At 34.0% G+C, this 72089-nt stretch overlaps 3 protein-coding genes and 2 long non-coding RNA genes across 16 annotated transcripts; all 5 read right to left on the bottom strand.

Moving 5' to 3' along the window:
- Positions 1 to 610: 610 nt before the first annotated feature.
- On the bottom strand, positions 611 to 1683 carry LOC110689218. Its single transcript, XM_021865949.1, has 2 exons — positions 1397 to 1683; positions 611 to 1284 (listed from the first exon to the last, which is right to left on the bottom strand). Exons 1-2 carry the CDS (start codon positions 1592 to 1594, stop codon positions 1096 to 1098), a joined length of 387 nt encoding a protein of 128 aa, XP_021721641.1. The 5' UTR covers positions 1595 to 1683; the 3' UTR covers positions 611 to 1095.
- A 482-nt stretch (positions 1684 to 2165) lies between these two features.
- Positions 2166 to 7079, bottom strand: LOC110692152. Its single transcript, XM_021869154.1, has 8 exons — positions 6764 to 7079; positions 4893 to 5025; positions 4280 to 4631; positions 3162 to 4161; positions 2758 to 3044; positions 2549 to 2680; positions 2272 to 2452; positions 2166 to 2174 (listed from the first exon to the last, which is right to left on the bottom strand). The coding sequence occupies exons 2-8, from the start codon at positions 4978 to 4980 to the stop codon at positions 2166 to 2168; spliced, it is 2049 nt and encodes a 682-aa protein (XP_021724846.1). The 5' UTR covers positions 4981 to 5025; positions 6764 to 7079.
- Positions 7080 to 18742: 11663 nt separating this feature from the next.
- On the bottom strand, positions 18743 to 21791 carry LOC110691240. The gene is made up of 3 exons (XR_002505270.1): positions 20119 to 21791; positions 19845 to 19944; positions 18743 to 19123 (listed from the first exon to the last, which is right to left on the bottom strand). It is a non-coding gene; the product is annotated as an uncharacterized LOC110691240 (long non-coding RNA).
- Positions 21792 to 23171: 1380 nt separating this feature from the next.
- Positions 23172 to 32399, bottom strand: LOC110691199. Of its 12 annotated transcripts, none has more exons than XR_002505263.1 (9): positions 31882 to 32397; positions 31463 to 31589; positions 29554 to 29988; positions 29310 to 29357; positions 29142 to 29185; positions 28313 to 28412; positions 28032 to 28188; positions 27643 to 27885; positions 23172 to 25267 (listed from the first exon to the last, which is right to left on the bottom strand). It is a non-coding gene; the product is annotated as an uncharacterized LOC110691199 (long non-coding RNA). The 12 variants fall into 12 exon arrangements; XR_002505268.1 differs by having other exon boundaries at positions 23172 to 23770; positions 25123 to 25267; positions 27643 to 28188; positions 31882 to 32394; XR_002505257.1 differs by having other exon boundaries at positions 23172 to 24928; positions 25123 to 25267; positions 27643 to 28188; positions 31882 to 32393.
- A 14673-nt stretch (positions 32400 to 47072) lies between these two features.
- LOC110689207 lies at positions 47073 to 48090 on the bottom strand. The gene is made up of 2 exons (XM_021865937.1): positions 47829 to 48090; positions 47073 to 47749 (listed from the first exon to the last, which is right to left on the bottom strand). Exons 1-2 carry the CDS (start codon positions 47841 to 47843, stop codon positions 47249 to 47251), a joined length of 516 nt encoding a protein of 171 aa, XP_021721629.1. The 5' UTR covers positions 47844 to 48090; the 3' UTR covers positions 47073 to 47248.
- Between the last annotated feature and the right edge of the window lie 23999 nt (positions 48091 to 72089).

Genomic DNA, 72089 nt, shown 5'->3' with positions numbered 1-72089 from the left:
ATTGATAGGGTGACCTTTTATTGTTAAACTTTTTATTGACCTTTATATTGTTATTTTGATGTAGTGACATATTGGCATATGATAACTTCAATTTATATATAGTATGTGTTTTTAACGTCATAGTGACTTTTTTTCATCGTATTGACACCTTATTCCGTGATAACCTTTTTAGTGATATAATGACCTTTATTATGATATAACAACCGTATAAAAAATACTCACATTTTAACAATTCTTCTAATCCACATCGATTAAGCCAATACAAAGTTAGGGAAGGAGGGCTCGTTCTTTTAATTGATATACTAAATGAATAGCTTAAGAATAGATTAATATAAATACGACACTTTTACCTTACATAGTGACCTTTTATTTAAATAGAGACAGATTATTATAGAAATCTTTTTATCACATAGTAACGCTCTTGCATCTCATAGTGATCCTTTTGCATCGCATAGTAATTGGAAATTTTTACCTCATATAATGCCATTTTACTTACATAATGACTATAAAAAGTAATATAATATCCTTTTTCAAGTTTTTTTTTTTTTTAAGAGATAAAAAAAAGTTAGACATTTTTAGGTACATATTTATCATAGGTCCTTTGAAAACTTGTCACATATGTATACAAAATATAATAATGAATATGGTGATAATTTTGCATTATAACTTAATTATATATAACACATTGAACTAATAACATTTTAAATACATAGTGACCTTATAATATAGAAACCTTTTAAATAACATAGATACCTTTTTAAATACATAGTGACCTTATCATATAGAAACCTTTTTAAATAACATAGGTACCATTTTTTTATAACATAGGCGCCAAATTTATAACTAATATATATTTCACTAAACTTCTTGAATGTCAATTAAAGATTACATATCAAAAGAACTACCAATACCACCAATTCAAAAGCTTTGTATGAACTGGAATCATATCATATTGTTCTATATTAACACTTATACAATTTTGTTAGATTATCCATTTGTTGATGCAAACTACATCATTACATTAGATTTCCTACTTCTGTGCAAAATACAAATACTTCCGAGCAAAAAACTTCATCCACATATTCGTTAGTCTGCCTATACTTTCTTTTCCTTTTTACCTTGCTTTGTTTTCTTCTTAATCCCATCAAAAACATCTTTTGCAACTTGACTCCTTATTAATCTGAATTCAGATAGCTTTTCAAGAACTTCATCTCTGACAATGTTCATATCAGATAATACCAGAGTAGCAGCAATCTGAGCTCTCAATGTCCGTCTAGTTGAAACCTAATATATTAATTTAAGCAAAAATTAGAATAAAAAAGCTAGTTAATTCCATGGAGGAAATAGTTAATATATAAAAATTGAAAGCCAAATAAAAAAAATGAGACGAGATAACCGTTTTCAAAACATCGCAGTCGAACACATCAGCTCCATCAAAGTAAAGCATGCTGACCATAGTATAAATGCCACTATCATTATTCTTCTGTTTTCCAGACTTCCAATTTACAGAAGGTGACTCCAAAGTATACTCAATCATGTTCTTCACTGAGTCATTACTTTGAGGAAGGCGTTGATCAAGAAAAGTACTCAGCATATCACTCTAGGCAAAATAAATTAATACTTTAGGTTCCATGAAGCATATCCTAACTAGAAAAATACAAATAAAATCCAAAATATCATATTTTTACCAAAACATCAGAGAACTTCTCAACCTCACTCATGTACTTTGTATCATAACTCATATTATCAATGAACTGAAGCTTTTCTTCCTTCAAATTCACAACAATTAGGAAAAAGTGCTCATTCAAGAGTATAGGAACAAATATCTGCAATAAATAAATAAACAACTATTAAGCTTGAAAAACTTAATATAAAAGTACTTAGTTGAAAAATGATTGTCAACATTTGCAATGTATTACCAACTCAACATTTGCAATATCAAAAATCATTGCAAGGAATGAACAACCATCTTGACCAAATGTAAAATAGCTTGTCAATGTCTTGTGTGTTACTATCTGTGTTTGCAACTTTCAGTAAAAAAGCCTAAAAAAGAACAAACATTAATAAATATTAAAAAAATTAGAAGGTAGAGTTATTTTTCTTAAATGTAATTACTTGCATTACATAGTGACTATTTTCATTGCATAGTGAAATTAATTTATGAATCATAGTGACTGTTTTCAATACATAGTGAAATTAATTTATGAATTTTTTATAATGAACAACTACCATTATAATGATGTAGTAACTAAATAGCCGAAAGATACTTACACTTTGAGAAACACCAAAATATAGTTTTTGAGGTCCATGTGCACTACTCTTCTGGTTTTCATTAAGCAACATAGCCCAACAATCAATAATAACAGAAGATATAGCAATAGCCGGTGCACCTAATGAAAGGAATTCATTCCTTGTAATCTCAAATGGTTTGCCAAAAGATACCAACACCTCACTGTACAAGGAAATAAAAAGACACATGTATATTAACATAGTCACTTATTATTAAAATTTGAAAATAAATAACAAAAAGAACAATGACATGACTTACTTGAGATCGAAACCATGATAATCACTAATGCAGTAGTCAACAAGTTCCTGGACAACTGCATCCAAAACCTTCATATCCTTATTACTTGACTTACTATATTCAGTTACATATGTAACTTTATCACCAAAGAGACTAACATCCATAGCAAGGGAGCATTTAGATTTTCCATTACTCAAAACATGCTCAAAAACCTATCCTTGGAACCTCACCAACTACAAACATTAATCTCTTTTGCAGGTGCACCATTATCATCAATATCATCATCATCCAAACCATTAGGAACTTTGCTTACCCAATTTACAAGAGACACAATCTCATCAACAATTTCATGAACACGAGGATTCATAAAGAATAAATCAGTTTGGGACATTGGAGGTGTCGAAGTTGAAGCATCATTAGATTTACGAGTCTGAAATAACACTTTCAACTCATTCATGTAGAAGTTAGATACCACTTCTAAATCTCTTTTCATGAGCAAAAACTTCTCATAAACTTCCTGTGAAAAAAAAAATGTAGCACTTAGATTTAATAAAATAATTTGTGACAAAAAAAAAAAAAAAAAAAAAAAAAAAAAACCAAACAGACAGACATAATTAAAGGGTAAAATACTTACATCAATAGCAATTGAACGAATTTCCTCATTAGACATTGAACTGGCAGGTAGCTCAAACTGAATAACACCCTTAACATTGCTACGGACACCTTCATAAACAACAGATTCTTTTCCAGAAGTTTGATTCACAGGAGCTTCCTTGAATTGATTACAAACAACTTGTCCATCCTCAAATTGCAACTTCTCACTCACTGGATATGTATCAAACTCAAGAATTCCACACCCAAAACCCTTGGACAACTTTTCATTTCTAATTCTATCTCTTATATCCACATCAGTCCAATGTTGAATTAAAGGTATTGTAGAATTTAACACAACATTCCTAAACCTCAATCGATGAAAATAGATAATCTCTAACATCAAAACACAACCACAAAACCATTCTATATTTCCTTCTTTGTAGCTCTTCACGGCTTCACAAAGTCTATCTAAGACATATTTTGACCAATTATAAATTCTTATTTGATTAACATCAACCAAACATTTTACAATTCTCAAATCCACAGTTCTGTTGGACGTAGGTGCTAAAAAACTTGAAAAAGCATGCATGATAAAAAGCTGTCTGAATTCTTCCCCGCCATCTACTAGTAAAGGGATCTTAGATTCCAAAAAACCCAAAGGAATCTGATCATTCTCACCCATAAGACCAAAATGAGACCTCCATTTAACCTTTAAATCATAATCAGGGTTGATGACATTAGCACAACGAGAAATTTCTTCAACTTTCTTAGATGTTTTGCAAGGAAGGCAAAAAACATCATACACATCAAATTCAGTCACAACAAAATCTTTTTTACCATCAATAGTAAACATGCAGCTACCATGATCAAAACAATCTACTAACCATGATAGCATATCAGTTGCAGTTCGTTTCACCTTCAAAGATAACAAACCTCCAAAGCCAATTTCTTTAACAGCCTTGATTTGATCATCTGAAAAAGTTTTAATCATCTCTACTAAATGAAATGGCCTGCAACGTGTTTTAAATCCTCGTTGCACCCTGTAACAAGACATACGAAAAGATAAACAAAAGAAACCAAAATAGTAGCCTCTTTTTATAGCATAGTGACCTTTTTTTTAAACAAAACTTCAAAAAAAAGAAACAAATATTCACTTACATATGTACATCACTATCTATGATTGCAGATTCTTGCCTATGAATCACAATGTTCTTATCCTTATTTTCCTTCACTTTCTTCACTTTAAGACCTTCATTTTCATCCAACTTTCTCTTCTTAGCTGGCAAAACAATAGCATGTGAAGAAGAAGACTCATTCCCCTTCTTTCCTTCCATCACAGTTGACAAAGGTATAGCATTCTCAATGTTAGAAGGTTTCTTTTTCTTAGTGATAGCTTTCTTTTTCAATCCTTTTTCAATACAAGCATCTTTATCTCTGTTAGTATCATCATCGATCATTTTGCTTCCACCATCAATATGCTCTTCATCTTCATGATCGAGATTGATACATGCTAAAAACACGCAAGCATATAGTTATATATACAATTATCTTCATTTTCATCTAGCAAACAATTATAATATAGCAAACTAATAACTTAAAAATAATAATCATTGTCATTGATATAGTGACCTTTTTCAGTTATATAGGGAACTAATAATATAGTAACTTTTATATTAATAGGGACCTACATTCTATAGTATTAGGAGACTATCATAATAGAGCAACTAGTATATTAAGGTTAATAATCCAAAAATCAAAACATTCATCATACCTCCTGTATCTTTCAATTTAACTCCTCCTGTTGAGCTACGAAGGCCTCTCCTTTTTTTAAAAGTAGCACCACCTCTAGTTCTCACCATAGGAATAAAATCTAATCCAAATCGAATGAAAATCCTTGTTGCACCCTGTAACAAGACATACGAAAAGATAAACAAAAGAAACCAAAGTAGTTGCCTCTTTTTATGGCATAGTGACCTTTTTTTAAAACAAAACTTCAAAAATAACATAGTCCAACACCCCTCCAAAAAGATTCAGTTTATTTTGATTTGGTTTTAGAACAAGTTCAGGTCATATTCATATTTATGTCTTTTGACAACCAATTTGTTTACGAATAAAAAAATCAATTCAGGTCAGGTCAGGGCAGTGAAAATCAGATCAAACTAAGGTATCCAAATCCTCGAATTCTGGCTACCTTGATTCAAGTTCAAAACAGGCCTAATTCAGAAATTTTGAAGCAAAATCCAGTACAGAGTCAAATTAACCATGCACATATGTCAGACTAGAAGTACACTTTTCAACAGTCAAGAAAGTCATGTAGATGTCGATTTAGCATGATCAGAAGCAATCTATCACAAATCCACCCCAGATGTCTGTAGCTCCTGGGTTAGTCGCTTAAGCAGTCTGCTCAACACCAAAAAATCGGACATATAGAATCAAAGTCAGTATCTTAAACCAGGAAGAATTCTTCATACTTTATGTTCTTTCTTTCTTTCTTTCTTTCTACGGTTGATGTGGAAAGAGTCTTTGCATCAATATCACAAACACCAGAAAATTTATCTAAGTGCAAAAGGCAAATAATTCATGTAGGAACCTAAGGACATTTGATGCAGCTGAAACCACTTCAAATCACAAATAAGAAAAGACAGGTTGTAAGAGAGAAACACAACAGCATCAAAGAACACCAATGCAACCAAGGCAGTTAGTCCATCTCCAAACATGTCACCATGTTGGTCAGGTCTCAATTCCAGATCATCATTAGCAAGAGATTGATTACCATTCCTGTTGCCTACACCAAACGGAACACGGGAAAATACAAATCGAGTTGGACACCAAGTGGAAGCAGGAACGAGTGTAGCTAATTTATGTCTCCAAACTCTCACTAATTCACTCACAAATCCACTAAAAACACTTCAAATTACTCAAAATTCGAATTAACTACTCCAAACTCTCACTAATTCACTCACAAATCCACTAAAAACATTTCAAATTACTCAAAATTCGAATTAACTACTCCAAACTCTCCCGAATTCACTCACAAATCCACTAAAAACACTTCAAATTACTCAAAATTCGAATTAACTACTCCAAACTCTCCCGAATTCACTCACAAATCCACTAAAAACACTTCAAATTACTCAAAATTCGAATTAACTACTCCAAACACAAACACACACACACAATTCGCATTTTAGCTATTCGCATTCCTAACAGGCATTAATTCGAAATCAAAATCCACAAAAATCAGCTAAACTCGAAATCAACAAAAACAAAATTATGCTCAACAAAAATCGTGTTACTAAGAAGATGAAGAACAACAACAAAACCAGAATTTCGAGCAAAAATACACATAAAAACCTAGTTTACTTAAATTAAGAAAAATTAAACAAAATACATTTAAAAAATACTTCTACTAAAACGAAACTTAAGTTGAAATTCAAAAAATCAAATCAAATCGAAAAAAATAAAATAAAAAACTTGCAAAATTACAAAATTAAACAAAAATCATACACGAAAAACATAATAGACATTAAATTTTCGGTTGAATCTACAAAAAAGTACTCATGAAATTCCAGCAAACAAAATTTCAGAAACCTAATAACCTCAAATCGTGCAAAAATAGCGAAATTACCACAAAGAACTCACCTGATAATAGATCGTAGAGCTGAGAAATTGCTAAAAATCAAAGTAATTGAAGCGGTGTTGCTGAAGGAGTTCGCTGATGGTAATTGAAGCGGTGTTGCTGAAGGAGTTCGCTAATGTCGAGAAATTAGGAGAGAGAAAGTGAAGAGAGAAGGAAGAGGAGGAAGAAAATAACAGAGGAAAGAGAAAGTGTTTTCGCGGGAGGAGAGAGAAAATTAGGATATATATACATTAAATATCATCCGCTAGATTATAATCTACGGCTGGGATTAATTGTTTTCATGTTTTCACCCTAAGACTTGTTTTTACATGATCCTAATCCTATATATATATATATATATATATATATATATATATATATATATATATATATATATATATATATAATTTTTGGATTGAAATTAATTATGAACAAGATTTGGAAAAATTATTTATACTTTCACAAGTAATCAATAATTGATAGTGACTCACCAAGTCGGAAATCCTGGATCCGTCACTGTTTACTTGTAGTCTTAGTTAAAGGGGATCCAATTTGACCAGTTTTTCACCAATATGCAAGAAAAAAAAAGTCATATGAGGCCAGTTCTTATTGAAATCGTTCAACATGTAGTTTTCAAAAATTAGCATTCAATGATTTTTGATAATATGAAACTCAAAATATTGATGATAAAATAAGCCATAAAAAATGTGAAATAGCAAATGGCTATATTAAAAGAAATAAATAAAAATATTAGTTTCTTTTTTTTTTTTTTGGGTGAACAAAATCTAATTGAGTTAAGGGTTTAGTGGAGTAAGACTGCAGCCAAAAGTAAATAAAATAAAATATAATAAAAATTTGCAATCCAGCGTTTAATTTCCTTTGGACAAGGGCAAACTTGCCATTTGCAAAGTTGCAATTCCTTCGACATAAGGTCTTCTAGTATTTCTTCTTTTTTTTTAATGGAAAAAATATAAAAAAAAATAATCAAACCGTATTACCGACTAATTTTTTGGAGTTTGGAAGATGATACAATCATGCAAACATTTTTAAATTACTTCGTATATTATTTATTTATATATAATTATTATTGTATAAGATAAACTTTGAATCCTTAACTTGCTTCAATAATACAGCAGTAATCCAAAAACATTTAATTAGTTAACCTGCATACTCAAATAATCATTAAATATCAACATTTAACTTTACATTTGCATGTTCTAAGATAAGGAAGCATGTAGCTCCTTCCAAAAAAAATTAATATGTAGAGGGATAGAAAAAAAAATGACACAAAGTTAAAGACTTGAGATTGAATTTCACCAGTGTATAAAAAAAAAACGATTTTCCTCATTACTTCTCCGTTACAATATAATTGTCCTCCTTTGATCCACCAACAACCTTCTCTTTTGCTTCTTCTACAAGAGAAATTGTACCTTGGTAATTAGGGATACGAAGACAATGATCACCACCAACGAGACTAAACACAATGATGAGCTCATCAAGCTGCTCAATGCTCGTAGTTAGGGGTGTACAAAAACTGGACCGGACCTGAAACCGGACCTGAACCGACCTGATCCGGACCGGACCTGACCCGGGCCTGTTGATTCAGGTCCGGTCCCGGTCCTTAAAAATCAAGGTTCCCGGTTCCGGTCCGGACCCGGTCTAAACCCGGGGTTTTTAGGTCCGGACCTGAAACCCGGAAAAATTGTATTTTTTTTAAAAAAAAAAAATAAAATTCAAAAATCAAAATAACGCTGCAAGCTGCTTGAGTGACGCTTCATTTCTCTTTCATTTAATTCTAACCCTAACAAACAGCTATATGACTATCTCCATTCTCCAAGACTCCAATCTCCAAACTCCCTGGCTGTCTCCCCCTCTCCCTCACGCTCACTGTCTCCAGTCTCAGCCCAACGCGGCAACGCCCACCGCCGACACCTCCTGCCTTCCTCACTCTCTCAGGCGAAGCCCAGGCGCCCACCGGCCACCGCATGAGACAGCTACTGCGCGATTTTCCATTTCTCCGGTAAGTTATTTTTTTTTTTTTAATGTAAATCTAAATTATCTAATTATGTTTGGGTATTTTGTATTCGAAATAATGAATTAAGTGTTAGAATTTATATGTTTATTCATGTTTCAATTGCTTATAATGATTATTTGATGTTTGCATGTTGAATTTCTTTTTTTTACTTCAATGTTTTCGAATTTATGTTTTTCTTTTTTGGTTTATTTTCGAATTTCTTTCGAATTTATGTTTTTTTTTTTGGTTTTTTTTAGTTTAAAGTTTAGGGTTTTAGGGTTTAATGTTTAGAATTGATAACAAGTATGGTTTATCTTCAAATTTATGTTTTTTTTTTTTGGTTTTTTTTTAGTTTAGGGTTTAGGTTTTAGAATTGATCACACTATCACAGATTCACAGCCTTTGAATCTCTGTTAGGCCAAATTTAAATAAATAAATAAATAAACGTAGTGCATGATTTGTAAGAGACTCAGATGATTAAATAAGTTGGCTAACTTGTATCAAAATTGATAGGACATGGTTGTATGCGTTCGGAATTCAGATTTGAGTTGGCTAACTTGTTTAGAATTGATAAGATCATAAGACATAGTTGTATACTTGTATGCAGTTCAGGGGTTCTTATTCTTGTTCTTATTCTTGCAGACTTGCCTAGGGCTAACAAGGGAGTGGAGGAACCACGGATTCTTATTCTTGCAATGTAAGTTGCTCTTAAATTTTTTTATAAAATGGTATGTGTATATAATTGTTACTTTAAAATTACTTATATTGTCTAGAATTATATTGTAGATGGAGAGCTCTCAATCCAAACGGTCTGCTTCTTTTTCTGAACAAACGTTACAGCCACTTTCTGAAAAGGATATGGAAGAATTGCAATCTACTTTGCCTCCTGATAAGAAGCTAAAAGCAGGGCGGGAGTATATATGGAACAGAAAAAGTAAGAGGAAAGCTGAGTATTGGAAATATTACTTAGAGTACGTCGAGAATGGAAAACTACGAGCTGAATGTAAGTTTTGTCCTAAAACTTTTGCTGCTGATGGTAATCTTAATGGTTCCAAAAATGTTAAAAATCATGCAGAATCATGTCTCGGTAATCCTATTAATATAGAAAAAGAAAAGCAAACTAAATTGTATTTTGATCAAGAACATGAGAGTGGTTAAAGTGTGGGAGTAGGATTATTAACTTGAATGATGTTAGAGAGGCATTGGTTCACATGATTATTGTTGATGAGTTACCATTTAAGCATGTGGAAAAACCCAGTTTTAGGCACTTTGTGCAAGTTGCATGTCCACAATTTCACATTCCATCTCGTGTTACCATTGCTCGTGATTGTTTAAAGTTGTATTATAGTGAAAAAGAGAAATTGAGAGAAATGTTTGAGACATGTCAAAGAATTTATGTGACCACTGATACTTGGACTTCAATACAAAGAATTAATTATATGTGTCTTACAGCTCATTTCATTGATAATGACTGGAAATTAAATAAAAAGATCATAAATTTTTGTCCAATTTCTAGTCATAAAGGAGAGGCTATTGGAAAAGCAGTTGAGGCATGTTTAGAGTATTGGGGTATTGATGATAAACTTTTTACTGTCACTGTTGATAATGCTTCTTCAAATGATGTTGCTTGTGCACACTTGAGTAGAATGGTTAGAAGAACAGAATGTATTAATGATGGAAAAAATCTTCATGTTAGATGCATTGCTCATATCATTAATTTAATTGTGTGGGATGGTATTAAAGAACATGGTGTGTGCATTGATAGAGTTAGAAATGCTGTGAAATATGTTAAGAACTCCCCTGCAAGAATACTTAGATTCAAAGATCTTGTGCAAAAAGCAAACATAGATTCAAAATCTTCTTTATCCTTTGATGTCCCCACTCGTTGGAACTCCACATACATAATGTTGGAAACGGCTTTGAAGTTTCGACGTGTTTTTAGTGGGTTATCTCTTCCTGATGGAGAGGATTTGAATGACAATGAAAGGCCTCCCGAACCCGAAGATTGGGAAAAATTGGAGAGGTTAGTTTTGTTTCTAGAGGGGTTTTATCTGTTGACTAAACGAATTTCTGGTTCCCATTATGTGACAGCTAATAAAGGTTTAGGAGAAATTGCTTCTATGTATGATATGTTGAATAATTGGGAACAAAGTGAGGACTTGAATTTTCAAGCTATGGCCATTGCAATGAAAAAAAAAGTTTGATAAGTATTGGGGGGATGTGGATAAGATGAATAAATTCATTTATGTTGCTCTTCTTCTCGACCCTCACTCTAAGATGGTCATTGTTGAATTGACACTAACGGACATGCATGGACCGGAAAAGGGTACAAAACTTGCTAATGATGTGAAGGAGTTCGCTTACTCTTTATTTGAGGAATATAGAAAAATGTATGCTACTTCTAATATTCCAGATTGTGGAGATAATATGTCAATGGATATTGATAATAGTAAAGGAGTGGGTTCCGATTATGTGAGGAAACTAAAAGAAAGAGCAAAACGATTGAAGGGGACAAGTGGGTATGCGATAAGTGAGTTGGATAGGTACTTAAATGATCAATTAGGGCCGGAGGAGGAAGAACAAGATGCATTGACATGGTGGGGTAAGAATGGTCAGCGTTATGTGATTCTTAATCGCATGGCACGTGACATACTAGCCATCCCATTATCGACCGTTGCATCGGAATCTGCTTTTAGTACGGGAGGTCGTACTCTAGATCCATTTCGAAGTTCTTTAACTCCTAAGGTAATGCATCGTTATCTTTTTATTTTATAAAATCAAGTTTGTTTATATCTTAATATGACTTTGTTTATACATATTTGTGTAATATTTTTGTATTGAAGATGGTTCAAGCGCTACTTTGCACACAAGATTGGCTTAGAGCTAAGGAAGTGCCAATTGTTGATGTGGAAGAAAATTTGAAAGAGTTAGAGGAAATAGAGAAAGGTAGTAATAATTTTATGTACTTGAAATTTTGTTACACCAAATTTATTATTTCATTGTTATCAATCATTAATATATTCTAACATATTCTATATTGTATTTTATTTAGAGGTGCAACGTGGTGAATCTAATGATGTAGACGATGAAGTTGTTTTCGTGGACTCATTAGTGTGAATCACGCGATCAAAGGGAAAACAACTCGTTGGAGAATTTATGTATTTCTAGTACTTGAGACTTAAGAGAATTTATGTAATGTTATGAGTTTTCGTGGACTCATTTGTACTTTCGGTGGACTCATTTGTATTTTTGGTGTTTGAGAATTGGAACTTTATACTTTTATAGACTTTATGTAGTTTTGTACTTTTGTGATTAATAATTTTGGTTTGTATGTAATTATTAAATTATGCAACAGGTCTAAAAATCACAAAACAGGTCCATACGCAGGTCCATATGCAGGCCCAACAGGTTTTTTATTTAAAAAAATAAAAAAAAACGAAAAAATCACAAAACAGGTCCATTCAGGTCCAAACCTGGACCGGACCTGATTTTTCAGGTCTAGCCCGGAACCGGACCTGTTAATTCAGGTCCGGTCCCCGATCCTCATAATTACCCAATTCAGGTCCCCGGTCCAAACAGGTCCGGTCCAGGTCCGGTCCGGTTTTGGACCGGTGTACACCCCTACTCGTAGTTGATGGAAACCCCGTAATTAACATAGGTCACGTTACACAAGCTAAGGATCCTATTGTGTAAGACAAAGGAAAAGTGGTTGATGATGAGCTTATAAACATTTTGTAAGCTTTCGAGTAGTTAAATTAACGAACTCTAGACCATACTACGTTATTAATTGATGCATTAATCACATATTATACGCTAAAACTACACGAATTGACGGAAAATAGACCTTTTTTTTTTTTTTTGAATGGAACAATAGACCATACTTTAGAATTTTGGGTATAGTATATGATATGATGTTTGTGTTTTTGTTTTTGTTTGATGAAAGGAAATGAGTATCTAGTGTATACATATATAATAATACTTAGCTTTGTGAATTTGAGACATAAAAGAGAACAAATACAAAGCGGTTAAACTAAAGGAGATTGCATGACATACGTACTATAATTACGTACATTTTTTAATACTTGTATATGAAAATAAACAAAATGGTAAAGCAATTTTTTGTATGGAAGATAGGCGTTATGTATCTGTTCAAAAGTGAACATATACATAGATGAACAAATACAGATATATGATTAGTCAGCATTCAGGTAAAATAAAAAATTTGTATTAAGTGGAAGCGCTTATCTATGTAGGAATAATTCTCATCAATCATCACTTCCAATCATAATACTACGTATATACTTCGTATAATACTAATTCTTTGATTTAAATGTTAAAAAACTTTTCAAAATAAATTTAGATAATACTTGAAATTAATAATTGTTTTAAGTGTAAAGGATTGCTTAAATGATTAGAGTTTCTTTCAATATCAGGAGATATTGAGATTGATGTTCATCACCCGCGACCCGCCTTCTTAAATTTGAAAAGGTAGTTAGATTGGTTAGCTTGAAGCATGTAGTTAAAGGGGGTCAGATCATCTTGCCAAAGACTAGGAGAATATATAGTCGATCGAGTGTGGAACGATATACCTATTGTAGGGAATATTTCAAGCATCCCACACTTGACCCCCACTGTGATCATACACTTAAGCATGTTGGCTTCCAAAGGGAAGGAAGCAAGAGTAAAAGAGTCGCCAACAAGTTTTAGGAACTTGTAAACCAGCGTTGCACAACAGCGTTTGGCGCCACAGCCTAAACCTTTGCGCCATTGTTGGAAAATTGACCTGGGACTGCTTTCAGTATTTTTACTCAAAAGGGACAGGGCTAAAGTCGTACTAAGTCAGTTTGATTAATTTATTAGCCTTTAATTAATCGAGTTAATTAATTAATTAATTAGGCAAAGTCCTTTAGTCATTAATTAGTTTATTTAGGTTTAATCACAAGTCAAACAAATGGTTAGTGTAAACACACATAGGTTATGCACAAGCAAAGAATGCACAAGTAGTCAAGTAAGCACAATATGATGCAATGAGTTTGCAACCAAACCATGGCTCTAGTTCTCTAAAGTTCAAGGATATAGGTTAGTCAAATAGGGTCCATGGTTATGAGTCCGGATGCACCTACCTTTGGAAGGGTTGGCGTGTGTGGATGGGACCCCGCGAGTTAAACTCGCTTTCATGGTTTGGTGAATTCAAAAATCTCGGATGTACCCTTCGTTGTCAGGAGCGTTCGATTGGGTAGATGGAGCATGAATTCCTAGAGGGTTATGTCCATATGTAGAACACATATGGGTTTAAGAAAAAACAGAAAAACTCAATCAGGAAGTAGAATCGAGCCAACAGTGCTAGAACCAGTCAAAACAAGAAGGCAAAGTTCTGGCTTGGTATTGGAAGAACACGGCGCGAGACAACAGAGTCTGTCGCCAGAAAATAGCTCTGTCGCCAGACGACAAGGTTGTCGCCAGGCGACGAGGCTATTTCTCAGGAGACGAACTCTATTTTTTCAGCGCTAGTTCCTACATGCCTCAGCAGCTTTCTATGTTCTTAGAATTTTCCAGTTTTTGCGGTATTATTTCGATTCTTGTTGTGAAAGATATTTCTCAAATTTCCTACGTGTAAAAATCCTATGTTTTTAACTCATTAAAGATGGTCTTTCCAATGAGAACCTTTTTTATGCTTATGCCAATAATATTAATCAAAATTACGCACATGAAATACTTAAAACTTTTCAAGTCTTATCCACTCATTCTAAATCATTGGCAAAACAAATTTTAGGAATTAAAATTGAAATACTCCCTAGTGGAGTCGCCAAAAACTGTAGGGAATATTTTAAGCATTACCCCAAACTTGAACCCCACTGTGATCATACACTTAAGCATGGTGGCGTCCAAAGGGAAAGAAGCTAGAGCAAAAGAGTCGCCAACAAGTTTTAGGAACTTGTAAACCGTTCACAGGGTGAAGGTTACACCCCTTAACGATCCATGAGATCGTCAACTCCAATAGGTCTGGAACCATGACTGGTGTTCGGGGATGAGGGTACAAATCCAATCTAAAAGAGAAAGAACTCGCCCTATAAAATAGGCCTCTACTTTATTCTACTCATATTCATGTGCGCTTTCTGACGAACATGCAATCATTAGGTTAACCCTAAACCTGCTTATCTATGTTGGTTGAATATTAATGCACAAACAAAACTATTATTGGCGATCACTTGAATTATATAATCATATTAACCCTAAACAAGATTATTAATTATCTTATTAAGCGTGATTACAAGTACAAATTCCCTTTAAACATGCATAAAAGGCGTGATCAAGAAATAACAATAATATATATCAAGCAATATGATAATCATCATAATAATAACAATAATTATAACAATTATAAAAATAAAAAAAATCATAATTAAAGTAATCATATTAAAGCATAATAATATCAAGATCCTAGACATGATACTAACAAGACTAATAACAAATCCTAGCATATCAATAAACATCAAAGATCAAAACTTTAGCCCTAACATGATACTAACATGATATTAGGAAAGAAAATAGGAAGCATCATAGAAATCATAATTGATATAAAAAACTTAATTATTACCCTAAACATGATACTAGGAATCAATAAAACATCCTAACATGATACTAGGTAGGGGTGTTCAAACATACCCGACCCGAGCGACCCGACGACCCGGTAAATTTCTGGCGGGTATTTTTTTTATTTTTTTCAAATTTTCCGGGTCGGGTACCTGACCCGGTAAAAAAGATGTGTAGCGGGTCGGGTCATGGGCCGTCTTATATGCTAGTCGGGTACCCGCTGACCCGCTATTTTTTTTTGTTGTTGTAAAAAATATATATGTACTGCTAGTAAAACCCTAGGCTTTTATGTTCCCACTTCCCCTTTAGCAGCCACCACACGCACTCTTTCCTCTCTCCGTCCTCCATCCCTTTCATCCCTCTCTCTGTCCTCCAATGCTTTCATAGTTTCATCCGCCCTCTCTCTCTCTTTCCTTCATCTTACTTACAGTCTCACATGGTCTTCAGCCACCGCGCGATAGAATAATACCCTTTATCAACCCAGAAAATTGAAGCAACACAGGATCTCCTGCCGTCCACCGCAACGACAACCACGAGTACAAGATCTACTGTTGTAAACAACATGATGGGTCCAAGTTTATTCAAATTTGATTTTGAAAGAAGATGTTAATTTATAATTGTTAATGGTGTTTTCCCAAGTATGATAAAGTTTGCAACTTTGCAATTTCTTTAATTTTTTGAATTATAGGCTTGCGTGATGTTTATTTTGTTGTAATTCTTTGTTTTTTTTAATACTAGTTGTGGCATCGCGCGCTGCGCGCGCGGTCCCCTAATGGCGGCAATAATTATCCGTAAATTATGTATACGATGAAATTGTTACATGTAAATTTTGTTTGCAAAGTGTACAAATTTGTATGCATTTAAATTGATACAACCAATGTTATAGGGAAACATTAAAAGCTAGAAAAACAAAGGGCTTTCTCCAAGCTATGCCTCACTCAATTATTAATTGCGAAGTGTTTAAATTTTATATGCATTTAAATTGTTATGATTAAAGGTATTTTTAATTTACAAATCCTGCTAGATTTTAGATAATGAAGCTCTCAAGTATTTTAATATTTTCTTGTTAGTTAGAATTTAGAATGTCAGGCTGTCAGCCATCATAATGTGTTGTTTCGTTCAAAATAACAACCCGTTTAAAATCTTAGGTCTAAAAACATCCACTGATTTCATAATAGTCATCATATCAGAAAGAAGTAAAAACATCGTATTAGAAAAAAGTAACCTAATAAGTTTGATTTCTTAATAATACAAGATGCCTATTAATACGATGATAGTATCATTTGATGATTTCTTAAGTGGTCATTCTCCTTCTTAAGAGATCTTTTATATGTGATCTCTCTCTCTCAAGTGTTTTTTCTTCAGAAATTAGCTCAAGAAAACGTAATAAGCCTAAATGGTCCAACATCTTAGTAAGTCTTTTCCATTGACAATTGACTTGATTTTTTAAAGTGGGTTTTTTTTTCTCTCTCTTAAGCTAGTTTCCATGTTATTCTTAAGTGATATTTGTTGTGTGGTCCTCTCTCTCTCTCTCTCTACCATTTTTATAATCATTTTTCCTAGGTAAAAAGAGTTTTAATTTCTTAAGCTAATTGCCCTAACTTACTTAAGTGATACGTAGTATCTCTCTTATGTGGTCCATCTCTCTCTCCTAAGCTAATTTCCTTTATTACCCTGATTTTCTTAAGTGATCTTTTTAAAATGGTTTCTTGATTTTATTATCTGTTGTTTATTTTTAAAAAGTGATCCTACTTTTACATCGATTTTTTTCCTCAAAAAAAAGAAGTGACTTTTCTTCTTCAGTGATATTTCTTAAGTGATCTCTTTCTAGCATTTAGGAAGTCTTTTTTCTTATGTTAATTTCTTTTATTTTATTAAGTGATATTTCTTAAGTGGTTCCTTTCTCTTAAAATGACTCAATATATTCCTTCTTTATGTTACTTAAAAAAAAATAGTATTGAAAGTATTAATTTTGGTTTTGCTGATATTATAATTATATCCAAATTGTTTTATGGTTTTATTGATATTATAAAGGCAATACATGTTAGCTTACCCCTTATTTTAAGGAAGGTAATCGTGTTTTCTTAAGTTAATTGTGTTTTCTTAAGCATTTTAGTAAACCTTTTCCTAAGCTAATAATTGTGGTTTTCTAAGTTCATTGCCCCCCACCCCTTTTTTTTTCTTCTTCTTAATTGGTCTTTTCTCCAAAGCTAACTGTCCTAACTTTCTTAAGTGATTTTTCTTAATTGATCTCTCTCTCTCCCCTATATTTATTGATCTGATTTTCTTTAGTGTTCTCTTTCTCTTAACCTAATTGTCTTATTTTCTTAAGTGTTCTTTCATAAGTAGTCTTTATCTATCTCGCGTGCATTTTAGTAAGTCTATTTTCTAAGCTAATTGTCCTAATTTTTTTTTGTTTTTTTTTCTATCTTAAGTCATCTTTCTTTCCCCTAAGATAATTTCCTTAGTTTTCTTAAATGATCTCTCTCTTCCCATCTTTAGTTCCTTAAAATATTACAAATGCGTGATAGGTGTATCATCCAATATATCAACACAATAACTACATCGTAAGTACTAACCAACAAAAATATTCAACATATTTCGTTGAGGTGATATTAATAGGATGGTGTAATAATTATAGTTGTTTAATAATAAGAAATCAGCTCCATAAATTGAGCAAAATAATATGAAGAAATTAAAGATTTATATAGACTATTATGCACTCCGTATTAGAAACCAACCTACAAAATAAATAGGCATGAAATAGAGTAGTATAGATTTTGATTGCCAAAATCTAAATTATAAACCTAAAATAAATAATTTCACATCAAACAAATCCATCCATTTCAAATCTTGACTTTACATAATCACCTCAGTAGAGGCGATGTATACAAATTATAATATTAGCACCATAATAGGTTACTCGATATAAAAAACTAAACTATATAAATAAGACCTTCACATAGTTTATGTGTAAATATGCAAATTTATGAATAATTGATTCATCAAACTAAAATATGTTAAAAGCACACCCATCGAACTCTCAGTTCATCAATCCATCCTCATAACTTGAAAATTGGCAAATATAAAGTAAACTGCAATAGAGCATTTTTCATATTTGTAACAATTAAAAATTGATGAATAAAATTTAACTGTCCTTAAACCAGTATAATGCTGGCGCATACAGGATTACCTAGAATATTGCACGAAATTGGCTTAGGGCACCATCTTGTTAACTACGGAGTAACAAACACACTATTCATATTTTCTTGGTTAAAACTATACTTTTATCACCTCAAATTAAGATGACAATTAGAGACAACTAATCAAAGATGATTATAAATGTTGATATGAAATAGTAGAAAACTGCATCATTGAAAATAAAGTTCACGCCTAGTCCTTCATTATAAGTTACAAACAAGTCTCAATGTCTTTTTTTCAGATGTTCCATAGAGAAAATTTATTCAAGAATCTAACTGATTTCCATAAAAAAAATATAAGTTACACGGTATAAATTAAGCAATACTTCATTAGTTGCCTTTCTCAATTTGGGAAATCTAATCTCACAGCGGCCCATTTGTTCTCACAAACTTGCAGCAAAGCAACCCCCTTAAGAATATTAGCTATTTCTGGAATATAGGAGTGAACTCTGACGCGGTTGCAAAGCAAGAAAATTGTTGCTTCAAGATCTTCTTTCTACTTCTCTGAACCCGAAGGTTTTTCAGCTGAAGCATTAGCCTTTTCACCAGACAAGCAGAAATTTCCCTAGTTTTACCTAATAGCACAAATATGTATTTATAACAAGATTTAAAACTATGCAAATTACAGGGGTTAATAGGAAAAAATTTACCATAATTCACAGATAATACAAGACAAAACTATGTTTAGAACAGGAAACCAGAGAATGGCCCCAATGCCACTGAGACATGCATTAATTAATTTCTTTTATAGTTTTACATCTGATCTAATGCTATTGTTTGTGGACTAAATTCTTCACAAATATCTTGAAGTGAAAATATAAGGAGATAAAAATCTACCTATATTTGAACCACATACATTACTTTGTATTTGTCTAATATAATAATGATGTGTGTTTGCAAGCAACATATTATATACAATTAAATTGTACACATCTAATTATTAACCGATCCCAGGTTTCGGACTTGTTTCCTTGAGGAGCAACTTATGGGGAAATTACTATCAACTTTTCAAAATACTTTCCATATTTTCAGATGGAAAAATGGTTTCTTCTTACTTCTTTTCTTACAAAAAGCATCATTATTTCAGCAAAAGCAGCAAATTTACACTACTTTAGTCTGTAGATAATCTCATGTAGGCTTACGTGACAAGGAAGCATCGGCAAGTGTAATAAAACATATAATAGTAATACAAACTAAATACTTATGCAAACAACTAAGTTTTTCTTGATTACCTAAAAATTTATTTATTTTTTTAAAAAAAAGCCTAATAGATTCTGAATTCTGAAAGGGACTTACCCTTGATAAGAGAACCATAATCTTCTTTAGAGCTGATTTTCCCGCGCTTTTTGGATTTGGTTTTGGGCTCCCTTCCTTAAGCTAACTTGGGTCCAGTGTCCTGTTTAAAACAGCAAATGCAAACCATGCAATTACACATAATCACAAAATTGATTATGCAAACTAAATAGTATAAAGTGATTAATCTTGTTATATGATTAAATGTTCTATTGTAACCTCTGGAAAATTTTCAAGGATAGTGAAAGAAATAGCCCTAGACATTAGAAATATTCACTTTGAAGCGATTACGAAGCAGCTGAATCTTTTGACCTTTGATCCCACTGCCGCATATATCCATAGGGTCACGTTTCTTCTTTGTGCGGATCTAGTTCAGCCTTAATTGGTACTATATCTGGAAGAATTTCTGTTGGAGGCGGAGACAAAGCTTCTGCTGATCAATTACCATTTCCATTTTCATCATGTGGATACATATTCTGTCACAACACAAAACTAAAGCATAGGTTAACAATATCAGCTACTGTTTAAGATGTGAGATTTTATTATTCATTATGTTTATTATAATTTCCAATCAAAACAGAAGTACTGTTCTGATGCTCTTGCTTCTTAACTTCTGGCATTTTCTTGGTGACTGCTTTAATTATGTTGAGCAGTTAAATGTAACTTTTCTAATCAAAATCCAACTGTAATGACATGACAATAACCTTTGTTTTGTTCGTAACCAGTGTCAAATCGGTACAACTGTAGATTAAACCCAAAACCATTAAACCAAATCTCATAAAACAGAAATGATCTCATACATAACAATACTCTTAAATACAATTAAACCTGAAATCTATCATGAACTCCTATCTAAAATATAAGACAGAGAATGAACTCTAAAACACCATTATTAAGTATCTTTTTTCAAATCAAAGTTAGAAACCAATCCCATATTCAAACGCTTAAGAAAATTATAGCAATTATTTAAAACACTTAGAATAAAACTAAAGATTAGTCTAAGCGAATTTTAAATTTTTATATGTGACAAAGTTTCACAATTTATTTACTCAATAACTGAAATTCATACAACATATTCTATATAATAAATATAGCATCTAACAATCCTAAAAATTTTCTTCTTATTCAATGCCTTCTGTGAAATCTAGAAAAATTCCTTAAGGTTACCAACTACTATAATATGCCTTAGATTATTGCCTCTTATAATGCTTTCTTAAAGAGATTCAATATTTCCTCCTTTTACTTTAAAAAAGTATATTAGTATTAATAAAAAAAAAAAATTGTAGTTTTGTTGATATTAAAAGTATTAATTAAATTTATATCCAAATTGTTTTTATGGTGTTATTTGTTGATTTTATAAAGTCAATTCATGTTAGCTTTCCCATATCCTTTTATCACTTCTGGTAAATTTTTTCCTATCTCTTCTTCCCTCATTGGTGTTGTGTACCCTCTATTTTCCCAAGCTAATTGTTCTTATTGCCTTATATGATCTTTCTTAAATGGTATTTCTCTCTCTCTAAAGCTAATTCCCCTAATTTTCTTAAGTGGTCTTTAATAAGTGGCATCTATCTCCCTCTCTCTCTCTCTCCCTCTCTCTCTCTCTCTCACGCACACACACATACACATATTAACTAATTGAATTGATTTTCTTAAATGATCCTTCATAAGAGGTCTCTCTCTCTCTCAAGCTATTTCCATGATTTTTTAAGTGATCTCTATCTCGCACACACATTTTAGTAAGCCTTTTTCCTTAGCTTATTGCCCTGACTTTCTTTAGTGATCTTTCATAAGTGGTCTTTGTATCTCTCTCCAAAGATAATTGCCTTGATTTTTTAAGTGAGCCTTCTTAAGTAATCTTTCTCACTCTCCTAATTTGATTGCACTGATTTTTCTTAAGTGATATATGGTAAATGGTCTCTCTCTCTCTCTCTCTCTCTCTCTCTCTCTCTCTCTCTCTCTCTCTCTCTCTCTCTCTCTCTCTCTCTCTCTCTCTCTCTCTCTATCTATCTATCTCTATCTCTTCTTCTTCTTCTTCTTCTTCTTAAGATAATTTCCTTGATTTTATTAAATGATCTTTTTTCTTAAGTGATCTTTCTTAAGTGGTTTCTTTCTCACTCTCTCACTATTTTAAGCTAATTGCTATAACCGCCTTGATTTTCTTAAGTGATTTTTCTTAAGTGGTCTCTTGATTTTCTTAGGGGATTTTTCTTTTCTTAAGTTACCTTTATTCTAAATTGATCTTCCTTCTTAATTGACCTTTTTTAGGTGATCTTTCTTCCTGAATGATCTTTCTTTCTTCTTGAGTGCGTGGTCTTTCTTCTTAAGTGATAAGTGCTCTCTCTCTATATATACGGAATTTAGTAACTTTTTTCTAAGCTAATTCTCTTAATTTCTTAAGTGATCTTTCTTAAGTGGTATCACTATTTTTGTTAAATGATCCTCTTAAGTGCTCTCTGTCTCTTAAGAAATTAGTTTAAGAAACTGTAATTAGCTTATGTAGCCATTTCCCCCTAAAAAAAAAACCTTATGTAGCCATTTCTTTTTCTTTTTATATAAAAAAAAACGCTTATGTGGCCATCATTTTGGCAAGCCTTGCAACAAAAGAAGCAAAAACAACAAAATAATTACCAAATGATAATGAAATTTAAAGAAAAAAAAATAAATTACAAAGTAAAAATGCTTAATATCTATTCCTCAAATATACTTAAAAAATGGCTTTAGCAATGCTTTTCTTTTTATTGTTACTAGGGGAGCCCACGCGCGCGATGCGCGCGGTATAGCTAGCCTTCGTGAGAGAATTATGTATTTGAACCTCATAGTTTACGGACTTTTAGTTGTTGTTGCATTATACTTGTATTAGATTGATCAATAGAGATTATTTATATATTTATTGTAGAAGCACGTTTGTGTTACATTATTTATTTTGAAAATGATTATAATATAACTCACCAATGTATTACTATATAAAAAGGCAATAAAAGCTATTAAATCGTTCCATGACTACAATAAGAGTGTTATGGTCATATGGAGAGGTTTGTGTAATTGTCTCCAACAAGTCAATGGAAAGTGGAATGTGGTAATTTATTTTCAAAAACACCCTTTTTTAGAGATGGTTGTGGGCTCAAAAGTGCTTTAATGTAACACTTGCTTAAGGATTAAAATGATTAATCATGACTAAGCCTAGTCACTATGGTTTACCATGGCTGACTATGCATGGTATAAATTCCCTCATATATTTCCAAGTAATATTGTGAGTTGTGTTTTGTCATAGTTTCTGAAGGGAAAAGCACACGGTTATGTACAATTGAAACTTTTTAAAAGCTATAAATATATTTCAAAGGTACTAAATTCTCATTGAACACACCCTGGCAAAAGGCTTTGTAAATTAGTATATTTACCTGCAAGTAGATAGTCTTTAGACCATGTAATGGAGGAGATAACATATACAATAAATGAGCTATTTAACTAATGATGTATGAGTACATCTTAACTCTTCCCTATAATCATAAACAATAAGCTTCATGGGATAAAAAATAAGACAATGACACAAGATCTAAAGAAAAATACATCTTCAAACAACCTATTAATCAAATGCATAAGGCTATAGTACTTCATCTTTGAGACATAATTACTGTGTGCCATAGAACGCTGATCAAAATACCGAACTCTGAAGAAAGCCATTGTAAGTCCTTATAATGTCCAATATTATTCACCACACCTAAAGCACCCTCTTTTGTTCCTTCGCTTCCCAAAACGCTACATTCAAGGAGATAGCAGCATCTACCACTTCAGTAGGGTGAAGAGGAGAGGACCCACATACATTATTTCTGCTATTCCATATCAACCAAGCAATTGTTCAATCTCAGTATCGTTGATCATCTTCAAACACCAGTCGAGCTTGTTAAGCACATTTCCTATATTGCATTCATCTGTCAACTACCAATCTTAAGCTCTCCCAAACTCTAATTGGATATGGGTGTCTCCAAATAGCATGCATATTCACCTCTTCTTATGTTTTTACAACATAAACAATAAGATTGCACAAACTTTACATTTCCTTCCAGCAGGCTCATTTAGATCACTTAAATCACGTTTCCAAGATTTTATCATTCCTTATCATATTTCATCTTTGCTCCAAATTGCATTTCAACTCATAATAATTGAATAAACTACCAAGGTCATACAACCATCCAAACCCGAATCGTAAATGGGTGTTCAAATTAACTACTGCTAAATCACATTTCAGAGATTGAACTACTCTTGCTAATAGCATGACTGTAAAACACCGTGGGATTTAAATGTCAAAAATTACAAGAGATATCTAAATATTTGGGATTTTTTCACTTATCAAAAACCATAAATTAAGACCCAACCCAATAAAGAATTAGACACGAGAAAAAAATGATGCACTGTATTACTACTACTACTATTTTCTCTCTCCTCTACAACAAAACTAAACCATTTACCATTTGGTGTTTATAGTGAATAATAACAGAACTATAGAGCTAAAAACACCAAAGGCCACCAAATTAACTCATCTAATACGAAGTATTAGATATTAAATAAAACTGGCAGATAGTCGCTTTTCCTCTTTCTGAAATTAGTCTCATGCATTTTTCCATTAAGATACACAATACTCTTACAAGTAAGAAACACAAACTTGGTTCTATCTTTCTTACTCTAAAAGAAAATTCAGCAGGTCTTAGAGTTGGAGTTCTTATTTATTGCCAACTATCATATCTCCTAATCAGACAATAATTAATTTATAGTGTAACAAGAACAAGCTTGAAGCAGAAACTAACAATCGCGGGGACTGGGGGAATTAAGAAACTAACATCTTTTTCAGACAAGGGAACAACAATACCGTAACAAGAACAAGCTTGAAGCTTGGGTAATCAATAATTTGCAGATTTGGCAAAGCCTAAAAAGCAAAAATCAAAACCAACATCAGAATTTAAAATGAAAATTCAACTGATTTATATCAACATTTCATTTTAACAAATGCATTCTTCAAACCAAAAGACATTTTGATTGTTCATTTCGTTGAGCACGATTCATTGCTTGAATGTGTGCATGCGGATTGAAATCTGAATCAAAAATAGTTACCAAACCTCAATTTTCGAGGCATGCCAATATCATCAATCAAGATTATAAACAATATTCAACAAATAATAACCACAAAATTTCAACTTAGTAAAAATAAAGCATAACAATTAAACAGCTCTCAATACATAAATTAAGCAAAATCAAGCGAAGATTACGTTTCTAATAATCCACTCACCATTTGTGGAAGCAGAACAGCGGCGGTAGGTGGCCTGGTGACCGGGGGCACCGGAATGGAGATTGACATGTCAGCTTCAAGGCAATTCCGATCCGGCGGAGGATCTAGATTTTCCGAGAACCAGAAAAGGGGTTGGTCGGTGAACCTGATAGAAAGTAGGAGCAGAAAATAGAGAGGAAATTGAGAAATGAGGAGTTGGTATGTTGGGGTGGAGAGGAAGACAAACAAATAAACATTAAAGAGGGGAGAAGATCAGAAGATGAAGCGGACTATCGATAGAGCCACATTGAGTAAAAAGATATGAATGGTCAAATGTATCAAAATTTTAATTGGGGGTAAATAGGTAAATAAACTTTTTTAAGGGTATAATAGTCTTCACACTGTTCATAAGAACATCTTTCCACTTTTTAAAAAGTAGGGATTACTCTCTGTTTTAGGTTTGGCTTATAAAGTCAATTCCTACTTGTTCCTACTCCCATCTTCTCTTTTTATCACCCTTCTTATAGTTCTCTTCAATTTTTCCTTGCTTTTCATTGTGTGTTATCTTCTCTTGCATATTTCTCCATCTTTACTACGTAGTATCTTTTTTCTCCTTCCTATCATTCTTCCTCAAAGCTTTTTGATACTTTTTCCTCCATTTAGCTCCTATTTTACAGTTTGAACACTTTAGTTAGTTTAATCCTGATTGCCTCCTACCCCATTACCTTCTTTAGTAATTATATTTAATGTATTTTATAATTATCCTCAATTTCACTCTAGAAATGGCCTCTTAAAAATGAACCTACTCTTTCTTTCTCCATTCTTTTATAAGTTTGCAAAGTTTAGTCATTTCCTAGAGCATATATATATATATACCTAGCTCGCCTAGTTCTAGAAGCTAATAATCCAACCTTAAAATAATAAAAATAAAATAAAAAGAAATTTGTTAGAAGGCACAAGTTTTAATCTTCCATTAAGCAACTTTACTAAACTAATGAACAAATAGTTTCTATATTTCATATAACAATCTTCCAAATATGGAAAAGAAAAGGAGCAGAAGAGTACGATGCCCAATTTCCCCATGGCTGCACCTTTAAAAATCGAAGAATACTAAATATGTGCTCATGATTATATTGTTCTGGAAATTAAAAATCAAATGTAAGTCATCGTAACTTGAACAAAGTATAGTTCTCATACATGATTTCAAAATAATCTAGGTAAGAGGCAGTATTTAAAGCAAGCGTTACACAATAGAAGATGGTATGTACTATGTACTACATTCTAACTGCAGATAAAGCATTACACAACAGAAGGCATGTATTAAATTCTAACTGTAGAGAAAGTATTACACAACAGCTAAAGGTATGTACTACACTCTACCTGCTGAGAATTATATAGCAGCAAAATACCCAAAAATTTGCCTGGATAAACCAACAAATATAGTAGAATATTAAGCTCTCGGATACCAGTTTCCTTCGGGGCATAATATTCTTTAAGTTCAAACAAAAATCATAGATCTTTCACACTTTAGAACACCCATATACAGAATCCTTGAGTGATTCCCAAACACTTGCAGTTTTGACAAAAAGAAACAACAAATTACCAACTCCATCCTTAATTTCACCCCTCTTTTCATCCCTCAAATATTAGATTAATCTAGGTCTCAAGTTTATTTTGGATGAGTGACCTTTGTTCATTTTAGGGCTAAAACAATATTATACAAGTGACCTTTGTATAATCAAATACAATGTTATAATCAATTTAATCAAAAAATTGAGTTGATTAACCCAATATTATATGTTCCATGACCTTTGTTCATTTCACCCTCTTTTCATCCCTCAAATATTATCAGCTCCGTTACATAACCCGGTATGTACACTTCATAATATGTTTTGATTTCAAGTATACCTTTTCTTTTCTCTCTTCACTCTTCATCATATCAGCTCCTACAATACTTCTAAATCTTTCTGTCTATCCACCACCATAATTTTTATGGGCAGAAATAAATATTCTAGATATTTTAACCCAACAAAAATATGATAATATAATTAAAGGGTGGTACACTACACAAACAGGATTAATAAAACAACAAATAATAATTAGAATGGTAGAAGAAAAAAGGCAATATATAATAAGTAAATTTCATACTAGAAAGAGACGTCACAGCATCTCATAAAAGGCACTCCTTTATGGAACATTGAAAATTTCAAAGTAGGTAATCAAGTTGGTTGTGCTGAGTATTTATTTTAAAGCTTTGTGATATAATGTTTTAAAGCGTATGATCAGTAATCTATTAGCAAATTTAACTCCTTCCTACTGCCAATTAAAAGGATGCACCTAAAAGGTCATTTATTTTTAAGTGTCATTAGGAAGAAAGCATAAAGTACATGTAACTGACATTAAAAGTTTACAGAAGACATAAACAGGGCATATTTATATAACTACATGATGTATGATCTCTAAGGAAAAATCTACACCCATCATTAATAGTTTTTTGAAAAAATAATTCATCATGACTTTTATCATGACGAAAAGACTTACCCAGCAGGAAGTAGTAACACCAATACATACGAGAAGTATTTGAATTTCACACGTGCATGTTAGGATGTTCCGGCATTTTGTCATGCTCCAACCACCCAAATCGAGGGCATAAAAGTAACATGAACCCAAATAGAAATCCTGATATAAAGCCTCCAATGTGGGCAAAATTGTCAACATGAGGTAGGATTCCAACTGTCAAGTTGATGACGATCCTATGGTCACAAGTGTGAACAAAGTAGAAGCCTAGAAGAACATAAAGAGATTTTGAGATCTATAAACATGAGGTGTGCTTCAATGTATTGTAGAATAACTAAAATGAGCTATATTGACACAATCAGGACATAAATCCGGGAGTTATCAAAAGGCTCCTTGTGTAGAGCAGATAAAACCTTAATTTCAGGATTATCTTCAAAAGATGAACTCTTAAAGATAGAACTTATCCATTTGAACGGTGAGGATTCTGAAGTTGACATCTGCAGCACACTCCATAAGAGGGTGAATATAGATTGAACTCGTTCCTTCTACTCGATCTCATCCTCTTTTGCTCTGAAATTTAACAAAGAAGTCAGCAGACCAAAAATACGATTTACAATTGTATTTCCAAATAAAAAATAAGAGTATACAAAGGACAGTACAACTTATTTAATTCCTGTCATAAATCAACACAAACCTGCAGCTATAGTACCTTCATAGACTACTCGATCAATCTCATCTATTGTAATGCATGGTCAAATAATACGCGCAGCCGCATCCAAAACCTACCTAGCAATCTGGAGACAGCGATTGTTAGAGTTCAATTTAGCAAATTAAATGGAAAAGGGCAATAGAGTATCACGGTAAGCTGATTGTAGATAACATCAAGACCTAGCCAAGACTTCCTACCAAAGGTGAACAGTCAGTCCACAAATGCTAGCTAATCGAGAGGATAGTAACGTCTTACACTATTCCAAAGACAATCAACTATCCAAAACCCTTACCCCACCCCCACTGGAAGGTGGTAGTAAACAATACATAAGGCGTCTAGGATGAATACCATTATTCAAGGGTAAGCTTATATATACAAATTTCACATGAAATAGGCTTGTAAAACCACTAACAACACAATTGATCTAGAATAGTGAACCTAATGCAGTTTCACTAAGATCAACGTAATGTAAACTTACCATTCTCCAGCAAGGTTACCCACACATGTAATTATACAGCTGTTTAGAACCAAATCCACTCTAGTCTATAGCTTTCATAAGATATCATAAGCTAACACTTAAAATTAGTAATTAGACTTGTATCAAACATATCTTCCATCTAAGAAGATACTTCGTATGAAACAAAAGAGATAAAATGCTTTGCAAGTTTGCATCATCACAAGGACAACCTCATGGAATTTCAGTTTATATTTATAAGCACTACAAAACACTCACAGATATGAAGCACTCTTTAAAAAGCAAAAAAATTCTAAGGACTTGCAATAATATAAACCAAAATAAACAAAATGAACTTACCTTGCAAGTCTCCCTCATTCTCTATATCAGCTCTGAGTTTTAATCTTCAAAATAAGAAGCCAATAAGAAAACAAAAAAGGATAATAATTTTTTTAAAAAAAAGAGTTCATTGGACAATTAATCTCTATAAGTCTACCCAAGTATGAGGAGCCAAGTAATAAAGCATACCTCGACAATGTGCTGCAGGCTGCTCTCAGGCTCAATCTTAGGGATACCCTATATGTATTAAAAGTATCTCATAAAGACTTCATAAGTTGCAGATTGATAAATATCAGAGCTCATATATATATTGGTGCATAAAGGAAAACAAGTATCTCCAAGGGGTCATCATCATTGTCTAATCGCCAGTAATTGTCTAAAAACCAACATTCAAGGGATATACACTTGTTGACAATAGAAAGAAAAAACTTACATCCATATCCCAATCAGGTAGCTCAATGTGCTTTGGTATAGTACGGTAACTTGATATGGGGTACGACCTTAATGATCTACATGGGAAAAGGTTCCAGTTCAGTAAAGGTCAAAATTTATGAGATGTCAACACCAAGATGCGTGTTTTCATTCATAACCACAGTAATAGTAAATCATAGTTTAAACATATACAAAATTATAAGTAAAAAGAAGGGTTGTAATCAGAAATGTATCCACAAAAGAGTAATGTTGACATGATACTCTGTCCAATTGAAATACGGAAGTTTTGAAGTCTGAGATTGTCCTTTTTGTAAGCAATAAAGCCAACCTTCACTTTTTTTTGTCCCCAACAACATTAGTTTGTAAAGAAGATGTATTTGCCTTTGAATGCACTGATTTATGAAAGCTCCAAGATTCCTTGAAACACTCCTTGGAACTACAATAGGTAAAAGTTTGTCAATCAACGGGCTAAAAATAAATAGAAAAACATGATTATGTATCAACCATTTTATCTATGCACCCTTGAAAGCATAGATGCCAGCTAGAAAGTCAGTAATGGCAGGAACACCCTACTTAAAGTAATACCCTCGCCCCTCAAGCTACATCAACTTCTCATTTTCAAAGTCTTGAAGAATAATACTCCGTAATAAATAAGGCTTAGAGAACTAAAGAGTGCAATGACATAATTAAAGCTTCCAAGTACAAATATAATTACAAAATCACAAACAAAGCCCCATATAAATTTTGACTAATTTATAGTAGGAAAAGGAAGAAAAAAAAAGACAAATTGGATACCCTAAAAACATACAAAACACCCACCAAACCAAGTAACCAACAATAATAACAACAAAAATTCAATGGGTATGCTCAGATAAACATACCCAAAAAAAATAATGACAAAATTGCAATAGGATACTAATACAAACAGGGTAAAAAAATAAAAACAAAACAAAAACTGAATGAAAAAGGATCAAATGCATCAATATAAAATTGTAAATCAATCAATCTATTAAAACACAAATTTAAATAGATACAACAAAGGAAACAAAATAAAGGCTAACTTGGAATTTATTTGTTCAAATCAATTGAGCTCTAATCCTCAAAAAAAATTTAAATGAAATTTTTCAATCAAACTCTAACAAAGATATGGGATCTAATATATCTAATTACGATTTTAATGTGTGTGTGATGAAGTTTTCCTAATTATGTCATTCAATTTGAATACGGAATTGAATTAAAGTACAATTCATAATTCTGCCATAGTCTCATTCATAATAAACTAACTTTTATTGAGTATGTTTTCAACATCATGGATTTTAATAATCTAAATTGGGTTAATCAACATCACCACGGGCGAGACACAACGCAGCACAAGGTATGACTATACAACAATCAACCCAATTTCTGAATTATAAAATTCTTTAATACAACCCTAAAAGTAAATGATCGAAGGATAACTTAGCAAATTTGTAATTAGTAAAGAGTAGCTCAACCAAAAGTAAGAACAAAAATCAAAAAATCATAATTACTAAATGATCAGATTATCTCAACCAAAAAAAACAAAATTTAATAGAGTTTATGAAATCAGAATCTCCATTTATAAAATCAGAATCTCTTAAATCAATCAGAAAGGCCATTTCTGATTTCATAAACGTTCGTTAAATTAATAGAATTTATGAAATATAAAATCAAAAAAACATGATTTGTGTCTAGGGGGGTTCAGTAAAAAAAACAATATACCGACACACCTTTTAAATTAAACCCAAAAAATGCAGTAACCAAACTCTCATAAATTAATTAATTTAAATACCTAATATCACTAACCAAATCAGGCAATCAAATGACACTCCACTTCGTTAACAAAATTGTAAACCCGACCTAATTCATCAACTGAAACCGCTACAATGTACCTTTCCTCTGAAAACCGACCACCTCACCGCCATTACCAAAATCACATTGCAGCACGTAATTGAGATTGATCAAACCCTCAATATTGAGATTGATCAAACCACCAGAGCTGTAGCCTCAATCTGTCAACTAATCAACAAAACGCATTAGAAACCCCATTATCCTAATTCCTAAAACACCTAAAATCAAACACAATTGAAAATGAAAATGAAAAACCAAACCAAACCATATTCATTCTTGTGCATAGCAGCCTAATTGGTAGAATAATTTGCGCCATATAGATGGAAAAAAAAAACAAATTGATGGGAAAAAAAACCTTAAATAAGGCAAAAATAGATATTGTTTGTAGTTTAGCAACAATAAACCCTAGATTGTGAAATTGATATAAGAATATTATACAAAGATCAGAAATTATCTTTACCTCAGTAGCGGCGTGGATGGAAAATAGATAGACATAGAAGCTGCTTCAATGGAGAACCTAGAGGTACGCTTCCATGGATGAGAAGATCACTGACACTTACTCAGGTGCTCTCAAACGACAAAATAAGAGGATGAGAAGCTCCAAATCACTTACTTCCTCGCTCGTTGTCGGCTCCATTTTGAACCCTAAAAATGGAGAGAATGGTTGCAAGTAGAGATGATGCTGTGAGGAAAGTCGGGAAAAAGCTTTGCTATAATGGAAGAAAGTAAGCTCAGACACGCTTCAATAGAAAACTCGGAATGACCTTCAATGGAAGAGTGAAATAGCTTTAAAGCAAAAGCAAAAGCAAAAGCAAAAGCAAAAGTAGAAAAATGGTAGGACAAAGAGGAGGAAAGAGAAAGAGAGAGAAAACACAAATGAATTCAGGAAAAGTAGACAGACAAAGCTGAGGTGGAAAGCAAAGGAAGTCAAGATCCAATGGCAGGACCGCAAATAACATCCCAAGCCGAGGACAAAACCGTCCGCACACTGCTCTACTGTTCATAAGGAACAGTTCCGACTATCTTCTCTCTTTTTAAAGTGACTGTCACGGTCCGAGTGGTTTGACACCGGATCGTGCGGCGCACTCTTATCTTTTAGAAACAAGAACGCAAGCCTAGAGTGAGAGAGGTTCGTGGGCACACAGCGACACGGACCAAAGGTATCTCAATGAGGCAATCGTTAGTAACGAGTGCAGGGTCGAGGCTTGTGACGGCCGATACTTCGAAGCGGGCACAAGCGGAACCGACAAGGATGTAGGCGTCTTTGAGAGTCTCTTGGTTTGGTGGGGAGCTTTAAAACAAGGCAAGCACAATATCTATAAAGGCTTAAATCAACACACAAGTCTTAAAGCAAGGCTCCGCACACTGCTCTACTGTTCATAAGGAACAGTTCCGACTATCTTCTCTCTTTTTAAAGTGTGTAGATAATTGATTACAAGTTTGTACAGTATCACGATTTTTTATACTATAATAAAGTTTATAAAACTCACTTACTCACATGAAAGTGATGAATGAAACTATGAAATCAAGTTTTTTTTTACAGAAAGAATTGGTGGATTAATAATTTTAGGTACCCTATGACCCGACCCGGGAATTTCGGGTACCTGATATTTCGGGTACCCAAAATTTCCGGGTCGGGCATGGGCCGACTTACAAACTACCCGAAGATCCAGGTACCCGCTTTTTCGGGTACCCAAATACCCGGTTACTCGGAATCAAAATAATAATATAAGCATGATTTCTATATCAAAAGATCAATAAAGCAATTAAATTACTTACTTCAATGCCTCGTACCTCTTTTTAATAACAAAATACACGCGTTAGTAACTTCAAGGAAAAGTAATAAATAAAACAATTAAATTAAATAATTGAAATAGGGATTTGGGATCAAACCCTCAGAAATATCAAACCTTTCACGTCTAGGGCGAAAGCAACTTCGAACTTAGCTAGGTGTTTCTAGTACTAATGAGTGTAGTATGGTGTTTTGTAAAAGGCTAGTTTAGAAAAGCTAGATGGAGAAAGAATAAGCTATATTGCTTAAGAGAGAGAAGAGAGAATTAGAGAATTCTGGTTATTGAAAACGGAGGTCCAAGGACCCTATTTATAAGAAAATAGTCCGGAATTGATAGAAAAGAGTTAGAGTTTGAAAAGGAATAAAACTACATCTTGTCGCCAACAACAGAGCTCGTCGCCAGGCGACGAACTTGTCGTTTGGAGATGCAATGGAATTTGACACGTTTTCAACGCGGAATCCACTTCTTAATAAAATTAAGTCGTAAAATCCGTACGAAGGCTAAAACTGTACTCCCTCCGTTTTTAAATATTTGCTCCACTTTCCATTTGCGGTTGTTTTTAAATACTTGATCCATTTCCTTATTTGGAAATCTTGTACAATATTTAACCAATTTCTCTCACCTAGTGGTCCCAGTATATATTCTCTCTCCTCCAATTCTCTCCACTACTTTTGCTTTCTATAATTTTTTATTCTTCCACCAACCCCACTACCTCCATATTTTATTACTTTCTCTAATTTCTCCTAAAACTCCGTGCAAAGAGAAATGGAGCAAGTATTTAAAAATGGAGGGAGTATTTCATATAAAACACTTCTTTTATTCCAAGTAAAACTCATATACATAATTATCAATCATAATCCTACTAGGATTTAAAAGAACCTTCTAGACAATTCTAGAAGACTATAATCAATCCTAATAGCTTTAGAAAAAATAATTAATAATAGGCCCTCCTCTAGATCATTAGGCCGCATATAAGAACCAAACCGGACCCAGTTTAGTATTATGGCCATAACTTCCTCATTATTCATCGGAATTGGACTTATAATATATCGTTGAAAAGATTTTTTCGAGCCCCATCCAAATACACCATTATTGGACCCTTGTTATGGACAAAACTGAACTGGCTATTTTCATAAAATAGAGCAGGTTTTCGAAAACAGAAAGAAAGATTTTTTATAAAAACTAACCGCAACATTAGACTTTTCACACTTTCACTTCATTCAATTATGATTCGACGCGAAAGGTAATCATCACTGGGTTTGGTTTTGGGGAGACACAAATGGGTGTCAACAACTGGCATCTGTCGCCAGGCGACAGACTCTGTCGTCTGGCGACAAACTCTGTCGTTTGGCGCTAATTAAAAGATAAGACCATTTTGTACGCGGAATCCTCTTCTTAATATGATTAAGCAACTAATTTCGCATTGATCAGATTAAAATCAGATTTTAATGATAAAACACTAATTTTATTCCTAATAAAACCCTTTAAAATATAATTATCAATCCTAATCTCATTAGAATTTAAAGGAACCTTCTAGATTATTCTAGAAGATTAAAATCAATCCTAATAACCTTAGGAATAATAATTAATAGGCCCTTATCTATATCATTGGGCCACATATAAAGTTCATTTCAAGCCCAATTTAGTATTTTGGCCATAACTTTCTCATTATTCATCGGAATTGGGCTTATAATATATCGTTGAAAATCTTTTTTCGAACCCAACCCAACTACACTATTATTGGACCATTATCATAGACCAAACTAAATTGCACTGCTATTTTCATAAATAAAGTGTAAAAAGAAATATTTTCAAAAGCAGAAAGAGAAATATTTTAATAAAAACAACCACATCACTAGACTTTTAACACTTTTACTTCGTTTCATAATCAAATGACGTGAAAGGTATTCATCATTGGGTTGGTTTTGGGGAGACACATTTGGGTGTCTACACCTATATAGTTGCGCCTTCATGCAATTTATTATCACGTATACATTAACATGCTACTGGTAATGGCAATGTGTTGTTGTGCCTGCTAGTGCTCGCATTGTGCGCTGCCTAGTAGCCTTGGCCTTTGCGAGCTAGGTGTTGCCTAGCAGTGCTTGCTGGCTGCTGCTTGCCACACCACTCCCACTCCACTGACTGCATCTGCTCTCACACACTCACGCACCTGGCTCGGCAGCAACATGTTGGCAGCAACATGCTTTGATTTTACTTGATGTGCTTTAGGATTTTATGGCGATTTTTTGTGTGCCTCTAAATTAATTCTAAATTGGATTTTAGAACTAGTATTTGAGCTATTTTGAAATTAAAACAAGTCCAACTTAATTAAATTCAATTTAAGTGCACAAACCAAAATTAATTCAAGAGCCATTCTTATAATAATTTTTGCTCAACTTGATGCAATAATAATTGAGGGTTTATCTCATAATTATTTCAGCCAAAATAAAATTAATAATACGATTTGACAAAAATTAGTTGAATAAATAATCAATCATCCAATGAAAAAAATTTATCGAACACTTACTTATGCATATTTGAATATTACAACTTTTCATTATTAAGGATAATTTTTCAAGCACAAGTATGAACCTTCATGATTTTAATCAACTTCCAAAATGATTCAAACTCAAAATTTGTTCACATTGGATTTTAGCAAGTTAAGATTCAACCATTTAAGCCATTAAAGATTTATTTTTTTTATAATATTTTAAGGGTTTCAAAATCATTTTCAACATAAACCTCACATTATAAGCAATTAATTTGCAAGAATGAGAAATTCATTCCAAGTTTATGTGAAATTAAGAGCTATCTAAATTAAGCAACCAATAAGGGATTGATTTAGAACATTTGAAAAACCACTTTAGATATAAACTTTAGATGTTTAATAGTATCATCAAACACATAATCCAACAATTTCATGTCATGTTAATCAAGGTATAAAAATTTAAAATTTTTCGTTCGAAATGAAAAAAACCATTTGAAAAACCACTTTCTAGGTGGATTTTGGCTTCTGGAAGGCCAAGTTTAATTACTTTGTGGGTAAAGTATGATTTAGAACGTTGATTCCACACACACAAAAAAAAAACACTATTTTTGTGTCAAAATCCGAGTTCGTAATCCAAGATTAGCAATAATATGAATTTAATCCAATTAAAAAGACGAGGTCCTAATCTAATTAAGATGATAATCTAGATATTTAATTCCATTTTAAATCACCTTAATTAATTTTTAGTTGTAAAATGAAATGCAGGAGGCTCTTATACTGCTATTGGGTTTTATGGTGTCCGACATCACGCGGAAACAAAACCCGCAAAAAGGATCGTATGCATAATAATTACAACTAAAGAAACTAACATACAACTATTGAAACCATAAACACATAAAGGGAAGAGAGAGAAACTAAGGATAAGACTTGCTCACCCTTGACGCGTGCTTCTCACGAATCCCGAGCACGAACATGAAAAACCTTTAGACCCACAAGTGTAAGCTCTCCTCCGTCTCACACCCTCGCACCTGAACTGGCCCCTACCTCGTAGCTTAGACGAGGGTAGACCGAGCAAAACTAAAGTTCTACGAACTTAAAGGCTTTCTCACTCTTTTTGGAAATACCTTATTGAGTTCAACTCAAGTGAATAATTCCAATACCTAAGGTGCGTATTTATAGGGAAATGCTCGTAAAAACTTCAATCAACTTTCCATGTGGGAGAGTTGTTGAAATGAGAAAATGAGTATTAATTTATTTCCAAATTAAACTCATTTCATAAATCAATTGGCAAACAACAAGTGGAAAATGGTGAGCGAGGGTAGGTGAGGGCCACAAGGGAGGACAATAAATCCCCTTGCTCCCCAAGCAATCCCACCTCACACAAACCGGGCTCTATCATAACCGACCAGCTGTCTAACTGCCTTAATTACCAAGGCTACTGGCTAGCGCTTAGTCCCTTGGCTGGGCCTGCCTTGCTGGCCCATGCCACACTAGTTTGTAACAGCAAGCCACGGAAATATACAGGCTGCTTGTTGTGCTGGGCGCTGCTATATATTCTACGCACCAAGGCTTAGTGCTAGCAGCAAACTTGCGGGGCCTGCTCCACATGCTTGTGTCAAGGCCAGACACCCTAGCAACGCATCATGCATGTTGGTGTCCGGTGTGCGAGCGAATGGCTCACCAGTCGGCAAACATGCTTGGCCAGCAAGCCTAACACGCACATGCATGCTGGGCTTGCAGCACAGCCGTGCCTTGTGGCTAGTTGCCTTGGCTAGCCAAGCTCTCGTATGGCTTGGCCAATACAAGGCTACGGTTTAGTGTTGACTTGCTGTTTGACTAATTTCTTGTCTCACCGATAAAATCGACTTGACATTTGGATTTGACTAGTTTGTAAAATCTCTATCGATAAGATTAAGACCGCTTCCGTTCAGTACATAATCCGACGTTTTAGTTTGTAAAGTCTCTATCGATGTATTTAATCTTTTGGATTAATTTGTCGCCTTTGTTAGGTTACACGATTGGGTGTGACCTGAAAGGTTCAATCAAGAGCAAATTGTAATATTAATATTACTGAACGGAAGCGGTCTCCATCTAGGCATTCATAATTTGACCTCACTGAATAAATAGCTTTCCTAATTAATCCGAACCCTCTATCGGAATAATACACTTTAGTTCGAAGGAAACATTCCTTTCAGAATTACTCTTCCTTGGGAGGAATCCAACTATCGAACACAGCCACACTTCAATACTTTACCAATAAGTTTAGCCAATTAACATTGGCTTTCTTGTCTACCATGATTTTATTGTAGTATTACAATTTAACGTATTATTATGAGCAACCACTAAATTGGTAAGATATAAGTCGTGTAATGTAATTCCACATGAAATGCAATGACATGTTTTTAGCTTGACCAAAGAGGGGTTTAACATTATTATGTAGAAGTGAAGGTCCCCAATGGAGTCGCCAAATTGGAGGCATCACTCAAAGTGCGCCTATGCAGAGTCCGAAGTGAATATAGTTGGCAATCATAGAATTTTTATTTAACATATAATGATTGGGACAAAAATTAGGGAGCTACCGACAAGTTTTATAAAAAATTTGTAAACTGTTCTTGAATCATTCAAGGTAATCACGAAATAGGAAAAACCGAAAGGCAACACCAATTTGATCCATACACCCCATTCATGATCCATGAGATTACTAACTCCATAGTGGTCTTGAACCATAACTGGATATTCAGAGATGATAATATGGATTGAATCATGTAAGGAATATTTTAAGCATCAACTTTGAGCCCCAATGTGATCGTGCATTTAAGCATGGTGGCGTCCAATGTTAAGGAATTTAGAGCAAAAGAGTCGCCAACAAGTTTTAGAAACTTGTAAACCGTCCACGGGTGTAAAGGTTACACTCCATTCACGATCACAGCTATCGCTAAATCCATAGTAATCCGGAACCATGACTGGATATTCGGGGATGATGGTATGAATAACCTAAAATAGATTAAACCTGCCCTAAATTGGCTTACTTAATTCTTATGATATTCATGAGCGCTTTCCATCAACATACATATATAAAATTAATCCTACGCGTATTTAATCTACGTTGGTTGATTAGTAATGCAAAAATAAATCTATTATTGGTGATCACTTGAATTAAAATCATATTAGCCTAGATTCAAATTATTAATAATCTTATTAGGCGTGATTTCAAGTACAAATTCTCTTTAAACCTAGATAAAGGGGCATGATCAAGAAATAACAATAAATCATGAATAATCAATCAATTTATAATTGACACAACAATCATCATCATCATAATAATATCATAAAACATTATTAGCAAGATACTAGTGTAGACACCTAAAAATGTCTCCCCAAAATCAAACCCGATGATGAACAATCTTTCACCGCCATTATTGGTCGGGTTGATTATTTAATCTTTGGAGTGCTTAAATCCATGTTCTATCCAAAACATTTCATAAACCAATCCATTTCCTAGCTCATTTCCCTAAACCATAGCTAGTTTTCCTCTTTTCGTGTCCACATTACAAGGCTGAGAGAAACTGATTTTGTGGCCTAATAATTTTGATTCACTTATTATTTTGTTGGATAGGCCTTGAAATAAGATTTCCAACCATATATCATAAGCCCAATTCCGATTTAAAACGAAGAAGATATGAGCAAAACACTAAACTCGGCCCAAAATCGACACTCTTCTACTAAAACGGCCATATCTTAAAATCTAAAAATGATTTTGACCTGATTCTAATTGGGTTGGTGTAGGGAATATTTCAAGCATTATCCCAAGCTTGAACCTCACTGTGATCATACACTAAAGTACGGTGGCGTCCAAAGAGAAAGAAGATAGAGCAAAAGAGTCGCCAACAAGTTTTAGGAACTTGTAAACCGTTCACAGGGTGAAGTTTACACCCCTTAACGATCCAGGAGATCGTCAACTCCAATAGGTCTGGAACCATGACTGGTAGTTCGGGGATGAAGGTACAAATCCAACCTAAAAGAGATTGAACCTGCCCTAATAATATGCCTCTACTTTATTCTGATCGTATTCATGTGCGCTTTCTGACTAACATGCAATCAATAGGTTTAGACCTAAACCTGTTTATCTATGTTGGTTGAATATTAATGCACAAATAAATCTATTATTGGCGATCACTTGAATTATAATCAAATTAACCCTAAACAAGATTATTAATTATCTTATATAAGCGTGATTACAAGTACCAATTCCCTTTAAACATGCATAAAAGGCGTGATCAAGCTATAAAAATAAAATATAATCAAGAAACATAATAATAATTAAAATAATCATAATTATCATAATCATGTTAAATCATAATAAAAATAACAAGATCCTAGGCATGATACTTACAAGATTAATAACAAACCCTAGCATGTCACTGAGCAATAAAGATCAAAGCTTTAACCCTAACATGATACTAACATGAATAAATATTAGGAAGAACATAGGAAGCATCATACTTTTAATCTTACTTGATATTAAAGTTACCCTAGACATGATACTAGGAAGATCAAAACGCCCTAACATAACATTAGGAATCATAACAACAATTTAAGCATTATTTCTACATCATAATAACAATAAATAAATTAAAGCACTTACTTGGATGCCTCGTACCTCTTTCTATTAACAAAATACACACGTTAGTAACTTCAAGGAAAATAATAAAATAAACAATTAAATTAAATAATTGAAATAGAGATTTGGGACCAAACCCTCATAAATTAAAACCTTTGACGTCTAAGGCGAAGGCAACTTCGAATTATGCTAGGTGTGTCTAGGTCTTGTGAATGCGGAATTTTGTAAGAAAAGGTGTAGACAGTTAGACACTCAAATGTGTCTCCCCAAAACCAAACCCAGTGATGAGTACCTTTCGCGTCGAATCATAATCGAATGAAGCGAAAGTGTGGAAAGTTTAGTGTTGCGGATAGTTTTAATTTCTTTTCTTTTCTCTCTATTTTTGAAAACTTATTTTAAGAAAACAGTCAATCTAGTTTGGTTGGTCCATGATATGGGTCCAATAGTAGTGTAGTTGGATGGGGCTTGCAAAGACCTTTCCAACAATTTATTATAAGCCCAATTCCGATGAATATTGAGGAAGTTATGGCCAAATTACTAAACTGGGCCCGGTTTGAGCCTTATATCCGGCCCAATGATCTAGGGGATGGCCTAATATGATTTATCATTCCTAATGCAATTAGGAATGGTTTTAGTCTTCTAGATTCTTCTAGAAGGTTCTTTTCATTTCTAATTCAATTAGCATTGATAAATTGACTTTTGTTGACTTTTCAGAGTTTTAATTAAAATCAAAGAGCATTTTTGAGGAAAAGATACGATTTTATCCTCCTGTACGGAAAAAATTATCTGATTTTAGATAACGCGTCAAAAACAGGGTTAGCGACTAACGCCAGGCATTGGCGTCTGGCGCTAATGTTGGCACCTGGCGCCAATAAGCTGGCGTTGGCGCCAACTCTGTTTTCCGTGCGCCAATGCTCTGTTTTGTTAATTTTATCTTTTTGGCTTATTTTCTCTATAAATAACGTCGTAAAAACTCTGTTTTCGATAACCAGTTTTAATCAACATTCACCTACAACCAGTTTTCATTCGCAATCATTAATTCTCTCGCATTCTCTTCTAATCATTCATCCATCTTCTTTTTCTAAATTAGCTTTTAAGTACAAAATTCCGCATTCATTAGATCTAGAAACACCTAGCCAACTTCGAAGTTGCCTTCGCCCTAGACGTGAAAGGTTTAATTTCTGAGGGTTTGGTCCCAAATCTCTCTTTCAATTATTTAATTTAATTGTTTGTTTGTTTATTATTTTCCTTGAAGTTACTAACATGTGTATTTTGTTATTAGAAAGAGGTACGAGGCATCAAAGTAAGTACTTTAATTGATTTATTGATGTTATGATGTAGAAATCATGTTTAGATTGTTATCATGATATCCCTAGAATCATGTCTAGGGTAATTTTTAATATCAAGTATGATTGTTACGATGTCTTTTATGTTCTTCCTAATATTTATGATTGTTAGTATCATGTTAGGGTTAAAGATTTGATTTTTAATGCTTAGTGACATGCTAGGGTTTGTTATTAATCTTGTTAGTATCATGACTAGGGTCTTGCTATTATTATGCTTTAATATTAACATGAACATGATTATGATTATAATTGTTATAATTTATGATGATTATGAATATTATTATTATTACTATTTTGATGATGATTTTATGATGATAATTATAATGATTATTGTTATGTTGCTTGATATTTATTGTTATTGCTTGATCACACCTTTTATGCATGTTTAAAGGGAATTTTGTACTTGTAATCACGCTTAATAAGATAATTAATAATCTTGTTTATGGTTAATATGATTATAATTCAAGTGATCGCCAATAATAGTTTTATTTGTGCATTAAATTCAACCAACATAGATAAACAGGTTTAGGGTTAATCCTATTGATTGTATGTTAATCAAAAAGCGCACATGAATACGATCAGAATAAAGTAGAGGCTTATTATTAGGGCAGGTTCAATCTCTTTTAGGTTGGATTTGTACCATCATCCCCGAACCCTTATTTGGTTCAAGAACTTATGGAGTTGACGATCTCTTGGATCGTTAAGGGGTGTAACCTTCACCCTGTGAACGGTTTACAAGTTCCTAAAACTTTTTGGCGACTCTTTTGCTCTATCTTCTTCCCTTTTGGACTCCAATGTACTTTAGTGTATGATCACAGTGGGGTTCAAGCAAGGGGGTTAACGCTTGAAATTTATTCCCTACAAAAGGTAGTAGGTTTAGAAAAGAGAGAGAAAATCTTAGAGAGAAAGTTGATGATTCTAGATTGGAGGTCGTAGATTGAAGGAAAACGAAGTTTTTAGAAGGCTATTTATAGAGAAAATCAGCTAAAAAGATAGAAAATCAAAACATAGTTCTGACACAAAAAACGAGGTTATCGCCAAACGCTGACATTAGCGCCAGGCACTAACGCTAGCGCCAGGCGCTAATGACTGGCGTTTGGCGTTTGGCGCTAATTAAATTTCTGACGCGTTTTCTAAAATCAGATAGCAATTAACCGTACAGGAGGATAAAATCGTATTTTCCTCAAAAACATTCTTTTATTCTAATTAAAACTCTAAAAAGTCAACAAAATTCAATTTATCAATGCTAATTGAATTAGGAATAATAAATCCATATTAGGCCCTCCCCTAGATCATTGGGCCGCATATAAGGCTCAAACCAAGCCCGGTTTAGTAATTTGGCCATAACTTCCTCAATATTCATCGGAATTAGGCTTATAATATATCGTTGAAAAGCTCTTTTCAAGCCCTATCCAACTACACTATTTTTGGACCCTTATCGTGGAACAAACTAGAATGGATTGGCTGTTTTCTTAAAATAGGTTTTTAAAAACAGAGAGAAGAGAAAAGAAATTAAAACTATCCGCAACACTAGACTTTCCACACTTTCACTTCATTCGATTACGATTCGACGTGAAAGGTACTCATCACCGGGTTTGGTTTTGGAGAGACACAAATGGGTGTCTATACAAATGGGTGAAGCATATTATTGATTAATTGATGAGATCTTTGCTTAGGGACAAGAAAAGGTTTGTCTTGGGGGAGTTTGATGTGTCTATTTTATATAGTATTTTACCCTCGTCCCTTGGTCATAATTAGTAGTGTTTTTGGCTCTTTAGAGCCACTTTTATTACTAATTGGTGTTTTCTAGTGTTTTCGTAGATTTTGTTGACTTTTGCAGGGATTTATGCTTTTGGAGTATTTTCCCGAGATATTTTTGAGCAATCAGGAGCATTGGAGAAACACGACCAGATTCCATAGCCCAGGGCCGGTTAGAGCTATCGAACCGGTGATGTAAAAAGTGCACAACTATGGTACAAAACTTAAGTTGGCTAAAAGGGAATAGAGAATTCGATATTAGTATGCGATAATAATACAATACAAAAATCGAAAGTATATTTGAATGCTAATACAATATTTAGGCTCGCAAGTTTTGAGGCACCACATTATAAATGATTATTGTTCGTATAAAATGAAGCAATTTTTTCTACCACTTTTCTTCCACTTATTGCTTATTCATTTTTGTCAACACCTATATTTGGCTCTATAACCTGAATAGAAAGTGTTGAGATTAGAATTTCACTTCCTAACAAGATTGTAGACACCCATTTGTGTCTCCCCAAAATCAAACCCGGTGATGAGTACCTTTCACGTCGAATCATAATCGAATGAAGTGAAAGTGTGGAAAGTCTAGTGTTGCAGATAGTTTTAATTTCTTTTCTTTTCTCTCTATTTTTGAAAATCTATTTTAAAAAATCAGCCAATCCAGCTTGGTTGGTCCATGATATGGGTCCAATAGTAGCGTAGTTTGATGGGGCTTGAAGAGAGCTTTCCAACGATATATTATAAGCCCAATTCCGATGAATATTGAGGAAGTTATGGCCAAATTACAAAACTGGGCCCGGTTTGAACCTTATATGCGGCCCAATGATCTAGAGGAGGGCCTAATATGGATTTGTCGTTCCTAATGCAATTAGGAATGGTTTTAGTCTTCTAGATTCTTCTGGAAGGTTCTTTTCATTCCTAATTCAATTAGCATTGATAAATTGACTTTTGTTGACTTTTTAGAGTTTTAATCAGAATAAAAGAGTGTTTTTGAGGAAACAACGATTTTATCCTCCTGTACAGTTAATTTATATCTGATTTTAGAAAACGCGTCAAAAACTTGGTTAGCGCCTAACGCTAGCATTAGCGCCTGGCGCTAGCATTAGCGTTTAGCGCTAATGTCAGCGTCTGGCGCTAACTCTGTTTTTTCACGTCAGGACTCTGGTTCAATTTTCTATCTTTTTGGCTGATTTTCTCTATAAATAGCCTCCTAAAAACTCCGTTTTCAATCATTAACTCCTTAGTTTTCTAATTCTCTTCTCTCCCAAAGCTAGAAGCTTTATTTTTCTCTCTCTTTTCTAAACCACCCTTTTACAAACACAATTCCTCATACATTAGCACTAGACATACCTAGCATTGTTCGAAGTTGCCTTCGACCTAGACGTGAAAGGTTTGATTTCTGAGGGTTTGGTCCTAAATCTCTATTTCAATTATTATTTAATTTAATTGTTTTGTTTATATTTTCCTTGAAGTTACTAAAGTGTGTATTTTGTTATTAGAAAGAGGTACGAGACATCCAAGTAAGTGTTTTAATTGTTTAATTGATATTATGATTTAGAATCATGTCTAGGTTGTTATTATGATTCCTAATGTCATGTTAGGGTGTTTTGATCTTCCTAGTATCATGTTTAGGGTAACAACTATAATTTCTAATATCAAATATGACAATTATAATTCCAGCGATGCTTCTTATTTTCTTTCCTAATATTCATATTAGTATCATGTTAGGGCTATATATTTGATTTTTAATCTTGTTAGTATCATGCCTTCCAGACCTATTGGAGTTGACGATCTCCTGGATCGTTAAGGGGTGTAACCTTCACCTCGTGAACGGTTTACAAGTTCCTAAAACTTGTTGGCGACTCTTTTGATTTAGCTTCCTTCCCTTTGGACGCCACCGTACTTAAGTGTATGATCACAGTGGGGTTCAAGCTAGGGATGATGCTTGAAATATTCCCTACAAAGATTGACGCCTAAACTTTACATAGACTTTAGAAAAGCAAGCCAAAGTGTTAAATATTCCTCATAAGCCTAATATTTTAGGGACTTGTTATTCATCGCCCGCAAATCTCTACATAAAGCCCACATTTTATAATTTTTTGACAAATTTGCCCTTTTTATAATTTTAACCGAAGATAAATTTTTCGCACTAAAAAAATGTGGAGCAGCACCGGATTGCCGAGGATCACCGGAGAATCGCCGTCGTCATCGGAAAACGAGGTTCGTAACGCATCGTAAGGACGAAATGGTGGCTGGCGCCTAGCCAAAAGGCCATGCCGTGGTTGTGGCGCCTAGCCAGGACGCCGCCACCGTGGTAACGGCGCCTGGTGGAGAAGCCTCGACCATGGTAGTGGCGCGTGGCCCGGACGCCGGAGCCACGGCCAGAGCGCCTGGCCAGGACGCCGCCACCATGGCGGCGGCGTCCTGACCAGGCGCCCCGGCCGTGGCTCCGGCGTCCTGGCCAGGCGCCACTAGGGGAATATATATATTTTTTTATTTTTTTTTTATTTTTTAATTTAATCCCCTTTTTTTTTTTGTTTTTTTTGGTTTTGTTTTTGTTTTATTTTTTATTTGTTTGTTTGTTTTTATTTTTGTTTGTTTTTCTTTTTTCTTTTTTTTTTTTTTTTTAATTTGTTTGTTTATTTATGTTTGATAAATTTGAAATGAAATGTGTGTTATTATTTTGTTTTTTAAATGTATTATGCGTTAAATATAAAAATGATATTTAGAAATTTAAAATTTAGAAATTGCGTTTGTGATAATTTTGTGTTAAGTGTATTAATTTAATCTTAATGTAATTATATTTATACGTTATATGTTATTGTTACAGGATTATGGTGGAGACGGAAAAGATTACAGTGGGATTTTTGTACATGATGGCCTGTTCGAAGATGCTCAACAAGCGATTGATTGGGCAAAACAGGTTGCAATTAGATCAGGCTTTTGTTTAGTAGTGGCGGATGTGTTTCAAATGGGTGAAGACAACTACAGTTTAGTGCGGCAGTTGATGTACAGTGAAATCGCATCAAACCGAGATGTGTATGGCCATGTGTACGGCGAGGACTTGGATAGGCCTCTGCAGCGTATCCGGTGGGGAGGAGGACCTTGCGATCAAAATCATTGGTTCGATGCGCCACTTGATCTCTTTGCCGTTGCAAACATCTACAAGTGTGCAGTCATACATTTCGGCCTTGGTTTACATAGTCGAGCCTATTATCCATGTACAACGGTTCTGCCCTGGTGTTCGCGCGAGACCGTCACCAGACCGGTAAGGGACGTTGCTATTGGATTTCTTGGGCCGTCATACAGACATTTTATCCGATTAGACATGTCACCCGATTTTCCGGTCCCACATATCATACCGAAGTGGTATGAAATTCGTAGAGCAAGCGTGGAGGGTTGGGATGCTTTGTACCATGCTCGCGTGCAACAGTGGAACAATTTAATTGCCATGTAGTTTTTGTTGATGTACACCTACCTTTTACTATGAGGCCTTGTATTGTCAATACTATGTCATTTCTATGTGTTCATTTTTAAAAGATAATATTGAATTTTAAAAACTAAGAACAATAATTTCAAATATTACAAACTAAAAAGATAATATTGAATTTTAAAAACTAAGAACAATAATTTCAAATATTACAAACTAAAAAGATAATGTCTAATTTCAAATATCAGTAATCCCTCTGTGACGCCCACTGCCACTGCTCAAGAGTCCGTTCCAGATCGTCAATAACAGCTCTGCCTGATGCACTCGTCATGCAGTCCCTTTCCTCAAAAAGTCGGTGTCCCAACTGCATAATCTTTCCCATCCACTACACAAAACAAAAAACATGAAACGACGTATTATACATATATATATTAAAATAAGAGAACAACAAATAAAAGATGAGACGTACCGCATAAGAGGCAGTGGCAGGTGGCACATCGTCATCATCTGCGTCGTCGATGTCTTTGATCAACCTCGGGTGCGAGTGCCGGATGTACCATTCCATGTAGTGCTGGTCACACATGGCAGTCACCCCACTTGGCGGCCGCTGCAGCTCCGCCGTCCATAGGCGGGCAACCATCGGAAACTGCTCCCACATGGATATCATGTTTGCCGGCCATTGGACGACGTACTCCTTCGACGACGCAGATCGTACCGCCTTACTGGGCCATGCCGGTGGAGGTGGGACAACTTGGACAAATCCAAGCTGGCGAAGACAGCGCTGCGGCATGTACGCCTCTACGATCTCGCGATACTGAATCAGTCCGGTGTAGAGGGTCCTGGGTACCCTATTACTAGGGTTCTGGCCGAAAGGCATCCAGTTCACTTGCACATTATTTAAAATCAGTAACAGTCATAAAATAAAGCATCAGATTGTAAAAGTAGAAATAATTTAATCACTGTACCTCTAAGGGGGACATCCTGTCAAGCGATAACCGTATGGAGCGCAGGCGGTCAACGGACTTCTTCTCGACACGCGGACTCCACGCACAGGCACGTGGCTGGCCATCACCAATGGGAACCGGGTCGCGGTGTGGTCGAAACGCAGGAAAATACTCATATATCCAGGTCTGTAACAACGTCAGACATCCAGTGATACCTGCTGCATCAGCCCGGCTCGAGAATCCTAACTGGCGATACAGATACGCCAGCGTAGCCGACCCCCAAGAAAACTGGCCTACTCTGTCGGGCTCACACGCGTCAACTATGTCGCGTGGCCTGAGCTTGTTCTCGCTCTTATCCGGAAACAAGGTACACCCGAGAAGAAGAAAAACATATGCAGCCAGCTGTGTGTCCTGCGTCCTACGTGCCGTAGGGTGCAAACATCGCTGCAAGACGGCTGCGATCTTAACGCCGCCGTGATCCCACACACCAAGTGCCGATGTGTACAGCGCAGCCCTATCCACCGCCAACAGCTCCGCTAGTAAATCTGCCTGATCCGCATCAGTGACAACAGATGCTCGGTTTCCCTCCACGGGAATCCCAAGGATGGCCTCGACGTCATGCAACATGATCGTCATCTCACCGAACGGAAGGTGGAACGAGTTCGTATCCGGCTGCCATCGCTCAACGAAAGCCGTGATCAGCGTCCAGTCAATCATGTCGTGCATGGTGGCAGGAAGGTGACTCACTCTAGTGCCCCTCAATCGCCCGACCATCTCGCTCTCCTCCGGCCAAGCATCAGCCCAGCTACACAAAAACCTACAAGTCTTTTCCCGGGTTTGGCATTTCAAAATGCCTGTATCCAAAGCCCTCTCCTGGTCCTCCCAAATACGGGTAGCGATGTGTCCTAAAAAGCTAGGAATCACACTCCCGTCTATAGGTCCCCCGGCCACCTCACCCCTCACCATCCAAGAATCATTAACGGCCCTCGACCGTTTTCTGCTACCCGCAGACACAGTGGACGCAGATGATGTGCCAGATCTACTAACAAACCTACCATCTCGACCCTTACGCACATCTACCCTATGCGTCTCATACGTATCATCAAGCCTCTGACTGAATGGACCGTAATCATCATATGGTCCACTCTGATCGTCGACATCCTCATCTGCATCATCCTCGTCCTCGACCTCCTCCTCCTCGACCTCCTCCTCCTCCTCCTCCTCATCATCATCATCATCATCTTGATCGTCCGCAGAACAGTGCACCCGTTCTCTGCGGGCCGAGGCCGAAATACCACGGGATCTAACGTGTCTGGGCCCCGAGCTCTCCATTGAGTAGATCGTACTCCTCACGACGTCAATACTCTTCCCCGCACCAGGTCCAAATTGCGATGCCTAACTCCAAGTAAATAACGAAACATAATAACGAAAACAAATTAAAAAAAGTCGAAAATAAACACAAAAGCAAATAAACAAGTCACGGAAATAAAATTATAAACATAAAAAATATAAATATATACAAGACAATTTACATATAAACATAAGAAATATAAACATAAACATATACCAAAAACAAAAAATATAAACTACAAACAAAAAAAAACAAACATAAACAAAAACAAAAACAAAAAATATTACCAAAAACAAAAAATATAAATACAAAAAAGGACGAAAATAAACACAAAAGCAAATAAACAAGTAACGGAAATAAAATTATAAACATATACCAAAAATAAAAATATAAACAACACAATATAAATAAAAACATAAAAAATATAAATATAAACATAAAAACATATAAATATGAACAAAACAATATACCAAAAACAAAATATATAACCAAAAACAAAAAATATAAACAACAAACTAAAAAATGAAAAACATAAACAAAAACAAAAAATCAAAAATGCAAAGAAAAAACCAAAAACAAAAAACTAACAAAACTTAAAAAATTTAAAATTGCAAAAACTTAAAAAAAGAAGAACATCAAAATTTTAAAGAAAATTTATAAAAAAAAAAGGGAACTTATAATTTTTTTACATACAAAAATATAATTCAAAAAAAAAAAATACATAGGAACATAAAATTAAAAATTAAAACCAGAAACAATCTTTTTTTTTTAAAAAAAAATAGAACATAAAATTAAAACAAATAAAAAAAACAAAATTTAAAAAAAAAAAGATAAAAAAAAAAGGGAACATACAATTTAAAAAAAAGAAAAACAAATTTTTTAAAAAAAAAAAAAAAATTCGAAAATAAAATTTAAAATTAAAAAAAAACAAAAAAAAAATTTAAAAAAAAAAAAAAGAGAAGGAGGCGCCTAGGCAAGACGCCCGTACGGTGGTGGCGGCGCCTAGCCCAGACGCCACTACCACGGCCGTGGCGCCTAGCCTATGCGCCGCCGCCGTGGTAGTGGCGTCTGGGCTAGGCGCCGTCACCACCATATGGGCGTCTTGCCTAGGCGCTTCCTCCGTGGTGGTGGCGTCTCGCCTTGGCGCCCCACCGTCGCCGGAGGTTTTTTTTTTTAAAAAAAAAATTACAAAAATTTAAAAAATTACCTTCTGGTCGGCAAACCGCCTTCCGCCCACCGCCGGTGCCGCCACTTCCTTGCCGGGCCGCCTCGACATAGCTCTGGAAATAATTTAGAGAGAGAAAGTGGAAGTAGAGAGTAGAGAGAGAAATTGTGTTTTTTAGTTTGAGGGCAAAAGTGTCATTTCACTCTTATTTTGTGGGCTTTATGTAGGAATTTGCGGGCGATGTTTAACAGTTCACATATTTTAACCAGACCTTGAACGAACATCTGTACAAACTATCTTATTAATTTAGTTCAGAATACTAGAACAGCCAAAGCACTTAATTTAAATTGAGTTTTTTGCTAATAGCAACCATAAACGAATTTATAAGTCACACGAGACATCAATGTGCAACTATATGTAAACACCTAAACGTGTCTCCTCAATTCAAACCCGATAACGAACGATCCCTTATTGTCTTTTGGATCGAGTTGCTTTTCGGATAGATGAATTGATTAAGATTTTATTATTAGCCTAATTAACTCAATATTTTTTTTAATCATTAGCCTTTTATTTTAATTCTAAAACCTTTTAATTAGCCTTCTTTTGTTATATTCTAGCACAATTATTTTATTTTTGGCCCAAATTTTTTTAAGACCATTCCGAATATTTTTAAAACATGATCCGAACTTAAATCAGCTTTTTTAGAATACCAAAAGATATATATTCATCAAAGATTGGATTGTAAAATGCAAATGATAAGGGCATGTTCTCTTCAGCTTACTTTCAGTTCAATTTAGTTCTTAATTCCTTCTCTCATTAAATATTCAGTTCAGTTCAGTTCAACTCCAATCAGTTCAGTTCAATTCAGCTCAGTTCAGTCAATCAGAACAACCCCTAAGTACTCAAGAAGAGAGATTCAATTTAGTACAAAAGAAGTTCGTAAACTTGTCACATTTTCATGAGTTATAAGGGAATAAATAGAAGTTGGAACCTACAGAACGAAAATAAAAACTACGTGAATAAAAACAATAATGTAATGATTTATCAAGGTTCAGCTCAATCCAGAGCCTATGTTTTCCACGCCTTAATTACTCTTATGAATCAAATCAGAACTAAAATTTAAAGCAATTACAATGATTGTTCACCTAATGCTAGCTAAACTTTCTCACAAAATCCTTCAACCTCTATCAAATTCATCACGTTCACTAGATGATTGAAATATTATCACTTATACAAAAGCAAATTGTAGCAAATGTCTTTTTTAATGCATGAGATTAAATTTCATCTAAACTATTTTCCATTTAAATTATTGTATCTTTTTTAAAAAAAATAAGTCACAAAAATAATGGTCATACTTGAGTTTGCTTTAATGAGGGCAATAGCCCATTAACAAATCGCTTGTCCGCCCTCAACTGGTGATAAGTGTGATGTCGTATGTAGGATGAACTCGAGATGACAATACTAGTTCAATTGGCACATTCATTTTCAGCGAGCCAAGCCAAGACCTACCTTTGTACATTGGAGACACTGAGCTAGCCTGATAGAGTATGTAAATCGATACTGGGCTTCAATGATAAGCTTAAACTTTTGGTTGAGATGGTCCGTTAACATGGTATCGGAGATAGCGTGACACAAAGGTCGTCATGGGTTCGAATCTCATCCACCCCTCCTTTCAAAGTGGATTATTAAAACGCTAGGTATGGTGAGCCTCATGCTATATCTCAACCAAAAGTGGATTATTAAAAGAATGGGCTGAATGTTGTATTATTTTTGTCCATTTTTTCAACTAATAATCGTCATTACTAATATACAAAATTAATCCCCAACTTCCTAAAAAAAAAGTAATCCCCATCAGCCTTATCCCCAAAGTACACGTGTCGCGTTTGTATTAAAAAATTTCCTCCAAAAAACCTTTTTTTCTTTTTTTGTTCATGAAAATTAATAACATAGCTAATTAGAAAAAAAAATATGTGATGTGTCTATTTTATATAGTATTTTACCTCCGTCCTTTGGTCATAATTAGTAGTGTTTTTGGCTCTTTAGAGCCACTTTTATTACTAATTGGTGTTTTCTAGTGTTTTCGTAGATTTGGTTGACTTTTGCAGGGATTTATGCTTTTGGAGTATTTTCCCGAGATATTTTTGAGCAATCACGAGCATTGGAGAAACACGACCAGATTCCATAGCCCAGGGCCGGTTAGAGCTATCGAACCGGTGATTAAGGGCTCGGTGTAGGTGATACCGGGACATTTGGACCGAGTATTCAAGACCGGAAGAGGAAACACAAATTGGCCCGAAGAATTGGAGCCCAATCGTAGTCCAAATAGTGGCCCAAATGAGCCGCCCGGCCAAAAATACTGGCGCACGGCCGGGCAGGAGAAGCTTAGGCTGGCGCCCGGTGACGCGCCCGGCCGGGCGCAAGATTAGTAGTAATGAGCAAAAAAGGCGTGCCCGATCGGGCGGTGCCTCGCCCGATCGGGCGCGTGTATTTATTAGTGGACGCTTAACGTCGTTTTAATTTGTTTTAGTTTAGGATTTTTGTACGGAGTATAAATACTCCTCCGTAATACGATTTTAGAATCTCTTCTTCTCCTTTTTTTACTCTTTTTTTACTCTCTTAATTGTTCTCTTAGATTTCTTTCTCTAAAACCTTTGTTCTTAATCTACTCTTAATTCCAGATTTATTTTGGTAACGATTTCTCTTCCCTTGATCTTAGTTGTTTATTTTATTCCTTTCATCATGATTTATTTTATTGCTTTGATTAGTTTAGTTTTTAATATGTGTGAGTAGTTTTATTTCTAGGGTTTAAGGGGATCCATAAATAATATGAAGGGGTAATTTGTTGTTGTTAATTATCAATGCTAGATTAATTTCCTATTGATTGATTTAATGCTCTTTGACTAGATTAGGCCTGATCTTTTATGCATGAGTTTGACAACATTGATTCGAGATTCGACAGATGAGAATTAATGTTTAGGTCTAGTTTCAATAGGCAGATTAATTTATAAATGGTTAAGTCGAGATTCAAGAGATGAGATTTAATACCGGTAAATTAATTGTGTGATTGTAGTACGTAGCGAAAGCCCTTTACAATCTGGTTAATTGATGCATTGACGATTGACTATTATTGATTATTGGTATTGCATGATAATTTCTTATTGAATTGTTTTAACGTTTTACAATTGCGGCTTGTAAAAGTATGGCAATATTAAATTGATGAATCGAGCAGATGTTGGTTTGATATTAAAGGCTATTTTCAATAAGAATTTAGATCTAGTAAATTGCGAAAGCCTGTTAGATTATGGTGATTAATAAATTGCGAGAGCCTGTTGATCGTGTTATTTATGCAATGTCAATGATTGATTACTATGTTTTACCCAGGAGTATTATTTATTGGTGAACCTATACTCTAGATCCTTTCATATATTGTTTTCTCTCTATTCTCAATCTTAGTAGTTTAGTTTCTTATTCGAATATAAATATTGGTTACTTAGATAATTTAGATTATAATAATTAATTAGGAGTAAAAAGACTTGTTTCCCTGTGGAGATCGACCCTACTTCCCTATCTACTTTAGTTAGAGGACTTAGGAATTATTTTTGATTAGGGGATACGACTTTACCCTGTCAATATGCAACTTAAAAAATAGAGCAACAATAACAACTTAAATAAAATATATATAGATATATATTTTTGTATATTTCCTTGAATCTTTAATTGTTAATATATAAAATGTTTTGTTCGTTTTTTACTCTAAAAAAGGATTTTTAACTCATTTTAAATTCATAAGATGTGGGAAACTAAAATTAAAGATAAGTACTCTACATTACCGTATCCAATCTATAATAATTTAATAATATAAATAGATACTTCCTTAAACTTATAGTAATTTATAAAAATAATTTTTTTTCTTGTGAATATCCGAGCATTGCTCGGGCAAAGAACTAGTAAGAGTTAAAACAAATGACCATGAACCTTAAAAACAATAACTAATAAGTATTTTTTTCATTCAAATTAATTTATATTTATATTTATATTATTATTAAAACTCATGGGATTAACATGTTAATGCCATGTGTACCCTCATTATTATTTGGTGCCACATGTGCGCCAGGTGTCATCATATGTGTAACACCCATCTCTCACCGCATTGAAATGCAATAACGTGTAATTAATTTAAAAACGCTTCATTAGTACAACTTTAATTCTCTATATTAATGATTTATTTACTTCAAAAACTATTCATATGTATAACCTTCATATTTATATTTGACATTTTTAATATAAATATTAATGAAAAATAATATTTTAAATTATTATATTTTCACTTACTCAATTATAATTGTTCAACATTAACCTTTTTTTTTATTAATTTTGATAAAATTTATAAATTTACGCTACATCGGGGCATCGCCCGGGCCAATGACTAGTTTTTTAATAAAATGTCATACAACATCCACAAGTTAAATCTTTTTTTTTTTTTTTTTGAGGGAAGTTAAATCTGAATTAAATGCAAAGAACATGTCTAACCTTCACGTCCAAACTCAAAGAACATGTAGTGCAACCAGTGACGGATCTAGGAAATATATTTAACAAGGTTAAAATACATTTGATAACTTTTAATGGGGTCATTTGATAAAAAATACAAGTAATTTTTATAGAAAAAAAAATTACACAAAGTTTCATGTGTGGTTGGCCACCCCGTCAACCAGCCACAATATTTAAAAAAAAAAATCTTGCTTCTCTCTCTTCTCTCTCTCCTCTCTCTCTTTCCTCTTTTCTTCTTCTCGAATTGCTGAGTTTATCAACAATTTAATTCATTTTTTGAGCCAATTTTGATTATTCAGTCAATTTTGATTCTTATGTTCATACTGATTTTTTTCAAAACAAATTGGATTGATCGATTTCTCAATTCTTGGATTTTCCCCAATTTCTAGGGTTCTTTCAATTCATTCTTTATTGTTTGAATTTGAGAATTAAGCCACAAATTGTAAGAGTAATGCTTTTTCAACCACGGCGTCGACCCGAAACAACCGACCCTTGGCTGCTATGCGGTGAAAAGTGGTGCGAGGAGCAGGGGACACTACTACTACTTGCGCTACTACTAGTGTTGTTGCTGTTTTGGTTGGATCTAGGTTTAATTTTGTTGTGAGTTCGGTCAGGGTTAAGGTGGGTTAGGGTACTCAAGGGAAGGTAAGGTAGTCTGGTTCTTTAGTGTGTCACTTAATTTTAATTTTAGTAGATCCATGGAGAAATTAAAATTGCAAGCACTTGTGAGTTGGGTGCGCAAGATGCAAGTGGTGGCATGGTTGCTGGTGGTAAGGGTGGTGGTGTGGGGCAGTGGTTTGTGTGATGAGTGAGGTGCAGCAGGTGGTGGTGTGGTGGAGTTTAAGGCTTTGAGGTGGTGTAGGATTAGGGGTTACTTGGTTAGGGGTCCTTACTTGAGTTAGGGGTTACTAGGGGGGTTACTTAAATGGGGTTACTAGAGGGGTTACTTGAGTGGTATTACTCGAGGGGTTACCGGAGGGGTTACTTAAGTGGGGTTACTAGAGGAGTTACTTAAGTAGGGTTACTAGAGGGGTTACTTAAGTGGGGTTACTGATGTGGCACCCTGCCGCACCGGAAACCCACTGTTAATTTTATAGGAATTATTTTTTCATTTTCAAGTGGGGTCAAGCATATAACTATATAAGAATCCGCTACTGACTCCAACCCAAAACGCATGTTTAATTTTTATTCAATAATTAAAAAAATATTTGTCAAATTTTTTAAAAAAATATTATAAAAAAATAGTATATAGTTCAAAATCAAAGGCACACTTTATTTTGAACGAATGCACGACATGAGCACCTATCAATTCGAATAAATGGGTCGAGTTTGAGTCGGTTTAGTGTGGATCGGTCAATTCGAGTTAATGTCTTAACCTATGCAGGTCGGTTTTGGATTAGGTTATGCTTGAGTCGGGTCACGTCGAGTCATACATCTTATCGGGTTGTGTCGGGTTTAGGTCAAGTCAATAACAAGTCGGGTTACATTTGGGTGGGTTGAATAATAGGTCGGGTTTTTACGGGTTAAAATGAGTTAGGGTCATTCTCGGATTCTAGTTGGATTCGGTTCAAATCAATGATTTGTGGGTTATAATTAGGTCGGGACATTATCGGGTTTGGTTCAAGTCAATAATTTTGGGTCGGGCCAATAACAATCTGAGTTAATTTCGGGTTAATAATCTAGGCATGCAATATCTACATACAATAATAAAGATGTATAAAATGACAAGTCGAGTTAATTTTGGGTCGGGCCAATAACAATCTGAGTTAATTTCAATATCTTTAATAATCTAGGCATGCAATATCTACATACAATAATAAAGATGTATAAAATGACAAGTCGAGTTAATTTTGGGTCGGGCCAATAACAATCTGAGTTAATTTCGGGTCACGTCAATAACAAGTCGAGTTAATTTTGGATCGGGTCAATAACAAGTCGGATTATTTTCGGGTCAGGTAAGTAACAGGTCAAGTTGAATTCAAGTTGGGTTAGTAACAGGTCGGGTTAAATTCAGGTTATGACGGGTTAAAACTAATTTAGGTCAATCTCGATTCAGGTGAATAATTTACTGGCTATATTCAGGTCGGGTCATCTCCAGGTCGGTTCATGTTTGGATTCAGTTCTCAAATACTCAGGTTAACTCGAGTCTAGGGTTGGTTTCAGGTCGAGTCATATCGGCTTTGGGTCACCATTTATTCGGATTCAACCAAGTTGGTTAAGTATCGAGTTCGGTGACTTTTCGTGTAAGATCAACTTTTAAGAGCTCTAATTGTGCAATTTCATTTATTTATTTATTTATTTTGAACAATGGAGCCCTAATTGTGCAATTAGGTGTGCCAAAATTTCCAAAACACTTTCCGTGTTGATGATATTAGTGGGAAAAAATAATAAATAAATAATCCAAAAATCCAACAGAGAAAGAAGTTTGAAAATTTTCTATTAATATTGGTGTGTCATGTACTCATGTGTGGGGGAGCAGTTTTCATTTTAACGATATTAAGAGTAATATATATACTAACCTGTGATTGATTAAGCACCATCTCTCTCTCTCTCTCTCTCTCTCTCTAAAAGTGCAAGCCTATCCTTCCACCGCCAACCCTTCATCTTATCCCACCGACCCACCGCCAACCCACCAACCCCACTGTTCACTGCTCGCCGCCGACTAGCTTGTCTGCCCATTTATTCTGCCGTCGCCGACGAGCTAGCTTCCCCTTCAACCTGGTTTGCCGTTCTTATTTTTGGGTTTGGGCAGAGTAAGTATCTATTGCAACCATGTACTCTTTAGGTTCTCTGTTCTCGGGGGAGTCCTTCGGTGGTTGGTCTTCGTTTACTGAGTTGGGCGGTGGTTAAAATTATCTTTTTTTAGTAGTTTTTTCTTCTTTGTCAGTTTATATACACCTAAGAATATGCGTGTAAGGTATACCATGTATACCTGTCTTTTGTGGTGTTATTTGGTTGTTTATGGTTGGTCTCTTTGACCTTAATAAGGAGCCTTGTTGTGGTTGGGCTTTGTGATCTTTAGTGTGTGTTAGTTTTACTTAGGGGTGGATTGTGGTTACCATGTTTATGCCTAGTATTAAGATGGATTTAAGCTTGGTTAAATCAAAGTTATTGCTATTCCACTTAAATGATGATGATGACCATGATTCGATTGCTAATGTTCTTATGGGAATTGGAAGTCCTGATGTAGTTCTTCCGTTTGTAAATCCTTAAAAGAAACGGGTAATAGTTATTTCCGTTGCCATGAGTTTGGAGATGCCTATTTGCAATATCATATGGCTATTAAAGTCCTCTGTTTTACTGTGCCCCTTTTGAATGACAAGAATTCCTTGTACTTGGACCTTGTCGTTTCCTTAAATTTGAATTTGGCTGCATGTGCTCTTCGTAATAACCAATTCTCTCAAGCCTCACAACTTTTTTCTCTAGTGCTTGAGTTTGATGGCAATAATATTAAAGGTTTATTTTGGCGAGCTACCGCTGCGTTAAAGTTGGGATGCTTACCTCAGGCTTATGATAACTTGTCACTTGCTTCTCGGTTAGACCCTACTAATCGGGAAATTTCACAAGAACTGGTCGTGTTAAGAATTTGGTTTTGTCCAAAATTTTAAGGGTTTGTTTTTGTGGTACTGATACTTGTAGTGTGAGTTCACTCCCGGGCTTGGAGCCTAAGTGTGGGGTCAAAGCTTTTCCTTTTATTTGCAAATCCAGTTTGTTACACTCGGGGGTTAACATGAAAAGGAGTTTGGATGTTGTTGATGTTGCTTCCTCTAAGAAGAATAAGGAAAATTCTTCTTGTGTTTCTTAGATGGCTCTCTTTCGGTTCCCACGGAGATTGACCCTCTATAAGGCATGGAGAAATCAAATCCAAATGTGGGATGTTTAGGTGAATCCCCAGATTGCCGGTCTACTAGGTCCATTCCATTGGCGTCACAGAATAACGATTTAGGCGACTCTGTTATGGATGAGAAGCGTCATCACGGGTTTGTTAATTCACGAAACTGTAAGTTTTCCATGATGGTTCCGACAGAAGCTTTGGGGAAATTTACTTCAGGTAAAGAGCTTCATTTTTATAATCCTTCCTGTTTTTTCTTTTATCACTATTCGAGTTGTTCGGGTATCAAAACCTATCTTGGCGGAGGCCCTCTAAGGAAGCAGAGGCCCCCTTTCAGTGCAAGGAATCTGCTTTCTTGAGTCATCAGGATGTTTCCCCGCATACCATGATGATAGATGATCTGACTCCTATCCAGCTAGATCCTCCCCTGCTAGTTGCTCCTCTCTGTATGTCGACCCAAATTAGTCATCCAGTTGTTTTGCCGCATTTGGATTTTAATCCCTCTTGGGGTGCTCGGTTGTCAGCGCAGTCCCGGTCATCGAATCATTCAGCCACTTTATGTCGTCGTTCATCGCTAGGTTTTCGAAGAGCAGGTAGCAGAATGCATATTCCTAATTGTTTCTTATTTTGCAGGGTTAAGGTGGGTTGCAAGCGTGAGCGAGTTTCGACGATCAACTACAGACGACTCCTACAACCTCCTGTGAAAGAAGATATTTTTTGATGTAGCGTGCTGTTTATTTGGTTCTCATGTCACTTAGTTTCTTGTTTTGTTGGTTTTTAGGTTGTAATAATGTTTTTTCGTTAATAGAATATTGTGTCAAAAAAAATATATTAAGAGTAATGGCTTGGAAAATTGTACTTCCAATGTCCCTTTATTTTTTGCCTCATTTGACTTTACACGGTCTCCAAGACACGTGTTAAAACGTTCGTATCTCAATTTTCATATGTGTAAATATTATACAAAGTTGATATTAATTATATTTATAACGAGACAAACAAAACTAGATTCCACATGCCCATATTTTCTTTGGTAGAACTATGAAAATTTATGATCAACGTTATCAAAGTTTGACCCATATTTTGACAATGGGGCAAATAAATAGGGACGGAGGGAGTACTTGCTATGGTTGAATTTTTTTTTTAATAGCAATTGAAATTACCCCCCTTCTTTTTTTTTTTTCCTTTTTAAATTTCTACTCCTATTTAAATTTCAGCGTGTTTTCAGTGTGGCTGACGACATCATGTGGTCGACTAACATACATGAAAACACTAACTAGGTAACTTCTGATTGACTGAGTAACCATCTAACCAACCAAAAGCGCTGACAGAGTAACCCTTGAACAACTAAGTAACCTTTTACCAACCAAGTAATCCCTAACCGAATGGGTAACTCTTACCAAGTAACTCCTAACCGAGTAAGCCCTAACCGATTGAGTAATCCCCGCGACACCAGTGTGGCCATCCACATATGAAATATTGTGTTTCAATATCTATGACTTATCTTGTAAAGAAAGAAAAAAAGAAAGAAAGAAAAAAGGGAAGACTAATTCAAAATCGTGATTTTCCTTGATTTTTTTTAGAGCGAGTAGAGAACCTAAAGTCAAAACATTTTTCATTGAAAATGTTTTTGTCAATTTAAAGGGATTCTTTGTTATTGGCCCAAATTTATTCAAATAAATAGCCCAAATTTTATTCGACTATATGGCCCTCAAAATCTTCAAGACGTTAAAGCCTGTGAGTGAACAATAAGGGTTTGAGTGTTCCTATAATTCCATTTGCTTATGGTCAAATGGGCTGACCATGTTTACCTAAGAGAACAAGATTGGTAGTTAGCTACACTTTCAGCCACTTAGTATTGGAGGATCAAGTTTACTTTGCTACATCAAGATTAAGATGATAATACAAATAAGGCTACATATAAGCGTTACAAAATAACAAAATCAAACATAAATCGATATAATTCTAATCATCTCGTATTTAGCAGAGGTGGTTCTTAGCATGTGTAGGGTGGTCAATCGCAGAGGGCCTCTAAATGAAACTACTATAAGATGGCCTATTTTTTGAAATTTACTTACACAATGTAAAAAAGAAAACTTTTTGATTAATAATCAATTCTTCAATTTTATCATAAAATTTATAATAAATAAAAAAAAATTCCTTCAAGAAATGATTTTAAGACCCAATTTAACAAAATTACATTGGGCCATGTTCAATGTTAGCATTTGTAGCCCCGCCTCTGCTTTTTAATTTCGGCCTTATTTGGCATGATTTTTTGTTTTAAGTTTTTATTTAAAACAAAAGGTCAAAAATATGAAACAAGAAAAAGGTATTTCCACTTTTCTGTTGTCAGTTTTCAAAATTATCATGATCTTAATAAGTTTGACTAATTTTTTATTCATTATATGACATATATCATATAATTTTGAAAACCAAAAAACAGAAAACCACGGTAATGTCAAATGAACCCTTCATAATTTGTTTATGATTTTCCTTAAAAGTTAAATTATGCATAAAAGAAGGTAACACTTGGACTAAATATTAAAGTGGGCTCTATAGTATAAAAGTGTGGGTATCACTATTCACTAGCTCGGAGGGCCATATGATAATTTTTGTGTCTTGTTTGCTGACTGGCCCAATATGCAGTTGGTTACGGGAAGTCTTTCAAGTTTAGATTTTGGGCTTTGAGTTAGTAGTCTTGATCTGTATTTGGGCATCCTTTTATTTATTTATTTTTTAATAATAAAATGCTTAAAGAGTTAAAGTTTACCCATACCAAAAACCTCACCCCATTTTGAACATTCATATTGAGCACCTTAATATCTTACAGATCGTATGTATCTACTCCCTCCTTTTGAAGTATCTGCACCATTTCTCCATGGGTGAAATTTTAGGAGAAATTGGTGAATGTAATAAAAATATGGAGGTAGCGTGGTAGTGATAAAAGATATGAAGGTAGTCTGGTAGGTGGAAAAAATAAAAATAAAAGGCAAAATTAGTTGAGAGAATTGGAGGAGAGAAATATAAAATTAATAAAATATTACTTATATTGAATCCACTAATTGAGAGAAATGAATAAATATTGTAAAACTTTTCAAATAAAGAAATGGAGCAAGTATTTAAAAACGTCAGAAAATAGAAAATGGAGCAAGTATTTAAAAACGCCAGAAAATAGAAAATGGAGCAAGTATTTAACACGGAAGGAGTACATGATTCATTAAAATTGCAACGTGTGAGCTTATGCACAATGTTTACTGGATGAGAGAGTGCAAAAAATTTCGAACAAGAAGTAGAATTTAAATTTTAAAGTAGATATAGATGGGAGAAGGGCCAAATATATTACTACATCTGTTCATATTTTTACAACTTTGGAATATTTAATATCTCACAAATAATGCAGTGGTCATTTTGTCTTATTTTATGTACCACTTCATTCAATTTCATCCATGCGACCATGCATGATACATATTTTATACTCTAGCACTCTACACATGAAAGTCAATTATTACTAGCAGTCTCCATTTCCGTTGAGTAAATGACCATTAAACTCTTCAATTAGGGGTCTTCAAAAACCAATCCAAATCGGGAAAGGAGACTAATTCTAGATCGGACCAAAAAAACCAATTCGTTCTTGTGGTTGAGAAATTTAAAAATCGATCTCTGATCCGGTCCAAAACCTCTTGAAAAATCGGTTTTGTACCAGTCCCCTTTTTGTGCTCAAAATTATGAATAAAACCTTTGTAATATTAATTATATGAGTTATTTCATTTTAAAGGTTTAAAATGTAACGTTTAAAATAGGCATTAGCTAATTAGTTTTCTTAGGTTTAATTTTTTTTTCTTTTTTCACAATATATTATAAACTATTAATATATAGTGAAAAAAAATCAAAAATCGGCCCAAACCAATTTGATCCGAGCAAAAACAATCCAATCTTCGATTCTTGAATTTAAAAATTACCAGTCTAGTTCAATCTGATCTTGGACCGATGAACATCCCTATCTTTAACTATGTGAACCAAATTTTATCGAATCATAATTAAACCTATACTAGATAATTCATAATTTTCGAGCCATGATCGGAGTTTTAAATTATTGACAATTGAAATATAGAAGTTTCTAAAGAAATCTAACAAAAAAAAATCAATTAAAACAATAGTCTTAAAAAAGTATTACAATAATAAATAAATAAGTAAAATGAATTTTTTAGGCAAATTAATGATTTTAAAAATTAAATGTTATCTTAGAAAAAAAAAACAAAAATAAAAAGCAATAGAGTTTAGGAAAAAAAAAACAATCCATTTTAGTACTCCCTCCGTCCCCGAAAGAACGACCATTTGGCCTAATTTTAGTTCCAAAAAGAATGACCCATTAGCATTAAAATACTCATCAATTTGCAACAGTATTTGTGCAAAATTAGCTTCCCCATATAAAATTTTGTTTTTCCACATACTTTTATTACTATCTCTCTCTACTTTTTTGTAAACCCCATGTAAATTTATCTTTCCAATATATTTTTATTTCTTTTTATTTAACTTTATTAATACCTGCGAAATCAACTCAAAAAGGTCATTCTTTCGGGGACGAAGGGAGTATAGAGTAATAGATACATGACTTATGGTACAACAATACTTTAAATCCCCCGTCATCTACAAACTACCCCATCCCATGCATCCCCCACCATCGAAAAACCCTCCTATCCCCTCCCCAACCCTCTCTCCATCACAACCACCGAAAACAGCTGACATTGGTGGTGGTCTCTAGTTCTCCACGGTGTTGGGTACGATGGTCAAAGGCTTGTGTTGGTGATTATAAAGGGGAAAACAAAGTGAAAAACAAATCAAATTAGCAATTAATATCTCAAAAATTTGGAATATTTAATTTCACTAGTAGATTGAGATTAATTTAAATGAATAAGTCAAAATTGAAATTAATAAATTTATTCTTTCTAATAAATAAGGGCCCAAATTTAAAATATAATAGGACCCAAAAATATAAAAGATGTCCAACATACACATTACACATTGAAATAATACTCCCTTGAACATAAAATAATTTTCATATCAAGCCAACCTCGATATTTTAATATGTGACATGATCTCCTAAAGTTAATGATACTTAATCGTTCACATATACACTTTGGACCACACATTTTTCGGACACAAGGATCTTCTTGGAAATAATATATATGTATGTGAATATATAAGGTGTGGGATCATAAATAGCACACCCTTGATTGTTGTTGTAATCAACACCATCTATTTACAAGAATTACAACCATATATGGCCTTTTGGTAGGGTGCATGGCCATGAATTAGTGAAGGAAAAGAGACCAAAAATAATGCAAATTATTATGAGGATATTTCTTCGTGGAAGTGACTAGAGAATGTTTGCGACATTGCGTCGGTACTTGAGGTTTTGAAAATCGGGCTTCCTCAGATTATTAAAGTTATATGATCCATGAAAAATCTGTTTAATTAAAGTTGGGGCTTCAAATTGTTTTTTAGCTTATGTCATGTAAAGGTCACTGATGAAATATATATTTCTTTCGTTTCATATTATATTATTGTTCGTCCCACTTGAAGTCGTTTTGTGAGACAAATATGATTTAAATTGGAAAAACAATGTAAAAATGAGAGAGAGTGTAAAAGAAATAAATATAAAAGTTAATCATGATTAGAGTTGATTAAATAACAAAGTTACCACACAATGGGAAAATGAAGATAATTATTTTATGTATTTTACGCAAGTATAATAAACCCTAAAGAAAAAAGTATGGGAAAAAACCGTAAAACAACATGGAGTCAATAACAACACTGAAACATGTTAAATTAAAGTTTAAAAATTTGAGCTATATTTTAAAACAAATTTCATGCTTATTATATGCAGTATTCGAGAGCTTACAAAGCTAGGGAGGATTCGAGGAAAAAGCAATTTATTGTTGTTTTTTGCCTGTGATTATGCTTGTAAAAAATTTTAAAAAGTTAAATTAACTATTTTAGATGCTCTGATACCAATATACCATGTCAGGAATTGATTTTCCGTGATTGTATTACTGTATGAGCAAGAATATATATACAAGAATACAACCTAAAAAGAGATTAGGGCTTATAACATTAACCTGTTAGCTATACACCACTAGAAGGCTTAACATACATTAAGTTGGCTACTTGGCTAATGTCCTATCATAATACTATTTTTTAGTATGTACTGATACTTTTCTTATTGTATATAATACGATAAGACATAAACCAAATTTTTGTTTCTTAAATTTTAAATTAATAAGAGAAAATCAGAAAACATAAATTGCAATAACAATTGTTGGGTGACCGTTTAAAATTTGTAAGTATTTTACAGTGATGAGTGGATAAATTTAAAATGATTATTAATCTTCAACAAAAGTGAGATTTAGAATCTGTTAATATCTATTGAACTGAGCTGGACTGAACTGAACTGAACTGAACTGAACTGAATTGAATTGATTGGAGTTGAACTGAACTGAACTGAGCTGAAATGAATATTTTATGAGAGAGGGAAATTAGGAGCTGAACTGAACTGAATTGAACTGATTGAAGTTGAACTGAACTGAACTGATTAGACTTGAACTGAACTAAACTGAAATTAAGTAAATGTGAACAGGCCCTTACTCTTTGACCCAAAAACATTTAGCACTTCAACAATAACATTAACTAGTTCATATGTGCAAGTTCATAAACGGAAACTAAGAGAAATTATTAATTCATTATTTATACAAAATATATACTTCCTTTGTTCTTTTTTATTGCATCATGAGGGATTTTACGCTTGTCAATGCATTTTTTTAGATATTAATATCTTCAATTATACTTTTGTAAAAATTATAAAAAAAATTGATATTTGAAAAGAAGATTTCGAGAAGAATCTAACTAGATCCCACATAACTACATTTTTCCGAATGGATAAATCACAAATAATGGTCAAAGAAGATTAAGTGAATAGTGTAAAAGTCCTAATGGTGCAATAAAATAAAAACGGAGGAAGTAATAATTATTGGGACGGTTTTGCAATGGCAATAATAATTATTATGTATGAGGATAAATGGATAATCATATTGTAGTATTGTACATGGCATGACGGATTTTCTAAACATAGAGTGAGGAGTAGCTCAAGTGGTTAGAGTTTCCCCTCTAATTCCTCATGATTATGAGATCGATTCTCATCATCTATCCTTGTGGCTTTCTAAACACACAAAAAAAAATGTAAAGAATCTTAAGGTACATATTGTAAAACAATACATACTCTGCAGTCTGCACTCATATATTCATGTTAGTGTAATGGCAATGATAATTTTTTTTTTTAATATTTTAAGTTCAGCAACTATAATTTTGTTTCAGTAAAAATAATTTCAATTTAGCAAAAATAAGGTGAAGTGAACTAATGGGGCCTTAATCTACTTCTACTAGCGATGTAACTAAGGTAATACCCCTTTCGGCCATCTCCCTAGCAACTATGTGAAATTTATCTTTCATATTATACTAAACTCTTCAATTTGATGTAATAGTGTATTTCATTTCACCTCAAAATAAAATATTATTCAATATCATTTAAGAGCTTGTTTGACATCGTTTTTTGTTTTTAGATTTCTATTTTTGTAAAAACCAAAAACAGAAAAGATGAAAAAGGTGTTTTCAGTTTTTTGTTATCATTTTCAAAAGTATTATGATTTTAATAATTTTGACTAAGGGTCTATTCACGTTTACTTAATTTTAATTCATTTCAGTTCAATTAACCTCTAATTAGTTCAGTTCAATTCAGCTCCAATCAGTTCAGTTCAGTTCCTAATTTCCCTCTCTCATAAAATATTCATTTCAGCTCAGTTCAGCTCCAATCAGTTCAGTTCAGCTCAATTCAGTAAATATGAACAGAACCTAAATTTTTATTCATTATATGACTATATCATATGGTTTTAAACAAAAAAACTAATTAACAGAAAACCACGACGACGCAAGATGATTACTTAGCGGTTTCACTGTTCATGCGTCATAATATCACATACACCATTTAAGGTCGGAATAGATTGATCACTCGTAATTGGGGGATAGTAGACGTGGTATTGATAGAAACCAAATAAATATAAGCCACGGACATATACATGATATGAGCAATACTCAAATGGACCCTCTCCTCCACACCTCACATGGTTTCTACATAAGTGCACGCAACCAGTGCATCACTTGATCAATGGGTGGGCCCATCTCTATGATAAGACATTAGCTAAGCTAATTAGCAAACATATTAAGTTAATTCTTATTAAAAAAAAATTTAAATTTTTTTTTTATTTCATGAATTATTCTTCAAATTTATCCCTAGCTCTTGTCACGAACCTTACACTATTTAAGAAGATTGGACCCACTTAATATGAAATTATTGATAGTAGTATATCTTTTCAAATAATTTTAGTACACTACCTACTTCTGCATGAAATGAGTAGAAGATCAGCAATTTAGGACTTCTCTTCGTGTCATCATCTAGATTTTAAATTCTACTACCAACTTCGATGGATTTTCCAAGTGTATATATGTTGTTTTTAATTTTATTTCTATATTATATATATTTAAATTGATATATAATACTTGTAAACTACTTAGAAAATATTAATTATGTTTATCCTAATTAGAATGCATGACCAAGCATTTTTTATATAATAATAAAAGGAAAAAAAGAGTCATTAGTGTAAATTAAAGTAATTTGGTTTGATTCAATTGAAATTGTTATACCTTCTACATTATTGACAAATTTTATAGGTGGAAAATGTTGGACATTCTTGGCTGATTAGCCCAAATTAGAATAAGCAAGTATCTTTGACTAGGTACCAATGATTCATTTGAGTCAAAATCCATTTTGAATATTGATAATAAATATTTATCAAGACAAACACAAGCATATGATGTAGGAGATCGACCCAAACAAATTATTATTTCAATAGAATTTCATTTTTATAAAAATCATGTAGCGATAGATAAGTGGAATAGCCCACCAGCCTTACATCTTAACAAGTACTTGTACTTTGTAATTAATAAAAAAAAAACAAAAACAAAGAATAATATCCAAAACCTATTGCTCTATATATACATGTATAAATGTTCAGCAGTTGTGGTTAGTTCTTTTTTCTTCTTTTTTTTTTTATAATTAATTAACTATATGGAAATTAATTCTCCTAATAATAAATTATTTTTACATCAAAATTGCTTTTCACATAGTTTTATTCAAAACTTTATTTAACAATGTATTAAAGGTGATATAATTAAGGTGATAAAACAAGCCTAGCTTGGTGGTAATAACATATCAATTTAAAGAGATAATCCCTCTGTTTCATAATAATCGCATAAATATTGAGGACACAAAGTTTTATTAAAATTGTATAGGGTGGAGACCAAAAGGAGATCTATATAACTATCATGGATCGAAATAATGCTTTATAAAATCTTATCTTAAGATTATTTATATTTTTTTTAGACTTAATCTTTATTAAGGTTATGCAAATGATTTTCTATAATAAAATATACGATTATTATACGATAAATACGAGATAAATACGATTTTGTTAAAAGGAGATAAATAGGGTGGAGACCAAAAGGAGATATATATAACTATCTCGGTTTTGTTAAAAGGAGATAAATACGATTTTCTGATTTAAACTAACAGTTTTTAATGTTTATTTTTAGTAAAACCCTACTTTATGAATGAAGGTACTTTATAAATAAGAGACTTCATTTTCTAAGTAATGTGTGAGTTTATATGTGAAAACCCTAAGAAGCACTTAAGAGTAAGTTTGTTGAGTTAAAGCTTTATCATATTGATTTTGGGTTTCAGAGAGTGAGGGATAGCTCAAGTGGTTAGAGCTCCTCTCCCGATTTCAAGAGACCTTGGGATCGATTCTCATCACCCGCCCTTGTGGCTCTCTAAACACCAAAAATAATAATATTAATTTTAGGTTTCATGTGTAGCTTTCCAATCGTATATTAGTGTTTTAATTCATTGCGTTGTAATTGATTTAATTTTTGGGTGAGAGAAATTCATGTTTTAATCAAAGTTACATAGTGAGAGAGATGAGTGAGTAGTACTCAAGGAGTGATGTTGGCGACTTGAATCCGGGATTCAAGTGGGATATGTGGTTAAGTTCCATTCGTGGTAGCAAGTTCAGGTTGGAACTTGCATTGTGAGAAAGGTTTGATTGTAATAGGTTGTAACTAGGTGTGTTTTTGACATTTATAGTGAAAAGTTGGTTTATAAAAATCCCTAGAGGGTTGAGGTTTTTAACTTCCAGTTGAGCCTTGGAAGGTTAGTTTCCTCGTAAATCTCATGGTGTGCCTTAAAATTAATCCTTTAAGCTTTCTGTTTTATATTCTGCGATAATTGTCCTTACAAAACACTACTAGAAAACAGTCAAATTCCGACGGAATGGTTCCGACGGACATGAAAATCCGTCGGAAAGTGCAAAATTTCCGACGGATTTTATTTCCATCGAACATCCGTCGGAATTTTAATCCGTCGGAAAATTCTTTACGACGGAAATTCCATCAGAAATGTTACATTTTCCAACGGAAAGTAATTCCCTCGAAAATTTCCGACGGAAATTAATTCCGTCGGAAATTTCCGAAGGAATTTAAACCCTTTCCGACGGATTTATGAATTTAAAAAAAAAACACACAAAACCCTAATTAAATCATATTCCCTCTCCCTTTCATTTCTCATTTCTCTCTCCTTTCTCACCGCCTCCTCTCCTCTCTCCTCTTCCCTCTTCTCTTCTCAGTTCTCAGACTTCTCACGCCCTTCTCTTCTCTTCTCATCTCACGCCTTCTCTTTCTCTCTCCTCTCCTTTCTCTCCTCACGCTCTCTTCTCACACCCCCTAGTCTTCTTCTCCTCTCTGATTTTTTCTATGGTGGGTAAAAGCTGAAAATGGTGAGTTCTTATATAACTTTAATGGTTTTAAGGTCAAATTCGACCATGAAAATGCTAGATCTAGAATTTTCATGGTCGAATTTGGCCTTTGTAAACCAAGTTCGAGGTTAAATTTGAAGCTAATTTGATTTTTAAGGTACGTTTTAATGTTTTGAATTTTTTATTAAATTTTTGTGTTGTGGTGTTTGGTTTAGTCGTTCATGATGATGGTTTTAGGAGGGTCGGATTGGGTGTGGGTTCGGTTAGGGTGTGGGTTAGGATTTTGGTGGATCTGGGTTTGGGTTTAGCGGGTTTGGGTTAGGTGAGTTTAGGGTTTGGGAAGATCTGGGTTAGGGTGCGGTGGCGGTGGTTGGTGAATCTGGGTTAGGGTGCGGTGGTGGTGGTTGGTGAATCTGGGTTAGGGTTTGATGATGATAAGTGGGTGATTTGGGTGGGTCTGGGTTAGGATTTGGTGGTGGTGGTGGATGGATCTTGGTTAGTTTAGGGAGTGGCGGTTTGGGCTTAGGGTTGGTGGTGTTCTGAGGTGGTGATGCGCCGCGCCCCTGGTGGCGTGGCGTTTTTTTTTAATTTCTTTAAATCAGTTTCCGACGGAAATTCCGTCGGAATTTCTGACGGATTTGTGGTCGTCGGAACTTTCCGACGGACTTTTCTAGTGCCCAAAAATACCTTCCGACGAAAGGATTCCGTCGGAATTTTCGTCGGAAAAGTGTTTCCGACGGAAATTCTGATGGAAAAGGCTGATTTTCCTACGAAGGGTTCTCTGACGACAGTTTCCGACGGATTTTCGTCGGAAACAGGTTTTCCGACGGAAAACAACGTGTTTTCGAGGGATTTTTTCCGTCAGAAAACAGCAGTTTTCTAGTAGTGAAACTCAATACAATCTCTTGTAGTATTTCATCTTAACTAATAGTATATATTAACCTATTATACCAATCCAAATATTCAAAATAAGTACAATATAAGGCATCCATTGTCTCTTTTCATTTTCTATAATGTACTTGTCTTATAATTATTGATATGTTCATTTTATATAGTGATTTATTACCACCATCCCTTGGTCATAATTAGGAGTATTTTAGCTCTTCGAAGTCACTTTTATTATTAATATGCGCTTCCTAGTGTTTTCTTAGATTTGGTATTGTTTATAGGAAATTGCAGATTTGGAGCATTTTTTCGGACTTATTGGAGCCACTAAGAGCATTGAAGTAGGAGCGCATTCATATGATGATCACAATATGAAGCCCAAGATTGATTTGGAGTAATCAAACCGGTGATTATAGGGCTCAGTGAAGAAGAAGAGTTTGAGGTAGTGGACCGAGCTTCAAGGCCTCAAAGAGGAAATTCAAATTGGGTCAAGAAGTGGCCCAATCAAAGATCCATAGTTGCCCGAGAGCTCCCCCGATCGGGTAGACCCTCGCCCTGACGCGCGCCCGGCTAAGTGAGACAGAAGGAAGGAAAGAGTGCTTTGCTCAGAGGCGTGCCCAACCGGGCGCGAACAAAGCATTCACCCAGCAAAAGGCAGGCCCAGTCAGGCGTGTGTTTTTGAGGGAGCTTTGCTAATTTTTAGTTTGTATTTAATTAGGATTTTTAGCTTAAGTATAATAGGCTTTTATTAAGCGGGATTGACTTATCTCTTTTCATTAGTTAATTTCTCATATTTAGTTTTAAGCTTTGAATCATAACTCATGTTCTCTCTACACTTTAGGTTTATTATTATGCAATTCATTATTTCCGTTTACTTTGGTAACGATTTCTTCCCCTTTTATTTTCAGTAATTTATTTGCTTTGATTAATCATGTCTTGTTTGTTTGCTTTGCTTAGTTTAGATTTTAATATGTGTGATGAGTAGATTTATTTCTGGGTTTATAAAGATCCATATATAATATGGAAAATTTATTATTGTTGATTGTCAATGATTTGGTTGATTTCCTACTGATTGTTTTAATGCTGTGAAATTAGATTACGCCTGATTTAATTATATGAGTTATGCAATATTGATTCAAGAGATGAGAATTGATGTTTAGGCTTAGTTTCAATAGGCAAGAAAGTTAATTTATAAATGGTTAAGTCAAAATTCGAGAGATACGATTTAATACTGGTAGATTAATTTTGTGGTTATAATACATAGCGAAAGCCCTTTATGATCTGTATGATCTGATTAATTGATGTATTGATGATTGATTATTGTGTATTACCCTGACATATTATTTATTGGTGAACCTATACCCCATGCTTTGTTTTATTATTATTCCTATAATTCTTAATCGCTTTAGTTTAAATTATTCTTTTTAGTTTATTTCTCTTAATAACAATTTGGTTACTTAATAATTTTGATTATTTTAATTAATTAGGAATAGAAAGACTTGTTTTCGTGTGGATTCGACCCTACTTCCCTATCTGTTTTAGTTAGAGGACTTATGTAATTCTTTTGATTAGGAGATACGACTTT

This window comes from Chenopodium quinoa, unplaced genomic scaffold, assembly GCF_001683475.1.
Source record: "Chenopodium quinoa cultivar QQ74 unplaced genomic scaffold, ASM168347v1, whole genome shotgun sequence".
In the NCBI taxonomy this organism is placed as follows: domain Eukaryota; kingdom Viridiplantae; phylum Streptophyta; class Magnoliopsida; order Caryophyllales; family Amaranthaceae; genus Chenopodium; species Chenopodium quinoa.
The sequence above is the reverse complement of the archived record's forward strand: the minus strand, read 5'-3'. Positions and strand labels throughout refer to the sequence as shown.

Excerpts from the sequence above, each read along its gene's own strand:
- LOC110689218 (XM_021865949.1), bottom strand. The coding sequence starts at position 1,594 with ATGCTGAGTACTTTTCTTGATCAACGCCTTCCTCAAAGTAATGACTCA. Across the intron at positions 1,285-1,396 it reads ACTGCGATGTTTTGAAAACG|GTTTCAACTAGACGGACATT; the intron begins GTTATCTCGTCT and ends TTAATATATTAG.
- LOC110692152 (XM_021869154.1), bottom strand. The coding sequence starts at position 4,980 with ATGGTGAGAACTAGAGGTGGTGCTACTTTTAAAAAAAGGAGAGGCCTT. Across the intron at positions 4,632-4,892 it reads TAAATTGAAAGATACAGGAG|CATGTATCAATCTCGATCAT; the intron begins GTATGATGAATG and ends GCGTGTTTTTAG. Across the intron at positions 2,681-2,757 it reads GAGATTAATGTTTGTAGTTG|TCTCTTTGGTGATAAAGTTA; the intron begins GTGAGGTTCCAA and ends TATGGATGTTAG.